We start from the raw sequence: 72,089 nt of genomic DNA on the forward strand, positions 1-72,089 counted from the left end.
GCCCTCACCGTGAGGAATCCCCTACCCAACACCCCCCGGCAGGGCATTCCCCAACCCCCTCCCTGCCCTCACCATGCGGAACCCCCTACCCAACATCCCCCGGCAGGGCATTCCCCAACCCCCTCACTGCCCTCACCGTGAGGAACCCCCTACCCAACACCCCCCGGCAGGGCATTCCCCAACCCCCTCACTGCCCTCACCGTGAGGAACCCCCTACCCAACATCCCCCAGCAGGGCATTCCCCAACCCCCTCCCTGCCCTCACCATGCGGAACCTCTTACACTGCTTCAAATGGAAGTTCCGTTCTTCTAATCTAAAGGGGGGGCCTCTGGTGCGTTGATCATTTTAATGGGAATAGAGAACCCCCCATCTAAAATAATGAAGTTGCAGATATTATCTGTGACAAATGACGACGTAATTTGAAGTTCTTTGTAACAAACTTCTCCCAATGGTTTGTGTTGCTGGAAAGGCTCCCGAGACTCTGTATTTGGTTAATTAATAAACAAACATCTTTTATGCTGAAGAACCTGTCTACTAAGTCTTGTTAAATAATAAGGTTCTTGTTAAGGGGACAAATAACAACTCACCCCCCCAGTCTGACTTCTTACTCACCTCATGATAAAAAGCAATTAAATTGGTCTGACATGACCTGTCCTTCATAAAGCCATGCTGATTACTGCTCATAATGCCATTCTCCACTACATAATTTTGAATGTGATCCCTTAACAAGCCTTCAAATAACTTGCCCACCACGGATGTCAGACTTACAGGCCTATAATTGCCAGGCTGAGATCTTACTCCCTGTATAAATATGGGAATGACATTTGCCTCCCCCCAATCCCTAGGTACCATACCTGATGAGAGCGAGTCTGAGAATATCAGAAACAAGGGCCACTGCAATTCTGCCCCTAGCTCTCTCAGTACCCGAGGGTGTATTCCATCTGGCCCAGGTGCCTTGTTTACATTTATCGTGTGTAACCCTTTAAGCACCATATCCTGTGCCAACCACTGTGTAGTTGGAGCTGAGGCAACAGTGCAGCTATTGGGTGGGACTTGGCCCTCTGGCTCCCCCTACTGGATACACAGAAGAAAAGAACTGGTTAAGCACATCTGCCTTTTCTGTATCCGCTGTAACCATATTGTTACTATAACTCAATATACTTAAAAAAACATTTTTAGGGTAATAAACAACATATAGCTGATTCCTATTGGCTAACGTGATAATCACAGCTTAAAGCTTCCAGAACATTTCAGTGCCTGTCAGAGCCAACATTACAGTTTCTTTGTAATCAGCTTTGAAGAAAGGACTGAAATGATTATCTGAAATGATTATCTGAAATGATTATCCCATTGGCCAATAAAGGGATCACTTTACACCAGGTTATGGTTCATATCAATAGTTGTACTCTATACCCCCCCTGATTGCTGATTTACACACTCGTTATAGTGATTATATTCACTGAACTCAACTCCCCCCGACGTGTAGTTATTAAAGGCTTTTCTCTTCTCCCCTATTAACCCCTTCACTTCTCAGTTGAGCCACATGGGGGGCCCTTAACCCTCCTACATTTACTTCTTAAGGGAACCAATTGGGAACAGTAATGATTTATTATGTAAGATTTGACTATATATATATATATATATATATTAATAATCACCCCTCTTACTAGGGTTACGGTTCTTTTGAGAAGCAGACAAATAACCCACACCAATAAGTGTATATTAAAATGAATATATTGAACAGCAAATCAATTGATTGTTACAATTAAAGGATCATTTAAAACAAAACAATTTATTTACATTATTTACAGTTACAGATTAATCACAAAGCCTACATCATTATAGCTACCGACAGACACAGAACATGGGGGCCTGGTTTCTTTTCTCTAACCAGCTGATCATGGCTCCCTCTGGTCTGTCTCACATCCTGCCCCGGTCACTTCTGATACAGTTCCCAGATGCTCCTCCCACATTGTTCCCCCAGGTGCTCCTCCCCTTGACTCCTGTCCAGTCCACATTTATACACCTTTTCAGCCACTGCCCCACATACCAACTGATCAGATGGGGTTGATAGGAGCCACATGTTGCCTTTGTTCAGTAACTAATGAGAAGGCTTCTAACATACAGTAATGAGTGTTTATGGCTCCTGTAGCAGCCGCATTGTCCCACCCCCATCCCCAGTGTAAGGTTCCTGACCACCGACCACCGAATGTAGTAATCCGTGGGAGCGTAATTACGGGAACAAGGATGAAACAACTCCAATGGAAGTTCAAACTTGTCCAGTTTATTCTTACGTGATCATAGCTTTTATACCTCTTGTGTAACAAAGAGATCATTATAAAAAGATGGAGTAGAACCTCTTTAGCTTCAAGGATGGCCTTCAAAAATGGCTAATACGGGACAGGAATTTTAAGGAGGATACAAGGAGTATAACATGCGTCAGTGCACAGATAAGATTAAGTTGTTTCTCAAGGCTTATATTCATAAGGTGCAAGCTGTGCCAGGGTACTATTTGGGAAAAACAACTATTATGGGATGTTCAAGCCTTGCTGGTTGCTATTACAAAATGGAGATACATCTCTAAAATGGAGTATGATATGCTAAGCATCAAAGTATCAAAGTATCAATATACATGTATATATGCATATATGAATATGAGAACATAGGATATTATATCAAACCTTACAATCCCTCCTTTTATCACAAAGTGATAACATATTGAAGATGAAATCTATGGAGGGAGAATTTTAGGTACCCTCCCTTTTATCACGAAGTGATAACACTTAAAGTTAATCATGATAACATGTGCAACACATGTGTATTAATGAAGGCACACACTGAATGATAATCAAACAAATGATAATAATAACGACAACTTCGATAATAGTCCTGACCCAATCGCTAATGTCTGGGAGCCAGCTAGTAAGCCAATCCCACCAGCCTTGATCCTTATGTTGAGTAATGTTGTCAACTAAACCCTGAAGTATGTCGAGCTGTTGGTTAATGGCATGTGTATGATCAGAGAGATTAAAACAGCATAGGCCTTCAAAGTATTCACAACCATGATTATGTTTGAATAGCAGATAATCGATTGCTGCACGATTTTGTAGTACAGCTTTTCCAACGTCTCCTATGTCAGTCAATAGATTTGCAATTGCAATGCTGGTAGTGTTAATGCTTTTAACTATGATGCAAGCAATTTTATTAATTTGTTTACCCTGATATACAGTCAATCCTGGTACTCCTACCAGTGAGAATCCTAGTGGTATTATTTCAGACTTAGACATTAAGTGTAAGTGTGACTCACAAACTTCAGGTAGGTGTTCATAATCTGTGCCTCTCTTAGGGCGCTGGGCCTGGGTGGTCTGTCCGGGGTGGGCTGTAGGAATGGCTAAACTAAGTCTAGTTAATACACAGGCTCCACCGGAAATGTTACCTGGAATGTAATTAAATGAATTGTTCCCACAAGAGAAGAACCAACCTCTGGGCATTGGCACATGCTTATCTAAACTAGGTGACACAATTGTATGATTATATGACATAGCTGTTGGTGCATAGAGAGAATAACTTACTACACACTGGGTGCGGGTCAGTACTCTTAGTCAAATGTGCCTGGATGCACGCGGGGATTTTACTAATATTACAAGTCATGTTATGTACAACAGCGAGTACAACAGCATTCTAGCCTCCAAAATTGACTTATTTGCACCCCATCAGCCTAAGCGCACTTGGGTGCAAAACCCACGCCCGTGGCTGAATGTGCAGACCAAATTCCTACGCTCCTGTGCGAGGCCTGCGGAACGTATGTGGGGAAATCCTGTACACAAGCAGACTTTATCCACTATAAATTCCTATTGGCTGCCTCAATTCTGCCCTGTTGAAGGCTAAACAGGAATACTATAACACCCTCATAAACCACAATAAATCCAACCCGCGACGCCTGTTTTCCGTATTTAATACCCTTCTGCGTCCCTCGCAGACTCAATCACCTGACTTTATGCACTCCCCCCAGGACTTTGCTGATTTCTTCCTGAACAAAGTGGAGTCCATCCGCAATCAGATTCCCCCCTCTACTAATACAGACCAGCTCCTCCTTCCTCAGCCCCCCTCAGCCCCACTCTGCTTGTCTTAACTCTTCTGGTCCCGTAACTGTCTCCGAAGTCTCCCGGCTTCTTTTGTCTGTTCCCCTCACCACTTGCTCTCTAGACCCCATGCCTTCCTCTCTGCTCAAACACTGCATTCCTGAACTTACTCCGGCTCTTACTCACATCTTTAACTCTTCTCTGTCTTCTGGAAGTTTCCCCTCTTCCTTCAAACAGGCCTGTGTCAAACCTATCCTAAAAAAGGCCACTCTGGACCCGTCCTGTCTCTCTAACTACCGTCCTGTCTCGCTCCTACCGCTTGCCTCCAAAATCTTAGAGCGCATTGTCTTCTCCCGTATCACTAACTTTCTCAACACCCATAATTTACTGGACCCGCTGCAATCTGGCTTTCGGCCTGCGCCCCCTACTGAGACAGCGTTGTGCAGAGTTACAAACGATCTTCAGGTGCCAAAGTCAGTGGTCACTATTCCGTACTAATCCTCCTAGATCTATCGGCTGCATTTGATACGGTTGACCACTCCCTCCTGATGCAAATTCTGCATTCGATTGGTCTCCGTAGTCAGGCTGCATCCTGGGTCTCTTCCTACCTCTCTAACCGGTCATTCACTGTCTCCTACGCTAACAACACCTCATCTCCAGTTCCTCTTAATGTGGGGGTACCCCAAGGCTCTGTACTTAATGTGGGGGTACCCCAAGGCTCTGTACTTGGGCCGTTGTTGTTCTCCCTTACACGCTGTCCTTGGGAGATCTTATCCGTTCATTTGGCTTTAAATCCCATCTGTATGCTGATGATACCCAAATTTATCTGTCGACCCCTTCATTAACAGCTGAAACTGAGACTCAAATCTCTAACTGCCTCCTGGCTATCTCTAACTGCCCCCTGGCTATCTCTAACTGCCTCCTGGCTATCTCTAACTGCCTACTGGCTATCTCTAACTGCCTCCTGGCTATCTCTAACTGCCTCCTGGCTATCTCTAACTGCCTACTGGCTATCTCTAACTGCCTCCTGGCTATCTCTAACTGGATGAACCAACGCCACCTCAAACTGAACCTAACAAAAACTGAACTAATGATCTTTCCGCCTAAGCCTGGTCCTACTCCCCCCTTTTCTATCTCTATTTATGGCACCCTCATCAACCCCGTCGATTCGGCGCGTTGTTTGGGGGGGATCTTTGACTCCAGTCTCTCATTTTCTAACCACATTAACTCCACTGTCAAAACCTGTCACTTTTTCTTACGCAATATTGCCAAAATCCGTCCCTTTCTCTCTACTGCAACAGCTAGGCTGCTCATGCCTGCTCTCATCCTATCCTGACTGGACTCCCATCTTTCCCCCCTACAGTCTATATTAAATACTGCAGCCAGAATTCTCCTCCTCTCATCCAGGAGAGTTCAGGCCCTTCCCCTGCTAAAGGCCTTATCATGGCTCCCTGTTAAACAAAGAATATCCTACAAACTCCTTCTCTTAACCTTCAAAGCCCTCCATTCCTCTGCTTCTCACTACATCTCTTCCCTTGGGTCTCCGTACGTTCCCGGCCAACTCCTTTGTTCCTCGCAGAGCAACCGTTTGGTTGCGCCCCCCACTACTACTGCTGTTTCCCACCTTAACCCTTTCTGCCCTGCTGCCCCTTACATTGGGAATGCCCTCCCTGATTTCCCCCGGAGAGAATCCTCCCTCAGTCTTTTTAAAAATAAACTAAAAGACTCCCTTTTGGAGCACTCGCCCAGCACCTGATCTGGGAACAGTGGGTGACAAGTATATTGTAATGATACCCACTGTGACCTACAGCACTTATATTTGCCTATTTGTATCTGTAAGTTACCCTCCCATATAGATTGTAAGCTCTACGGGGCAGGGACCTCCATCCTCTTGTGTCTTTGACTCTTAACTTATTGCAACTGTAACTGTATCTTGTATTTATTGTTGTACTTTGTAATTATCTTATTAACCCCCTGTTTGTATTAATGTATTCTACTGTACAGCACTGCGTACATAAGTAGAGCTTTATAAATAAAAATATACATACATACATACATACATGTTATAGCATATGTCACTTGCAGTTACATTGTAACTATGGAAGCAAAATTCTTTCGCATTTTGATCTGCAACATAAGCATATACAGGGACATGTGTTTCAGTGTCAGAATCTTGCACTTCAGAGTCATTATTTGTAGCATATAAAATGTCAGTAAGCACAATGGTGGGAGTAGCAACAGCTACAAAACAAGTCTCAATCAGTTCAGTTGCACTAGTGACATCCTTTAAACACATGTAACTAGTGTTAAGAACAACCCGTGCCATGTATTCCCACAAATTGTCAACATGTATGTCTAATGCTCTCTTATCTACTGTTATGTTCCTGTTGGGGCGGTCCGGAGACTGTCCACACAATCAAGGTAGCTCCTCAGGGTGATATGCACACATGGTGCTGAGGAAAATGATAAAGTAGACAAATCCTGCTAAAACAAGAATTTTGCTGAGGACAATGATGAGGTAGATTTTCAGACTCGACCGCTGTTTCCTGGGGTGAGGACTGGGTAGGGCCTCAAGGGGGGGTCGCTGTTGCCATCTGAGGGTGGTGTATCCTGTGGAGTAATCCTCACGGGGTGGGGGCCCTCTTTAGGCGCATTGCATGTATCCATTGGTTGCTGTCAGATGTCAGGACTGTGGTTCTGGTGATGTCTATCATGGTCGTGGGATCTCCATATGGGGTGGCTCCCCCTTTCTTTGGATGGAGTCTCCATACGAACACGATGTCTCCTGGTCAATATGGATGTGTAGGTTTCTGTGAAGGAATAAGAAAAGAGAGAGAAACATCACCGTATTGATCATTCAAAAATGTATCAAGTCAGTTCCCGTATCTGATCCAAATCGCCTGGTATAATAACCATGGGAGTCCTTGTCCACGGAGTGGGAAAAGACTTACCCATTAAAATTTTAAATGGATTTTTTTTTTGTGCTCCCATTTACCTACTGAACCTGTCTACTATGACAAGGGGGTATTGATACCCTCCAGTTTCAATGTTTCACTTGCTATGACTTTCCTGAACTACATAATGAACAGTGGTGCTGCATATTTCTGGAGACCTATAATCCCTCCTTTTAGAGACCATTGTCGTTGATGGTCAACATATTATCCTGCCAGTATATTATATCTGCAGGTGTGGCATATAATTGTAGCTCATATAAGAGCAAATCATGCAGCAGAGATGGCAGCACTCATACGGCAGTAATATCAGGTGGGGGCTTATCGGAAGGGGGGTCAGTAGGATGGACAGCCACTGGCGGTAGAGTGCCCACGGCACTTAACTACCACTAGGGTGTGTGGAAGCATAAGGGCTTGTAACAACTCTTCTATATAAATAGCATGCGCCATAGGCTTACCATCAGCACTTGTACAGTATAGAAAGTTGTAGGATAGAATAAGGTATTAGCAATAGAAGACTCAACAGCTACCGCGCAAGCTGCTAGCACCCACAGGTAGGCAGATATGCCTTGCACAGTGGATGGTAGAACCTTAAAGAAGTATGCTATGGGTCTTTAACTGTTTCCGTAAATCTGGGCTTAGACTGCAACCATGGTCTTACAATTTCCTGCAGTACAACACAAAGGCAGATTATAGTTAGGCAGACTGAGTATAGGTGCGGGTGCCAATACCCCCAGTAAAGCTTTAAATGCATTTGTGCCAGTTTCAGTCCATTGCAAATTGTCAGATTCAGAGTCTGTAAGTATGCTCCTTAAAATGCTTTCAAAATATGAACAGTCTGGAATCCATTGTCTGCAAAAACCAACCGTGCCCAAGAATGTGAGCAATTGTTCCTTAGTTTGTGGCTTTCTATGGCTGAGATTGCCTGGATTCTCTGTGGGTTTATTAGTCTCTGCCCCTGTGATAGCAAGAAACCCAAGTACTGTACAGATGGTTTGCAATACTGCACCTTTTTAATGATACCTTGTGCCCCTCCTCACATGGGTAATTCAGCAGTGAAATAGTGTCTCTTTCACAACTTTCTCGGTCTGCACTACACAACAATAAATCATCAACATATTGCAGGGGAGTTGACCCGACTGATATCCCCAGCCCTTTAGAGATTCGCGGAGTACATACCCATAAATCACACTGCTAGCGGCGTACTCATTGCTAATTGCGCAAAGGTGATTAACGCCGATCACACGTGAAGGCAAACAAGGGCCTTGTCTTCTCACTTACTGATATATATATGGTAGGCATTTAATAACGGCACTGTAGTATGTCGAGTCTGAAGGTATAGAGGTGAGTAAGGGGTTAATGTCTGTTACAGTGGGTGCCATCAGGTGTATGAGTTTATTGATGGCCCACAAATCTTGCATAAGATGGTAAGACCCATCCGGCTTTAACACCGGGTTGATGGAAGTATTGTATGGTGATATGATTGGCAGGATAACTCCCCTTTTAAATGCTCTTGTATAACAGGCTGTAAGCTCTCAATCTTCTCTTGATACCAGGGATACTGGTTTTAATAAACAGGTGTGTGGGTATTTAAGGATACTTCGTAGGGGGTACAAGACACACATCCTACATTGATTTTGGAAAATAACCCACATGGCAGGTTAATTTGATCTAATGGACAAATGTCTGGACACTACTGTAACTGTGCCATATGTTCTCTAACATTCCCTGAAACCTTCTTGTTTACAGGCTAAGGCAACTGCCAAAACTGTTTATCAGTCCATAATCTTTCCATTTCTACATGTATTGACTCTGACACATATGTCTAAGATAAATAAGGCATGAGGCTATGTATTAGAGGAGTTGTATCAGAACTGTGTAATACAGAAAAGGATAAGTTATCATTGCACGGATGCAAATGTTCCTTCCAGGGCTGGGGTCTTTTGTAGTGGGAGGTGTAGTTCCAAACAGATTCCTTTAGCATCACTTAGTCCTCGGGCTGCAGTTCCCTCAGTGAAGATGGGATCTGTTACAAAAGAGAACACCTGGCCATGCACTTTAGTTAGTTCATAAGTCAATTGAGATACAAAATTGGTTAAAGCATCAGAGTGTAATTGTAACTGTTGGGGAAAGTAACCCCTTAATCTGGGAGTCGACACAAACATAATTTTGAAGGAGACAGTTTACAGTCCCCCCTTGGTCTGTATCTAACACTGAACAGAGCTACAGGCAATCTGTCAGGTAATTGCATTTTTTGAGTGTTTCTTATTTTTATTTCTTTATATATATTTCTTCCCCTCTATGGCTGCCACCAGCTCACATGCTGGGATCCCTTCCTTCATATTATTATTGGTTTGATCCTTGGAACCCAGCACAGAGAGATATCGGTTTTGCTCATCTTGTTCACACTCTAGAAATAGCATCAGCCCAAATCTGTATTATACTTTTCCCTAGACTCTCTTGTCTCACAGGGAAATGGACATTAAGCCGGTAACACAGAATGTCCGGAACACTGGGCATTACACGTTTCCTACCCAGGTAAACTTCAGGATACCCCCCTTCCGTAATATTAGCTAGTCGCCACCCCCCTTCTGTGATACCAAATAGGAGTCCACATACACAATTATGACACAACATATCTTCCCCATGCACTGTACTAGGTTAACCCACCAACATTATGACATCCCACACACACAATCGCAATTCGCATGTGATTATCCCCACTCCAACATGTACACCTCTCAGCTGGAATGTAACTATTAACCCCTCTTATCCCTGTACATAAGAATCCTCCTGCTACTGACCCTCACGGGCACAACCTCAGACTGTTAACAGAGACCAGTTACAGGGAGACAAAAGGAAACATAGAAACAGACAAACTTAAATCAGGCAATAAATACCACGTGCAGGTTCAGTTAAGGGGCTGCAGGCAAGAGGAACCTTTGCTGGCTGCCAGGAAGCCACTGGGAATTACGGACTAATTCACAATAGGATATGGGGATGACATGGTAAAGAAACTAAAACCTAGGTTCTTATCGTGTCCTGGAGGGATCAGTCTCCGTCCCGTTCCGTGTCAACTGTCCGGAACCCTTATATTTGGCTTAAAGACAGACAAAACCTGCAGTCTCACATTGGGCTCAAATTGTTAAAGACATAATCAGTCCTCACAGTATTTATTCCTGTCCGAATTAGTTCAGCAAAGCGTGTGGGTGCGCACCGATAGAATCATACTGACACCAGGTTCAGTATTCCTTGCAAGTTTTATCACGAATGAGTAATGGTAATTTCTTAGCACTTTTATTTCCTTTATTTTCAATTCAGTATAATGAAAATTAATTGCAACAATTCCAAAAAAGTAAACAGGCTGTACTGGGATCAAGGTCCCTACAAAGCCTTATTAGCTCAGTCAGAGGTATTCCTTAATGTTGTAATAAATTTTAGACGACCGGTTTAAAATATAACATTTACTTCTAAACAAAATAACAAAGACACAACACAGACAAACAGTAATTCATCCAACAGTATCGCAACAAGAGACTCATACCTACCTAATGCTCCTCCTTTAGAGGCTTACCTTTGAGTTTACCAAAAACTCCTTATTACCTTTGGCTACTCCCCGCGATTAACTCTTAATGCCGTTAATTTCCAAAAATCAAAAATATAAGCACCCTTGGCAAAGCAAAGTTGTTAGGGCTGAACTGAGATCAAGGTCCCAACAATACCCACAACGACATGCGATCACTCTTAATGCCCTGCGTGTTTATGTGAACAAAATCCCTTAAGGAGGCTCCCAATGAAATACAAACAAACCAACTTGAGCGGCCAACTTCCTGCTCCTTCAGCAGGCTATAAATCAACCTCTATAAATCCTGCACTCTCACAGCGCAAACAAAAAACCTTGTGCTCTCACCAGCGCAATAAATCAATTTTGTAACATTTTGCTACAGCAACAAAATTAAATTAACCTTTGTGTGCAGACTCTGATGGGTTGCTGCCAAAACACGGACATGGTGGTGCCGCAGCCGGACAAAGTAAGACTCAAAATAGTTATACTCACCCGTTCAGCTGGTGACACCCCCACTCCTGGTACCATAAAACTGTAAGGTTCCTGACCACCGACTCTGAATGTAGTAATCCGTGGGAGCCCTCCTGCCGGGACAAAGGCGTAATTACGGGAACAAGGATGACACAACTCCAATGGAAGTTCAAACTTGTCCAGTTTATTCTTACGTGATCATAGTATTTATACCTCTTGTGTAACAAAGAGATCATTATAAAAAGATGGAGTAGAACCTCTTTAGCTTCAAGGATGGCCTTCAGAAATGGCTAATGTGGGACAGGAATTTTAAGGAGGATACAAGGAGTAGAAGAGGCGTTAGTGCACAGATAAGATTAAGTTGTTTCTCAAGGCTTATATTCATAAGGTGCAAGCTGTGCCAGGGTACTATTTGGGAAAAACAACTATTATGGGATGTTCAAGCCTTGCTGGTTGCTATTACAAAATGGAGATACATCTCTAAAATGGAGTATGATATGCTAAGTATCAAAGTATCAATATACATGTATATATGAGTATATGAATATGAGAATATAGGATATTATATCAAACCTTACACCCAGAAATACCCTTTGATATTGAGATTTGGCTTCGGGTGTGACTTGGACAACTGGTTAAACTATAAACAACTGGTTTATAGTGATCAGTACAACTCCCCCATACACTGTGTATAACACACAAATATGCATAGAGACACAAACACATATGTATATAACACAAATAATGGCACCCAAAATGAGCAATTTCTTACAAATATCAGTTTAAACGACACCCATTTCTGCTCTGTGTGTTTATCAGAAAACATAATGCCCCAATCTATGCCCTGAAGCGCTGCCCTTATGGGGGTAAAATTTGCCTTCCTAAAATTCAGTGTCTTTGTTGCCCCCGTGTAAATTTGTTTCCTGCACCAAACATCAAATGAAATAACATTATGGTCACTATTACCCAGGGGTTCAACCACTTGCACATTTGCTATACGTTCTGGGCCATTAGAGATCACTAGATCCAGTATAGCAAGGTTCCTGGTTGGCTCCTCAACAACCTGTACCATAAAATTTCCATGAATCAGTTGTGACATACTGACTGCCTGTACATGTAATTTTGGGGGAATTAGCAATGGTAGGCAGGCAGGCAGGCAGGGGATCTGGAGCATAGAGACAGGGACACCAAGTCTTCAGGCAAAACTCAGGTTTATTTAGGGCCAGTTCTTCCCAACATATAGTAACAGTCAGTTCATAAACAGTTCATGTTTATGATTTGTCCCTTCTTCAGGGCTCTCACCTTCCAGGGTAACTTCCATACTCTGGAACCTTTACAGGGTTTCACACCATCCTCAGTGACTTTCTCACATCCAGGGCCGGATTTCTCTTTTAGGTGCCCCGAGGCCACCCCGAGGCAGCCCCCCAGCCCCTCTGGGAGTTCCTCACACAGACAGGCAGCCCCCCCAACCCCTCTGGGAGTTCCTCACACAGACAGGCAGCCCCCCAGCCCCTCTGGGAGTTCCTCACACAGACAGGCAGCCCCCCCAGCCCCTCTGGGAGTTCCTCACACAGACAGGCAGCCCCCCAACCCCTCTGGGAGTTCCTCACACAGACAGGCAGCCCCCCAGCCCCTCTGGGAGTTCCTCACACAGACAGGCAGCCCCCCAGCCCCTCTGGGAGTTCCTCACACAGACAGGCAGCCCCCCAGCCCCTCTGGGAGTTCCTCACACAGACAGGCAGCCCCCCAGCCCCTCTGGGAGTTCCTCACACAGGCAGCCCCCCCCCAGCCCCTCTGGGAGTTCCTCACACAGACAGGCAGCCCCCCCAGCCCCTCTGGGAGTTCCTCACACAGACAGGCAGCCCCCCCAGCCCCTCTGGGAGTTCCTCACACAGACAGGCAGCCCCCCAGCCCCTCTGGGAGTTCCTCACACAGACAGGCAGCCCCCCAGCCCCTCTGGGAGTTCCTCACACAGACAGGCAGCCCCCCCAGCCCCTCTGGGAGTTCCTCACACAGACAGGCAGCCCCCCCAGCCCCTCTGGGAGTTCCTCACACAGACAGGCAGCCCCCCAGCCCCTCTGGGAGTTCCTCACACAGACAGGCAGCCCCCCCAGCCCCTCTGGGAGTTCCTCACACAGACAGGCAGCCCCCCAGCCCCTCTGGGAGTTCCTCACACAGACAGGCAGCCCCCCCCCAGCCCCTCTGGGAGTTCCTCACACAGACAGGCAGCCCCCCCAGCCCCTCTGGGAGTTCCTCACACAAACAGGCAGCCCCCCAGCCCCTCTGGGAGTTCCTCACACAGACAGGCAGCCCCCCCAGCCCCTCTGGGAGTTCCTCACACAGACAGGCAGCCCCCCCAGCCCCTCTGGGAGTTCCTCACACAGACAGGCAGCCCCCCCAGCCCCTCTGGGAGTTCCTCACACAGACAGGCAGCCCCCAGCCCCTCTGGGAGTTCCTCACACAGACAGGCAGCCCCCCAGCCCCTCTGGGAGTTCCTCACACAGACAGGCAGCCCCCCAGCCCCTCTGGGAGTTCCTCACACAGACAGGCAGCCCCCCAGCCCCTCTGGGAGTTCCTCACACAGGCAGCCCCCCCCCAGCCCCTCTGGGAGTTCCTCACACAGACAGGCAGCCCCCCCAGCCCCTCTGGGAGTTCCTCACACAGACAGGCAGCCCCCCAGCCCCTCTGGGAGTTCCTCACACAGACAGGCAGCCCCCCCAGCCCCTCTGGGAGTTCCTCACACAGACAGGCAGCCCCCCAGCCCCTCTGGGAGTTCCTCACACAGACAGGCAGCCCCCCCAGCCCCTCTGGGAGTTCCTCACACAGACAGGCAGCCCCCCCAGCCCCTCTGGGAGTTCCTCACACAGACAGGCAGCCCCCCCCAGCCCCTCTGGGAGTTCCTCACACAGACAGACAGCCCCCCAGCCCCTCTGGGAGTTCCTCACACAGACAGGCAGCCCCCCAGCCCCTCTGGGAGTTCCTCACACAGACAGGCAGCCCCCCAGCCCCTCTGGGAGTTCCTCACACAGACAGGCAGCCCCCCCGGCCCCTCTGGGAGTTCCTCACACAGACAGGCAGCCCCCCAGCCCCTCTGGGAGTTCCTCACACAGACAGCCCCCCCCCAGCCCCTCTGGGAGTTCCTCACACAGACAGGCAGCCCCCAGCCCCTCTGGGAATTCCTCACACAGACAGGCAGCCCCCCAGCCCCTCTGGGAGTTCCTCACACAGACAGGCAGCCCCCCCAGCCCCTCTGGGAGTTCCTCACACAGACAGACAGCCCCCCAGCCCCTCTGGGAGTTCCTCACACAGACAGCCCCCCCCCAGCCCCTCTGGGAGTTCCTCACACAGACAGGCAGCCCCCCCAGCCCCTCTGGGAGTTCCTCACACAGACAGGCAGCCCCCCCAGCCCCTCTGGGAGTTCCTCACACAGACAGGCAGCCCCCCAGCCCCTCTGGGAGTTCCTCACACAGACAGCCCCCCCCCAGCCCCTCTGGGAGTTCCTCACACAGACAGCCCCCCCCCAGCCCCTCTGGGAGTTCCTCACACAGACAGCCCCCCCCAGCCCCTCTGGGAGTTCCTCACACAGACAGGCAGCCCCCAGCCCCTCTGGGAATTCCTCACACAGACAGGCAGCCCCCCCAGCCCCTCTGGGAGTTCCTCACACAGACAGCCCCCCCCCAGCCCCTCTGGGAGTTCCTCACACAGACAGGCAGCCCCCCAGCCCCTCTGGGAGTTCCTCACACAGACAGGCAGCCCCCCCGGCCCCTCTGGGAGTTCCTCACACAGACAGACAGCCCCCCAGCCCCTCTGGGAGTTCCTCACACAGACAGGCAGCCCCCCCAGCCCCTCTGGGAGTTCCTCACACAGACAGGCAGCCCCCCAGCCCCTCTGGGAATTCCTCACACAGACAGGCAGCACCCCAGCCCCTCTGGGAGTTCCTCACACAGACAGACAGCCCCCCCAGCCCCTCTGGGAGTTCCTCACACAGACAGCCCCCCCCCCAGCCCCTCTGGGAGTTCCTCACACAGACAGGCAGCCCCCCCAGCCCCTCTGGGAGTTCCTCACACAGACAGGCAGCCCCCCCAGCCCCTCTGGGAGTTCCTCACACAGACAGGCAGCCCCCCAGCCCCTCTGGGAGTTCCTCACACAGACAGCCCCCCCCCAGCCCCTCTGGGAGTTCCTCACACAGACAGCCCCCCCCCAGCCCCTCTGGGAGTTCCTCACACAGACAGCCCCCCCCAGCCCCTCTGGGAGTTCCTCACACAGACAGGCAGCCCCCAGCCCCTCTGGGAATTCCTCACACAGACAGGCAGCCCCCCCAGCCCCTCTGGGAGTTCCTCACACAGACAGCCCCCCCCCAGCCCCTCTGGGAGTTCCTCACACAGACAGGCAGCCCCCCAGCCCCTCTGGGAGTTCCTCACACAGACAGGCAGCCCCCCCGGCCCCTCTGGGAGTTCCTCACACAGACAGACAGCCCCCCAGCCCCTCTGGGAGTTCCTCACACAGACAGGCAGCCCCCCCAGCCCCTCTGGGAGTTCCTCACACAGACAGGCAGCCCCCCCAGCCCCTCTGGGAATTCCTCACACAGACAGGCAGCCCCCCCAGCCCCTCTGGGAGTTCCTCACACAGACAGGCAGCCCCCAGCCCCTCTGGGAGTTCCTCACACAGACAGGCAGCCCCCCAGCCCCTCTGGGAGTTCCTCACACAGACAGGCAGCCCCCCCAGCCCCTCTGGGAGTTCCTCACACAGACAGGCAGCCCCCCAGCCCCCTTTTCTAAGGGATATCCTATAAATCCCCTCTTGGTGTAGTACTATTATGAATTTCAGTAACACACAGAGCTTGTAATAATGGATTGCTATCAGGATTAGAAAAATATAATAATGCATTGAAAACTGCTGCGGGACTTTGTGTTGTAGAAGCATATTCAATAGTTGAAATTTTGCGAGCCAAGTAAGATGTCTCCACTAAGGCATTGGGAAGTCTTATGTTGGGTGGTAATGTTTTATAGCAAATGTGTGACTTGGTGTGAAGTATGCAAGATAGTATTGTGACCAATCGTGACTGACTATGACATTTCTACAGCCATAGCACTAGCTGCTAAAGCTTTGAGACACGCCAGCATCCCCTGTACCGGAACAAGCATTACTTTGGAAAAATGGGCTACCGGACGCAAATTGCCTCCAGACTCCTGAGCACAGACTGCAGTCATGGTTTTACAGGTGTCCTTAACATACAAAAGAAAAGGTTTACAATAATTTGGCAGTCCTAAAGCAGGGGCTTGAACCAGAGATTTATTAAGCTGATAAAACACATTTTGCATAGCTGGTGACCATATAATTAACGCATATTGATCTTTCTTTGTGCACTGCCCAAGAATATTGTATTAGTATTCAACAAACTCAGCCCCCATCTGAGTTTTGTGTTTAGCAATTTTGTGACCTTCAAGTGCAAGGTGTTGTAAAAAACAAACCATGTGAGCAACATTAGCAACCTGATTAGGACTACACAACGGTAGGTCATTGCCGTACTGAAGCAGGACGGAACCATGGCTAGGAGTCCATGACTTCAAGGAGTATTGGAGCATCAGGGAATGGCCACTGATGAAATCCAATAACCTTAGGGATGATGGGTCTAGGTATATTAGGCCCCATCAAAAATAAAAGCCAATAGTAACTGTGTCTCATGGTCAACTGGGACCGAGGAAAAAACATTACTTTAAATCAAAACTGTGAATACAAACACATCACAGGGTATAGATGTAAGTAGAACTGTCACATCAGGAATAATGAACACAATAAGTGTAATTAAAGTGTTAATGGCCCTTAGGTCTTGGATTAAACAATATTCAGACCCTTTTTTTTTATTTTAGGCACTGGGTTGACTGGTGTGTTGTAAGGGGAGAACAATCAGGCGTGAAATGCCTTGCTGTAGGAAGGAGTTAACAAGGGGACAAATACCATTTACTGATAGGATACTGTTTGAGATAACAGGGTGAGAATGCGGGCGTATAGAAGCTTTGTATGGTTTACAGTCAACTAGTTACGTTTGAAATCTACCGACACTGAAATGGGAATTCCTATTAAAGGGAAGATAGTATTGGTTTTGGGAACAAAAATATTGATTGCAGTTTTGTGGCTTATTAACATAATAACCTCAATCTCTATTCCCCCTTTCCTCTATTGGAATGGGACATTGGGCTGTTACCAATAGGCATTGTCAGTGTCCCGTTTCTCTTTCTTTGTACTCTCAAACATGCTGCTTCTTTCTCTAACACTTTCTTATCTTTCTTATAAAAATAGCAGTGAGGCTAGGCCATTCAGAAATTAACTAAAACAAGTTTATAACTTTAATTGTGCCACATGTCCTCTAACATTCTCTGAAACCTTTTGTTTACAGGCTAAGGCAACTGCCATAGACTATCAGTCCATAATCTTTCCATTTCTACATGCATTGACCCTGACACATACATACAAGATAGATAAGGCAGGCACCAGGATTTTTCTAGGATCTGGAGCATTTATTAAAATGTTCCTAAAATCTGTAGGAGTTAGGGGTTTCATAATTAATTAATCTCCTGCAGTGAGAAAGGGCATAGCTTTGTTAGGCTGTGTATTAAAGGAGTTGTACTAGAACTACGTAACCCCATTTTTCTATCTAATTGCTATCTCTTGGGCTAGTAAGGTGTTTGTAAACACACAGAAAAGCTCTTTTAGGCAGAGCCCTCTTCACCTCTTGATGATTGCTTTATAAATAAATGTTAACAAGAATAATAATAATATAAAAGGATATAAGGATTATCATTGCACGGATGTAAGTGTTCCTTCCAGGGCTGGGGTCTTTTTGTAGTGGGAGGTGTAGTTCCAAACAGATTTCTTTAGCATCACTTAGTCCTCGGGCTGCAGTTCCCTCAGTGAAGATGGGATCTGTTACAAAAGAGAACACCTGGCCATGCACTTTAGTTAGTTCATAAGTTAATTGAGATACAAAATTAGTTAAAGCATCAGAGTGTAATTGTAACTGTTGGGGAAACAAACATTCAGCGCTGCAGAATATGTTGGCGCTTTATAAATAAATGTTAATAATAATAATAATAATAATAACACCTTAATCTGGGAACCGACCCAAACAAAATTTTAAAGAAAAACAGTTTACAATCCCCCCTTGGTCGGTATCTAACACTGAACAGAGGTACAGGCAATTAGTCAGGTAATTGCATCTCAGTTTTGCTCATTTTATTCACACTCTAACATCCCTTCTGTAATACCAAAGAAAAGTTCAAATACATAATTATGACACAACATAGCTTTCCCGCACACTGTACTAGGTTAACCCACCAAAGTTATGACACCCCACACACACAATCGCAGTGACTATCCCCTTACCAACATGTACACTTCTCAGCTGGAATGTAACCATTAACCCCTCTTATCCCTGCACATAAGAATCCTCCTGCTACTGAACTTCATAGACACAACCTTAGACTGTTAACAGAGACCAATTATAGGGAGGCAAAAGAAAACATAGAAACAGAATACATCAGGCAATATATACCATGTGCAGGTTCAGTTAAGGGGCTGCAGGCAAGAGGAACCTGTCTTTGCTGGCTGCCAGGAAGCCACTGGGGACTACGGACTAATTCACAATAGGATATGGGGATGACACGGCAAAGAAACTAAAACCTAGGTTCCTATCGTGTCCCGGAGGTGATCAGTCTCCGTCCCGTTTCGTGTCAACTGTCCGGAATTCTTATATTTGGCTTAAAGACAGACAAAACCTGCAGTCTCACATTGGGCTCAAATTGTTAAAGACATAATCAGTCCTCACGGTATTTATTCCTGTCCGAATTAGTTCAACAAAGCGTGTGGGTGCGCACCGATAGAATCATACTGACACCAGGTTCAGTATTCCTTGCAAGTTTATCACAAATGCGTAATGGTAATTTCTTAGCACTTTTATTTCCTTTGTTTTCAATTCAGTATAATGAAAATTAATTGCAACAATTCCAAAAAAACAAACAGGCTGTACTGGGATCAAGGTCCCTACAAAACCTTATTAGCTCATTCAGAGGTATTCCTTAATGTTGTAATAAATTTTAGATGACCGGTTTAAAAATATAACATTTACTTCTAAAGACAATAACAAAGACACAACACAGACAAACAGTAATTCATCAAACAGTATCGCAACAAGAGACTCATACCTACCTAATGCTCCTCCTTTAGAGGCTTACCTTTGAGTTTACCAAAAACTCCTTATTACCTTTGGCTACTCCCCGCGATTAACTCTTAGGGGCACATTTACTAACCCACGAACGGGCCGAATGCGTCCGATTGCGTTTTTTTCGTAATGATCAGTATTTTGCGATTTTTTCGGAAAATTGACACGACTTTTTCATTACCAATACGATTTTTGCAAAAAAACGCGAGTTTTTCGTAGCCATTCCGAAAGTTGGGATTTTTTCGTAGCGTTAAAAGTTGCGCAAAAAGTTGCGCTTTTTTCGTAGTGTTAAAACTTGCGCGAAACGTCGCGCCTTTTAAGTTTTAACGCTACGAAAAAAGCGCAACTTTTCGCGCAAGTTTTAACGCTACGAAAAAATCGCAACTTTCGGAATGGCTACGAAAAACTTGCGTTTTTTCGCGCAAATCATATTGGTAACGAAAAAGTCGCGATAATTTCCGAAAAGTCATAAAGGCGCCGAAAAAATCGCAAAAAAAAAGGAAAAAGTCGCAAAATGTTCGTTTTCAAATCGGATTTTTCCAATTCGGACTCGGATTCGACCCATAGTAAATGTGCCCCTTAATGTCGTTAGTTTCCAAAAATCAAAAATATAAACATGCTTGGCTAAGCAAAATCATCAGGGCTGAACTGAGATCAAGGTCCCAACAACTTGCGATCACTCTTAATACCAGGCATGCTTATATGAGCAGATACATAAAATACGGCCACAAATACATATAACAAAAACAAAACAACACAGAGATACACATGCAGAGACAAATCAGTCAGTAAATAATGTTTCCCACACACGTCCTGAGAATTCCTAATTCAATTCTCTTTTTATCTCTGTATCTCTGTATCTTGTATCTCTGTATCTCTGTATCTCTATTAGACTGCTAACTGAACCCTTTTTAGATTGGCTTGTAGAGAAGAGCCAGGGGTAAGACGAAAACTGTCAAATTTAGACATAAATTCTTACTTACCACTGGATTTTCCCCGTCGCCAATCCCACTTCCTGACAGCAGAACTGTAAGGGTTAAATCCTGTAATCTCTGTTCGTAACACCTGTAGCACGAACTGTTAGGGTTAAATCTCTGTAACTCTGTCTGTGCACCTGTAGCACTGTCCCTATAAGCAGTCACGGACCGGTCCGATTTTAATCTCTGTGTGAGGGCAAGATATCTGATATGTCTCTTCAGGCGAGCTGATCAGGGTACTTGTACAAACTATACAACCAGTATGTGTATTGCAAACAAGTACCACTTTATTTTGTTTTGATATTACTTTTATAGTAGATAGAAAAACACATCCCATTATGCTTACGTATCATGGGTGGGTACATTGCAATTATTAGTAGAAATACAGAAATTATTTAATTAGCTGCTGAAGCTTTATTATGATCTCTTAGCCTTGAACATTAGCTGAGATAATCAAGGCCGGAGCAACTTGGACAAAGACAAGATAGTGAGGATAATCATAACAACTGAAGTAATACTTTCTCAGACCTTTGTGATTTAAAACAAAATTTGTATAAATTCAGCATTAAGTAATTTAAACCCTATCGCGTCTTTTTTAACGCAAAAAAGAGTGCGATAAAATTTATCGCACTTTAGTGAATCAGGCCCCTTATGTGGATTCCGAGTGTCTGGTGAGTTCTGCTATCTGGCAAAGATTGCCCACGGTGGTTGTGCCCAGCTCCATACAGGCCCAGGGAAAGGGGTCTAAGGGGAAACTCAGCCATTATCACAGCAATTGGAGTCAGAATAACATCCCTTCCCTTGTGTCTCCGTACGTTCCTGGCCGACTCATCTGTTCCTCACTCCATCTCTTCCCTTGTGTCTCCGTACGTTCCTGGCCGACTCATCTGTTCCTCACTCCATCTCTTCCCTTGTGTCTCCGTACGTTCCTGGCCGACTCATCTGTTCCTCACTCCATCTCTTCCCTTGTGTCTCCGTACGTTCCTGGCCGACTCATCTGTTCCTCACTCCATCCCTTCCCTTGTGTCTCCGTACGTTCCTGGCCGACTCCTCTGCTCCTCACTCCATCCCTTCCCTTGTGTCTCCGTACGTTCCTGGCCGACTCCTTCATTCCTCACTACATCCCTTCCCTTGTGTCTCCGTACGTTCCTGGCCGACTCATCTGTTCCTCACTACATCTCTTCCCTTGTGTCTCCGTTCGTTCCTGGCCGACTCCTTCATTCCTCACTACATCTCTTCCCTTGTGTCTCCGTACGTTCCTGGCCGACTCCTTCATTCCTCACTACATCTCTTCCCTTGTGTCTCCGTACGTTCCTGGCCGACTCATCTGCTCCTCACTACATCTCTTCCCTTGTGTCTCTGTACGTTCCTGGCCGACTCCTTCGTTCCTCACTACATCTCTTCCCTTGTGTCTCCGTACGTTCCTGGCCGACTCCTCTGCTCCTCACTACATCCCTTCCCTCGTGTCTCCGTACGTTCCTGGCCGACTCCTCTGCTCCTCACTACATCCCTTCCCTTGTGTCTCCGTATGTTCCTGGCCGACTCCTCTGCTCCTCAGTACATCTCTTCCCTTGTGTCTCTGTACGTTCCTGGCCGACTCCTTCGTTCCTCACTACATCTCTTCCCTTGTGTCTCTGTACGTTCCTGGCCGACTCCTCTGCTCCTCACTACATCTCTTCCCTTGTGTCTCCGTACGTTCCTGGCCGACTCCTCTGCTCCTCACTCCATCCCTTCCCTTGTGTCTCTGTACGTTCCTGGCCGACTCCTCTGCTCCTCACTACATCTCTTCCCTTGTGTCTCCGTACGTTCCTGGCCGACTCCTTCGTTCCTCACTACATCTCTTCCCTTGTGTCTCCGTACGTTCCTGGCCGACTCCTTCGTTCCTCACTACATCTCTTCCCTTGTGTCTCGGAATGTTCTAGGCTGACTCCTCTGATCCTCACTACATCCCTTTCCTTGTGTCTCCGTATGTTCCTGGCCGACTCCTTCGTTCCTCACTATTTATTTGTATTTATTGTTGTACTTTGTATTTATCCATTATCTTTAACCCCCTGTCTGTATTAATGAATTCTACTGTACAGCGCTGCGTACATAAGTAGCGCTTTATTAATAAAGATATACATACATACATACATACTACATCCCTTCCCATGTGTCTCCGTACGTTCCTGGCCGACTCCTTCGTTCCTCAATACATCTCTTCCCTTGTGTCTCTGTACGTTCCTTGCCAACTCCTCTGCTCCTCACTACATCTCTTCCCTTGTGTCTCCGTATGTTCCTGGCCGACTCCTTCGTTCCTCACTACATCTCTTCCCTTGTGTCTCCGTTCGTTCCTGGCCGACTCCTTCGTTCCTCACTACATCCCTTCCCTTGTGTCTCCGTACGTTCCTGGCCGACTCCTCTGCTCCTCACTACATCCCTTCCCTTGTGTCTCCGAATGTTCCAGGCCGACTCCTGTGCTCCTCACTACATCTCTTCCCTTGTGTCTCCGAATGTTCCAGGCCGACTCCTCTCCTCCTCACTACATCTCTTCCCTTGTGTCTCCGAATGTTCGAGGCCGACTCCTCTGCTCCTCACTATATCCCTTCCCTTGTGTCTCCGTATGTTCCTGGCCGACTCCTTCGTTCCTCACTACATCTCTTCCCTTGTGTCTCTGTACATTCCTGGCCGACTCCTCTGCTCCTCACTATATCCCTTCCCTTGTGTCTCCGTATGTTCCTGGCCGACTCCTTCGTTCCTCATTACATCTCTTCCCTTGTGTCTCCGTACGTTCCTGGCCGACTTCCCTGCTCCTCACTACATCCCTTCCCTTGTGTCTCCGTACGTTCCTGGCCGACTTCCCTGCTCCTCACTACATCTCTTCCCTTGTGTCTCCATACGTTACTGGCCAACTACTCTGCTCCTCACTATATCTCTTCCCTTCTGTCTCCGTATGTTCCTGGCTGACTCCTCTGCTCCTCACTACATCTCTTGCCTTGTGTCTCCATACGTTCCTGGTCGACTCCTCAATCCATCCCTTCCCTTGTGTCTCCATACGTTCCTGGCTGACTCCTCTGCCCCTCACTACATCTCTTCCCTTGTGTCTCCGTACGTTCCTGGCCGACTCCTTCGTTCCTCATTACATCTCTTCCATTGTGTCTCTGTACGTTCCTGGCTGACTACTCTGCTCCTCACTACATCTCTTCCCTTGTGTCTCCGTAAGCTCCTAGCGGACTCCTCTGCTCCTCAGTCCATCCCTTACCTTGTGTCTCCGCACGTTCCTGGCCGACTCCTTTGTTCCTCACTACATCTCTTCCCTTGTGTCTTCGTATGTTCCTGGCCGACTCCTCTGCCCCTCACTACATCTCTTCCCTTTGTCTCAGTATGTTCGTGGCCGACTCCTTCGTTCCTCACTACATCTCTTCCCTTGTGTCTCCGTACGTTCCTGGCTGACTCCTCTGCTCCTCACTACATCTCTTCCCTTGTGTCTCCGTACGTTCCTAGCCGACTCCTTCGTTCCTCACTACATATCTTCCCTTGTGTCTCTGTATGTTCCTTGCCAACTCCTCTGCTCCTCACTACATCTCTTCCCTTGTGCCTCCGTACGTTCCTGGTTGACTCCTTCGTTCCTCACTACATCCCTTCCCTTGTGCCTCCGTACGTTCCTGGTTGACTCCTTCGTTCCTCACTCCATCCCTTCCCTTGTGTCTCCGTATGTTCCTGGCCGACTCCTCTGCTCCTCACTTCATCCCTTCCCTTGTGTCTCCGTACGTTCCTGGCCGACTCCTTCGTTCCTCACTACATCCCTTCCCTTGTGTCTCCGTACGTTCCTGGCCGACTCCTCTGCTCCTAACTTCATCTCTTCCCTTGTGTCTCCGTACGTTCCTGCCCGACTCCTCTGCTCCTCACTACATCCCTTCCCTTGAGTCTCTGTACGTTCCTGGCCGACTCCTCTGCTCCTCACTTAATTTCTTCCCTTGTGTCTCCATACGTTCCTGGCCGACTGCTCTGCTCCTCACTCCATCTCTTCCCTTGTGTCTCCGTATGTTCCTGGCCGACTCCTTCGTTCCTCACTCCATCTCTTCCCTTGTGTCTCCGAATGTTCCAGGCCGACTCCTCTGCTCCTCACTACATCTCTTCCCTTGTGTATCCGAATGTTCCAGGCCGACTCCTCTGCTCCTCACTACATCTCTTCCCTTGTGTCTCCGAATGTTCCAGGCCGACTCCTCTGCTCCTCACTACATCCCTTCCCTTGTGTCTCCGTATGTTCCTGGCCGACTCCTTCGTTCCTCACTACATCTCTTCCCTTGTGTCTCTGTACATTCCTGGCCGACTCCTCTGCTCCTCACTTCATCTCTTCCCTTGTGTCTCCGTACGTTCCTGGCCGACTCCTTAGTTCCTCACTACATCTCTTCCCTTGTGTCTCCATACGTTCCTGGGTGACTCCTTCCTTCCTCACTACATCTCTTCCCTAGTGTCTCCGTACGTTACTGGCTGACACCTCTTCTCCTCACTACATCTCTTCCCTTGTGTCTCCTTATGTTTCTGGCTGACTCCTTCGTTCCTCACTACATCTCTTCCCTTGTGTCTCCGTACATTCCTGGCCAACTACTCTGCTCCTCACTACATCTCTTCCCTTGTGTCTCCGTATGTTCCTGGCTGACTCCTCTGCTCCTCACTACATCTCTTGCCTTGTGTCTCCATACGTTCCTGGTCGACTCCTCAGTCCATCCCTTCCCTTGTGTCTCCATACATTCCTGGCTGACTCCTCTGCCCCTCACTACATCTCTTCCCTTGTGTCTCCGTACGTTCCTGCCCGACTCCTTCGTTCCTCATTACATCTCTTCCATTGTGTCTCTGTACGTTTCTGGCTGACTACTCTGCTCCTCACTACATCTCTTCCCTTGTGTCTCCATACGCTCCTAGCTGACTCCTCTGCTCCTCAGTCCATCCCTTACCTTGTGTCTCCAAACGTTCCCGGCCGACTCCTTTGTTCCTCACTACATCTCTTCCCTTGTGTCTCCATACGCTCCTAGCTGACTCCTCTGCTCCTCAGTCCATCCCTTACCTTGTGTCTCCAAACGTTCCCGGCCGACTCCTTTGTTCCTCACTACATCTCTTCCCTTGTGTCTCCATACGCTCCTAGCTGACTCCTCTGCTCCTCAGTCCATCCCTTACCTTGTGTCTCCAAACGTTCCCGGCCGACTCCTTCGTTCCTCACTACATCTCTTCCCTTGTGTCTCCATACGCTCCTAGCGGACTCCTCTGCTCCTCAGTCCATCCCTTACCTTGTGTCTCCAAACGTTCCCGGCCGACTCCTTTGTTCCTCACTACATCTCTTCCCTTGTGTCTCCGTACGTTCCTGGCCCTCTCCTCTGCTCCTCACTACATCTCTTCCCTTGTGTCTCCGTACATTCCTGGCCGACTCCTCTGCCCCTCACTACATCTCTTCCCTTTGTCTCAGTATGTTCGTGGCCGAATCCTTCGTTCCTCACTTCATCTCTTCCCTTGTGTCTCCGTACGTTCCTAGCCGACTCCTTCGTTCCTCACTACATATCTTCCTTTGTGTCTCCATACGTTCCTTGCCAACTCCTCTGCTCCTCACTACATCTCTTCCCTTGGGTCTCCGTACGTTCCTGGTTGACTCCTTCGTTCCTCACTACATCCCTTCCCTTCTGTCTCCGTACGTTCCTGGCCGACTCCTCTGCTCCTCACTTCATCCCTTCCCTTGTGTCCCCGTACGTTCCTGGCTGACTCCTTCGTTCCTCACTTCATCCCTTCCCTTGTGTCTCCGTATGTTCCTGGCCGACTCCTCTGCTCCTCACTACATCTCTTCCCTTGTGACTCCGCACGTTTCTGGCCGACTCCTCACTACATCCCTTCCCTTGTGTCTCCGTACGTTCCTGCCCGACTCCTCTGCTCCTCACTACATCTCTTCCCTTGTGTCTCCGTACGTTCCTGGCCGACTCCTCTGCTCCTCACTACATCTCTTCCCTTGTGTCTCCGTATGTTTCTGGCCGACTCCTTCGTTCCTCACTACATCCCTTTCCTTCTGTCTCCGTACATTCCTGCCCGACTCCTCTGCTCCTCACTACATCATTTCCCTTGTGTCTCCGTACGTTCCTGGCTGACTCCTCTGCTCCTCACTACATCCCTTTCCTTGTGTCTTCGTATGTTTCTGGCCGACTCCTTCGTTCCTCACTACATCCCTTCCCTTGTGTCTCTGTAAGTTCCCGGCTGATTTCTTTCATTCCTCACTACATCCCTTCCCTTGTGTCTCCGTACGTTCCTGGCCGACCCCTTCGTTCCTCACTACATCCCTTCCCTTGTGTCTCCGTACGTTCCTGGCCGACTCCTCTGCCCCTCACTCCGTCCCTTCCCTTGTGTCTCCGTACGTTCCTGGCCGACTCCTCTGCCCCTCACTACATCCCTTCCCTTGTGTCTCCGTACGTTCCTGGCCGACTCCTCTGCTCCTCACTCCATCCCTTCCCTTGTGTCTCCGTACGTTCCTGGTCGACTCCTCTGCTCCTCACTCCATCCCTTCCCTTGTGTCTCCGTACGTTCCTGGCCGACTCCTCTGATCCTCACTCCATCCCTTCCCTTGTGTCTCCGTACGTTCCTGGCCGACTCCTCTGCTCCTCACTCCATCCCTTCCCTTGTGTCTCCGTACGTTCCTGGCCGACTCCTCTGCCCCTCACTACATCCCTTCCCTTGTGTCTCCGTACGTTCCTGGCCGACTCCTCTGCTCCTCACTCCATCCCTTCCCTTGTGTCTCCGTACGTTCCTGGCCGACTCCTTCGTTCCTCTGCTCCTCACTACATCCCTTCCCTTGTGTCTCCGTACGTTCCCGGCCGACTCCTCTGCTCCTCACTACATCTCTTCCCTTGTGTCTCCGTACGTTCCTGGCCGACTCCTTCGTTCCTCTGCTCCTCACTACATCCCTTCCCTTGTGTCTCCGTACGTTCCCGGCCGACTCCTCTGCTCCTCACTACATCCCTTCCCTTGTGTCTCCGTACGTTCCTGGCCGACTCCTCTGCCCCTCACTACATCTCTTCCCTTGTGTCTCCGTACATTCCTGGCCAACTCCTTCCTTCCTCACTACGGGCCTGATTCACTAAAGTGCGAAAAAACGCGCGCTATTTTAAAAAATCTTACCGCCTCGTAATTTTTGCGAATTTTCGCACGATTCACTATAAGCATACTCGTGCCATTTTCCGCGCGATACGGCGTGCGATATTTTATTCGCCATAAATAACGTGTCCGCTAAATAACACGCGCGCTGCTATTTGCACGTGCGCTACTTCTCGCATGCGGTACGTAGCGGCCGCGTGCCAATTATCGCACACCCACAGCGATATGGTACGCATGCACGCTAATTGCCGCACATCCACAGTGGTAACTGACGCAAGCGCGCTAATTTGCGCGCGCGACTTGACGCACGCCACAGCATAAAACTGGCGCCATTTTGCACATTTGCCCTGGGAGAGCACAGAAGTGCTAGAGATTTTTTGGTGAGAGAGTGGTTTGTTAAAAAAACAGTTACAGTGGAGGAAATAATTATTTGACCCCTCACTGATTTTGTAAGTTTGTCCAATGACAAAGAAATGAAAAGTCTCAGAACAGTATCATTTCAATGGTAGGTTTAACAGTGGCAGATAGCACATCAAAAGGAAAATGGAAAAAATAACTTGAAATAAAAGATAGCAACTGATTTGCATTTCATTGAGGGAAATAAGTTTTTGAACCCTCTAACAAAAAAAGACTTAATACTTAGTGGAAAAACCCTTGTTTGCAAGCACAGAGGCCAAACGTTTCTTGTAATTGATGAGCAAGTTTGCGCCCATTTTAGGAGGAATGTTGGTCCCACTCCTCTTTGCAGATCATCTCTAAATCCCTAAGGTTTCTGTCTCTGTGCAACTCTGAGCTTGAGCTCCCTCCATAGGTTTTCTATTGGATTAAGGTCCGGAGACTGACTAGGCCACTCCATGACCTTAATGTGCTTCTTCTTGAGCCACTCCTTTGTTGCCTTTGCTGTATGTTTTGGGTCATTGTCGTGCTGGAACACCCATCCACGACCCATTTTCAGTTTCCTGGCAGAGGGAAGGAGGTTGTCGTTCAGGATTTCACGATACATGGCTCCGTCCATTTTCCCGTTAATGCGAATAAGTTGTCCTGTGCCCTTAGCAGAAAAACACCCCCAAAGCAAAATGTTTCCACCCCCATGCTTGACGGTGGGGACGGTGTTTTGGGGGTCATAGGCAGCATTTTTCTTCCTCCAAACACAGCGAGTTGAGTTAATGCCAAAGAGCTCTATTTTGGTCTCATCAGACCACAGCACCTTCTCCCAGTCACTCACAGAATCATTCAGGTGTTCATTGGCAAACTTCAGGCCTGCACATGTGCCTTCTTGAGCAGGGGGACCTTGCGAGCCCTGCAGGATTTTAATCCATTGCGGTGTAATGTGTTTCCAATGGTTTTCTTGGTGACTGTGGTCCCTGCTAATTTGAGGTCAGTAACTAACTCCTCCCGTGTAGTTCTAGGATGCTTTTTCACCTTTCTCAGAATCATTGACACCCCACGAGGTGAGATCTTGCGTGGAGCCCCAGAGCGAGGTCGATTGATGGTCATTTTGTGCTCCTTCCATTTTCCAACAATCGCACCAACAGTTGTCACCTTCTCTCCCAGCTTCTTGCTAATGGTTTTGTAGCCCATTCCAGCCTTGTGCAGATCTACAATTTTGTCTCTGACATCCTTGGGCAGCTCTTTGGTCTTTCCCATGTTGGAGAGTTTGGAGTCTGCTTGATTGATGGATTCTGGGGACAGGTGCCTTTTATACAGGTGACTAGTTAAGACAGGTGCCTTAATGAGGTTGACTAATTGAGTAGAAGTGTCTAACCACTCTGTGGGAGCCAGAACTCTTAATGGTTGGTAGGGGTTCAAAAACTTATTTCTCTCAATGAAATGCAAATCAGTTGCTATCTTTTATTTAAAGTTATTTTTTCCATTTTCCTTTTGATGTGCTATCTGCCACATTGAAATGATACTGTTCTGAGACTTTTCATTTCTTTGTCATTGGGCAAACTTACAAAATCAGTGAGGGGTCAAATAATTATTTCCTCCACTGTATGTCAAGCAGAAAGGTTGCCAAGAGGAGGGAGCACCTTCAAAGACCTGCACAGCCAGCCAGCTCTGCCACTGACACAGAAGAGGTGCCCCTTTATCAAGGCAGCCCTGATTTTTCTGAGGGTACAGAGTACCAGCCCCAGGAGGCCAGTGAAGAGAGCGAGGAGCTTCCCCCCACCTCATCATCTGGGAAGAGGAAGAAACAGCAGGAGGGTAGGCTTCACCAGCTGAAGTTTTCACAATTTAAAAACGAGGCACTTGTGGAGGGACTGGTGCCTGTGTACCATCGCGTTCTTGGCAAATATGCCACTAAAACGCCCACAGCAAGAAAAAGCCAAGCATGGAAGGGCATTGCGGAGCGTGTTAACAATGTGGGCGTATGTCTCCACAATGTCCATCAATGTAAGAAGCGGTATCAGGACATAAAGAGGGGCCTGAAAAAAAAGCTGGCAGAGGAGTCCAGATACAGGTAAATATCTTACATTCATCTTTCTATTGAAACACTCGCTCATCTGCTTTTCTACTCAACTGGCTTTTCCTTTTGGCTTACTGTCTTTCCTTCCTTTTTGCCTTCTTTCCTACTTACTTTACTTGTATGTATGGCACGCCTATTATTATGTGTGTAACTTATGTCCTCAAAGCTGTGTAGTACAACATGAAATTAGGCCAGTAATAGGGGGGGCATTTAAGAATATTTAGCCAAATACTTAGGGGTCCGTTTGCTAAAGTGGCTTAAATTAAGTGGGAGATTTTACACACAGAATAAATGGCAAATATGTTATGGGCACTTTATTAAATTGCAATTATTCTGGCAACAAAACATTGGATTGGCAGTTATCCCACTCGCCAGAAAATACGCTACGTACTAATTAGCGCAAGTTTTACTATTCAGCAAAATGGGCTAAAGGCAAAATTGTTGGCAGAATATTTGCAAACATGTAACCCATATAGCATATTGATGTGTTACTGATAAATGTAAGAGTGTAGGGGAAACTACATGAAAGTATAGAATACCATATCAAGGGAGGAGAAATAATTAGACATTATAACCAGTTCAAAAGTAGAAAAATAAAAACTTTAATTACAAGAATAAACTTTCTTTAAAAAAAAAAAAAACTTAGGGCTTGCTGCCCTTGAGTTCCCTCATGTCCTGCTGCAGCTGGGCCACCTGGGCCTTCAGAGTTTCCAGGTCCTCCTGCATCGACCGAAGTGTGGGGTTAGTCCTCCCAGGTGTTGTTTGGGTCCCCACATCTTCGGTCTGGCGTGATGGACCCTCGTCGGCAGGAGGACCTGGTGCCCAGCGCTTGGCCTGGGGAGAGCATTTAGGATAAAAGGTCCTATACCTGTGTATATATATATATATAGGCTCGAATGACGGCACACACAGGATTTGCAAGAAGAGATCACTGGATCAAACAAAAAGTATTTGCATCAGAGGTTTATTGATTCCAACGTTTATTGATTCCAACGTGATCTCTTCTTGCAAATCCTGTGTGTGCCGTCATTCGAGCCTATATATTGTTTTTCCGCACAGGCACCCAGGTATCAACTTTTTTCTTATGGTGTGCAGCTTACTAGCAATTTTTATATATATATATATGTGTGTATATGTTTATTTTTAAAAAAAATTCCACAAAACATATTTAAAATTCCCTCTTTATTGTGAACTTTAGTGTGTATTTTTTTTAAAACATGCATATATACACACACACATATATATATATATAGAGAGAGAGAGAGAGACAGAGAGAATATACATTTCTTACATTTGTACTTTGCTAAATCTTTTTTAAAAAGTTATGTGTAAAACCAGATTAAAGTACAATGTTTACCTTCCTCAATTTCTGCAATCTCCTCAAAGTTCCTGCGCTTCAGGTCAGACCAAATGCGCTGGAGCGTGCGGAGGTCCATGTCCAGATTAAAGTCCCTGCGCAACCTGGCTATCAGGTCATGCAGGATCGCCCTCTTCCTTTCATGGACCCCTAAGGGCCCCAGCGGCAGGCTGTCATACCCTGAACGCAGGAACCACTCAATAATAAAGCGCCTCTCCTCTGCTAGCAGTTCTGACACCCCAGGCATGATGCTCTCAGCAGGCTTAATGACACAAAATGGCCGCAAGTCGCACATGTCACCTGATGAAAAAATCGGTACAAAATGGCCGCGTGACGCGAGATTACAAAGTTGCGACAAGTCGCAAAAATATACTGGGTATTGTATTTGTGCGTTTTGTCGTGACTTTGTAATAGTCACCGCTATAGTGGCGACTTAATATTTGCAACTATAGCGGTGACTATTACAAAGTTGCGACTAACAAATAATCAACTTTAACGTTAGCCACTGTTCATAGGGAGAGCCCTGGCAGCAACTTGAAGCATTTTTGTATGGTTTTGGTGTCAGAGCCAAAGGGGCACATTTACTAATCCAGGAATCCAAATCCGAATGGGAAAAGTTCTGATTGAAAACGAACATTTTGCTTCTTTTTTGGCGCTTTCGTATTGTTTCCAATTTTATTTTCGCCGGCGGCCAAAAATTACCAAAACTTATGATAACGTTAAGAATGCGCCAAAAAGTTTCCAAAAATATACCATAATGTTGCAAAGGCACCGAAAAAGGCACCAAAATACGATAAAGTTGCAACGGCAACTAAAAAATCGTAAAAGAATACAAAAACCACCAAAAAATTGTACAATTAACAATCATTACGAAAAATACGCATTTGGACGCATTCGGCCCGTTTGTGGATTACTGAATGTGCCCCTTAGTATTGTTACACTTGAAAGTAAATGGAATTGATTTAGGTAACAATGAGTAACAAAAAGTGACTGCGTTGTTATGGGCTTGCTTATTGGAGACAACACAATAAAACCATTTGTCTATTTTCCTTAGATCAGGAACTGGAGGAGGGCCTTCTAGAAGGGTGCATTTCACCCCGTATGAACAACTGCTGATGCCGTATATACACCGGGAGAGTGTGAGCGGTGTCTCCGGCACCTTTGATACAGACCGGAATGTTGGCCAAGGTAGGTGTAATGACCGTAATCCAAGTGTATTTACTGTTGCAGAGAAGCTTAAGATTAAAGTGATACTGACACAAAAAAAACAACTATTTAAAAAATCAATCTGCATAAAAAGTTACCTATAGGTCGTGTTGCTCACTTTTGCCTGATAGGTTTGTTTTTGGAAGTAATTGTTACTTGAAAGCCCAAAACCTGACTGTTTTGCCAACCTGACTGTCCCTTCTCAGCCTGTCAGTTATAGCTTCTAATGCTAACGGCCTCCTGCTGGGCAAATATGGCCGCCCCCTCATAGAGGAACATGGGGGATCAGATAGGGAATGTAAAAGCTTGGCCAAATCCTTTTATGGGCAAATTAGAAATAGCATGCAAACACAATGTTATGACAGATGTAACAATGGTTTCATTTCTGGTGTCAGTATCTCTTTAAGGTTAAACAATCTTTTTCTCCCACAGATTCATCTCCACCTGGGCCGAGCAGGCGCAGACCAACGGCATCTGCTCCCGTTCCAGGTATTATTCTTAACAAATTTCTTTTGATGTGTGTTTTGTGTTAGGCTTGTGCAGTGGCATAATAATTAATTGTGTCTGTGTATATTGCAACTGTTTCAATTCCAGGAGTGCAGTGTATTGCTAATAAGATAGGGGGTGTTATTTGCCAAGTGTGCCTTGCTAGCTTAGGTGCAGTCAGTTCATCTTGTACTTTTGGACAGTCAGTCTTTTCAAATTGATTTTACCTTTTTGCCTTATTTGGAATGAATCAATGTCCACAAATATTTTGGCTCAAATTAACTTGTTTATGTTTTCACAAAACTCATTTTGTCCATGAACATAATCCAAAATGAAAGATTTTTTATTTATTCTTTCTTTTCAAAGGTCGTTGCTCCTTGTCAGTGCTGGCCTCCCCACGCAGAGATCCTGAAATAGAAGGAGAAGTATTTAGTGGGGAGGCAAGTGAGTGAGGGTCCAACGTCGGTGGCAGCGACGTGGCCTTCTCCTCAGATGAGGAGCCGGCTAACATTCCAGAGCAACAACAGCAGCAGATCCCAACCCAGGCTCCAACCCAGCACCAGAAAAATGCCTTCCATGAAGCTCTTAATAGGCATCACAAGGCACATATGCACAAACTACATGTACAACATATCGACTCGTGTGTGGCAACTAATGCCTACAATGCAGGTCAGGCAAGGCAAGCCACACACGAGTCGGCTATGCTTGCTCTACACCAGGAGATGTTGGCAATACATCGGGCCAGACATGAAGCCCAAACCCAGCATGAGGCTAGAATGGAGAGCCTTATGCAGGCCAGACATGAAGCCCAAACCCAGCATGAGGTTAGAATGGAGAGCCTTATGCAGGCCAGACATGAAGCCCAAACCCAGCATGAGGTTAGAATGGAGAGCCTTATGCAGGCCAGACATGAAGCCCAAACCCAACATGAGGCTGCCATGTTGAGCCTGCAGGAGGAGGTGGTAGACCTGAAAAAAAAAAACTGGCTCTGTTGGCTAAAGAAAAACAACAAATTGCTGCACCAAAGCCAACAGAGCCCACAAGCTCTACCAGCGCAGCTCCCCCTCCTGCAGGTTCAACAAGGCAGCTTCGCAAGCGAAAATAAATTTACACACACACTTGTGGAATGTAGCTTTTATTTGGCCTTTTTTTTATTGGTTTTGTTTGTTGTGTTTTTTTTTTTTTCTTACTTTCTTACTTTTATTAAAGCTGCTTCAAAAAAATATATTTGGGAAGCATTCCCAAAAAATAAATATATTTATTTTGGGACAACTTGTTTGGTATGTGTTGTGTGCGGGATTAAAGATTTTAGGTACTTACAGGCAAAGTAATTAGTAACAATTTGTCCCCGGACTTGACTCCCTCGGGCATCCGCACGTTGGACAGGATCCGGTGGATGGACGGGGTCCTCAAGGTCATCGGCCACCTCAGCTGTAAAGTTGTGAGGAACATGGGTCAAAAACAAATCATTACAGTAATGATGCTTCATCAGGGCCGCTGCTGGCCAAATGGGTGCCCTAAGCTGAAATTAACTTTTGTGCCCCCTCCCACAAATATTACGGAAGTAAAATATTAAAAAAAACAACTACTATAGAGGCCACACACACAGTGCCCCCAATTGCCTCCATAGACAATGCCCCCATAGTAAGTGGCCACAGTAACCCCCATAGATTGATTTAACTATCCAGGAAATTGGGATGCGCTCTAAAAACCAGTGTTGGGGGGTATGTTATAATATATACAATTATTTATTTTTGGGAGCTGGGATGGTGTCCCCCTAGTAGTTTGTGGCATATGCAGTACTCTGCTTATAGGGAGCAGCGGCCCTGTGCTTCATTGTTATTTGGATATGACAACTAAACTTGTAAAATTGCAAACCTGGTAGGCCGTGCCGGTTCGCCAAATTGTGCAGTACAGCACACGCACCGATTATATTTGCCACTTTGGTGGGGCTGTACAGCAGGCTGCCTCCTGATCTATCAAGGCAGCGGAACCGGCTCTTGAGGACACCAAACGTCCGCTCTATCACAGACCACGTTCTGACATGTGCTTGATTGAAGTCACACTCCGCCTGTGAGCGCGGCCTGTGAACTGGTGTTATTAGCCACCGACCGCACGGGTAGCCAGCATCTCCTGAAAGAAATTAAGATGGAATAAGATGGTGCAAGCAAATAAGCTGTTTCCAGTCTCCCTGTGTCAAAACAGGGCCCTTTTGCAACAGATGTGACAGTGTGAGACTGATAGGTGACACTACAAGCAGCTGCTTTGACTCTCCCAGTGGCAAAAAAGGGCACTTTACACATTGCATTCCAAGCTTATGGCAGGCAGGGACTGGTTTTACAGTAGGACACACAAAGCAAATGTTGACAAGTTGTGCAAGTGACACAAATACTTACCTAACAGCCACCCGTGAGGCATTTGTCCTGTCTCAAATGCTTGGTAAAGCCTGGACTGTCTAAGTATGTAGGCATCGTGCGAGGAGCCGGGGAATCCAGACACGATGCTCAAGATGTTCATTTTTCCATCACAGACCACTTGGACATTTAGCGAGTGGTATTCCTTGCGGTTCCTAAATACATGCTCCATGTCTTGGGGGGGGGTTTAGCGCAACATGGGTGCAATCTATTGCACCCAAAACATTGGGGATGCCACCTACCCGATAGAAATCCCTCTTCACGGTGCCCCACTCGTTCCGATTTTGGGGGAACGAGATAAAAGTCCTGGACACCGAGCGGATGGCGTCCAGGACCTGGCCAAGGCACCGTGAAAAGGTGGGCTGTGACACCCCCCCATAAACCCCCCCCACCCTCTGAAAACTGCCAGAGGCAAAAAAGTGCAGGGAGCAAAGCAGTTTTACAATCCCTGGGACAGCCCTGCTTCGGCGAGTCCGTGGTTCAAGGACAGGCTCAAGCAGCTCATATAAGGTATAAATTGCTGCCTTATTGAGCCTGTACCTCCTCACCACTTCATCCTCGCCCAAGCCTTCCAAGGTGGCCCTGTGTCTAAAGCGGCGTGGCCGCATAATACGTGGCTGGGGTTGGGGTTGTTCTTGTGGCACCACCACCGCTGCCTCCTCCTCCTCCTCCAAATCCCACAAAAACCCACCAACATATGCCCCTTCATAGTCCATTTTTGCAAATTGAAAATGTGCTCTGACAAACACCTCCCCCAATCAGGTGCTTAAATAGGTACATTTTGGGGTGCTAATTAGCGCAATAACACTTTAGGTACTTTTTTTAAATCATTATTTGGAAAGCATTTAAAAATCGCGGACAAAAAATCGCCAAAATATACATAGTAATGTATTTTACGCGACTAAATATTCACCGCTATAGTACTGTATATTATCCGACTAAATATTCACCGCTATAGTACTGTATATTATCCGACTAAATATTCACCGCTATAGTACTGTATATTATCCGACTAAATACTCACCGCTATAGTACTGTATATTATCCGACTAAATACTCACCGCTATAGTACTGTATATTATCCGACTAAATACTCACCGCTATAGTACTGTATATTATCCGACTAAATATTCACCGCTATAGTACTGTATATTATCCGACTAAATACTCACCGCTATAGTACTGTATATTATGGCGACTAAATATTCACCGCTATAGTACTGTATATTATCCAACTAAATATTCACTGCTATAGTACTGTATATTATCCGACTAAATACTCACCGCTATAGTACTGTATATTATCCGACTAAATACTCACCGCTATAGTACTGTATATTATCCGACTAAATACTCACCGCTATAGTACTGTATATTATCCGACTAAATACTCACCGCTATAGTACTGTATATTATCCGACTAAATACTCACCGCTATAGTACTGTATATTATCCGACTAAATACTCACCGCTATAGTACTGTATATTATCCGACTAAATATTCACCGCTATAGTACTGTATATTATCCGACTAAATACTCACCGCTATAGTACTGTATATTATCCGACTAAATACTCACCGCTATAGTACTGTATATTATCCGACTAAATATTCACCGCTATAGTACTGTATATTATCCGACTAAATACTCACCGCTATAGTACTGTATATTATCCGACTAAATACTCACCGCTATAGTACTGTATATTATCCGACTAAATACTCACCGCTATAGTACTGTATATTATCCGACTAAATATTCACCGCTATAGTACTGTATATTATCCGACTAAATATTCACCGCTATAGTACTGTATATTATGGCGACTAAATATTCACCGCTATAGTACTGTATATTATCCAACTAAATACTCACCGCTATAGTACTGTATATTATCCGACTAAATATTCACCGCTATAGTACTGTATATTATCCGACTAAATACTCACCGCTATAGTACTGTATATTATCCGACTAAATACTCACCGCTATAGTACTGTATATTATCCGACTAAATATTCACCGCTATAGTACTGTATATTATCCAACTAAATACTCACCGCTATAGTACTGTATATTATGGCGACTAAATATTCACCGCTATAGTACTGTATATTATCCAACTAAATACTCACCGCTATAGTACTGTATATTATCCGACTAAATACTCACCGCTATAGTACTGTATATTATCCGACTAAATATTCACCGCTATAGTACTGTATATTATCCGACTAAATACTCACCGCTATAGTACTGTATATTATCCGACTAAATACTCACCGCTATAGTACTGTATATTATCCGACTAAATATTCACCGCTATAGTACTGTATATTATGGCGACTAAATATTCACCGCTATAGTACTGTATATTATCCAACTAAATACTCACCGCTATAGTACTGTATATTATGGCGACTAAATACTCACCGCTATAGTACTGTATATTATCCGACTAAATATTCACCGCTATAGTACTGTATATTATGGCGACTAAATATTCACCGCTATAGTACTGTATATTATCCGACTAAATACTCACCGCTATAGTACTGTATATTATCCAACTAAATACTCACCGCTATAGTACTGTATATTATCCAACTAAATACTCACCGCTATAGTACTGTATATTATCCGACTAAATATTCACCGCTATAGTACTGTATATTATCCGACTAAATATTCACCGCTATAGTACTGTATATTATGGCGACTAAATATTCACCGCTATAGTACTGTATATTATCCGACTAAATACTCACTGCTATAGTACTGTATATTATCCAACTAAATACTCACCGCTATAGTACTGTATATTATCCAACTAAATACTCACCGCTATAGTACTGTATATTATCCGACTAAATATTCACCGCTATAGTACTGTATATTATCCAACTAAATACTCACCGCTATAGTACTGTATATTATCCAACTAAATATTCACCGCTATAGTACTGTATATTATGGCGACTAAATATTCACCGCTATAGTACTGTATATTATCCGACTAAATATTCACCGCTATAGTACTGTATATTATCCGACTAAATATTCACCGCTATAGTACTGTATATTATCCGACTAAATACTCACCGCTATAGTACTGTATATTATCTGACTAAATACTCACCGCTATAGTACTGTATATTATCCGACTAAATACTCACCGCTATAGTACTGTATATTATCCGACTAAATACTCACCGCTATAGTACTGTATATTATCCGACTAAATATTCACCGCTATAGTACTGTATATTATCCAACTAAATACTCACCGCTATAGTACTGTATATTATCCGACTAAATACTCACCGCTATAGTACTGTATATTATCCGACTAAATACTCACCGCTATAGTACTGTATATTATCCGACTAAATATTCACCGCTATAGTACTGTATATTATCCGACTAAATACTCACCGCTATAGTACTGTATATTATCCGACTAAATACTCACCGCTATAGTACTGTATATTATGGCGACTAAATATTCACCGCTATAGTACTGTATATTATCCGACTAAATATTCACCGCTATAGTACTGTATATTATCCGACTAAATATTCACCGCTATAGTACTGTATATTATCCGACTAAATACTCACCGCTATAGTACTGTATATTATCCGACTAAATACTCACCGCTATAGTACTGTATATTATCCGACTAAATACTCACCGCTATAGTACTGTATATTATCCGACTAAATACTCACCGCTATAGTACTGTATATTATCCGACTAAATATTCACCGCTATAGTACTGTATATTATCCGACTAAATACTCACCGCTATAGTACTGTATATTATCCGACTAAATACTCACCGCTATAGTACTGTATATTATCCGACTAAATACTCACCGCTATAGTACTGTATATTATCCGACTAAATACTCACCGCTATAGTACTGTATATTATCCGACTAAATACTCACCGCTATAGTACTGTATATTATGGCGACTAAATACTCACCGCTATAGTACTGTATATTATCCGACTAAATATTCACCGCTATAGTACTGTATATTATCCGACTAAATACTCACCGCTATAGTACTGTATATTATGGCGACTAAATACTCACCGCTATAGTACTGTATATTATCCGACTAAATACTCACCGCTATAGTACTGTATATTATCTGACTAAATATTCACCGCTATAGTACTGTATATTATCCGACTAAATACTCACCGCTATAGTACTGTATATTATCCGACTAAATACTCACCGCTATAGTACTGTATATTATCCGACTAAATACTCACCGCTATAGTACTGTATATTATCCGACTAAATACTCACCGCTATAGTACTGTATATTAGTAGGGAAATTCCATACATGCCAAGACTTTAGTGAAATTGAGTAAAAAGACACAGACTGAATAAATAACACTGTAAGTCCATATTTTATTGTCAAAAACTCATTTACTGTACTTTTCTATAATTTTTCGCCTGCCTGTAGTAGGAGTTAATTTTCGCATAGCCGAATGTGATATTTAGCGCGCAAAAGTTATAGTGAATCATGCGATCGTATTCTTTTCAGCGCGAGAAATACCGCATGCGAAAATGGCGACTTATCGCATGCGGTAAGTCTGTAGTGAATCGCGCGCTAATTGTCGCGTCTTTTTTACCGCAAAAAAACGTGCGATAATTTTTATCGCCCTTTAGTGAATCAGGCCCTACATCTCTTCCCTTGTGTCTCCGTACGTTCCTGGCCGACTCCTCTGCTCCTCACTACATCTCTTCCCTTGTGTCTCCGTACGTTCCTGGCCAACTCCTCTGCTCCTCACTACATCCCTTCCCTTGTGTCTCCGTACGTTCCTGGCCGACTCCTCTGCTCCTCACTCCATCCCTTCCCTTGTGTCTCCGTACGTTCCTGGCCGACTCCTCTGCTCCTCACTACATCCCTTCCCTTGTGTCTCCGTACGTTCCTGGCCGACTCCTTCCTTCCTCACTACATCTCCTCCCTTGTGTCTCCGTACGTTCCTGGCCGACTCCTCTGCTCCTTACTACATCTCTTCCCTTGTGTCTCCGTACGTTCCTGGCCGAGTCCTTTGCCCCTCACAACATCTCTTCCCTTGTGTCTCTGTACGTTCCTGCCCGACTCCTCTGCTCCTCACTTCATCCCTTCCATTGTGTCTCCGTACGTTCCTGGCCGACGCCTTCGTTCCTCACTACATCCCTTCCCTTGTGTCTCCGTACGTTCCTGGCCGACTCCTCTGCTCCTCACTCCATCCCTTCCCTTGTGTCTCCGTATGTTCCTGGTCAACTTCTCTGCTCCTCACTACATCCCTTCCCTTGTGTCTCCGTACGTTCCTGGTCGACTCCTCTGCTCCTCACTACATCCCTTCCCTTGTGTCTCCGTACGTTCCTGGCCGACTCCTCTGCTCCTCACTCCATCTCTTCCCTTGTGTCTCCGTACGTTCCTGGCCGACTTCTCTGCTCCTCACTACATCCCTTCCTTTGTGTCTCCGTACGTTCCTGGCCGACTCCTCTGCTCCTCACTTAATTTCTTCCCTTGTGTCTCCGTACGTTCCTGGCCGACTGCTCTGCTCCTCACTTCATCTCTTCCCTTGTGTCTCCGAATGTTCCTGGCCGACTCCTCTGCTCCTCACTACATCTCTTCCCTTGTGTCTCCGTACGTTCCTGGCCGACTCCTTCGTTCCTCACTACATCTCTTCCCTTGTGTCTCCGAATGTTCCAGGCCGACTCCTTCCTTCCTCACTACATCTCTTCCCTTGTGTCTCCGTATGTTCCCGGCCGACTCCTTTGCCCCTCACAACATCTCTTCCCTTGTGTCTCTGTACGTTCCCGGCCGACTCCTTTGCCCCTCACAACATCTCTTCCCTTGTGTCTCTGTACGTTCCCGGCCGACTCCTCTGCTCCTCACTACATCTCTTCCCTTGTGTCTCCGTACGTTCCCGGCCGACTCCTTTGCCCCTCACAACATCTCTTCCCTTGTGTCTCTGTACGTTCCTGCCCGACTCCTCTGCTCCTCACTTCATCCCTTCCATTGTGTCTCCGTACGTTCCTGGCCGACGCCTTCGTTCCTCACTACATCCCTTCCCTTGTGTCTCCGTACGTTCCTGGCCGACTCCTCTGCTCCTCACTCTATCCCTTCCCTTGTGTCTCCGTACGTTCCTGGTCGACTCCTCTGCTCCTCACTACATCCCTTCCCTTGTGTCTCCGTACGTTCCTGGCCGACTCCTCTGCTCCTCACTCCATCTCTTCCCTTGTGTCTCCGTATGTTCCTGGCCGACTCCTCTGCTCCTCACTCCATCTCTTCCCTTGTGTCTCCGTACGTTCCTGGCCGACTCCTCTGCTCCTCACTACATCCCTTCCCTTGTGTCTCCATACATTCCTGGTCGACTCCTCTGCTCCTCACTTCATCCCTTCCCTTGTGTCTCCGTACGTTGTTGGCCGATTCCTTCGTTCCTCACTACATCTCTTCCCTTGTGTCTCCGTACATTCCTGTCCGACTCCTCTGCTCCTCACTTAATTTCTTCCCTTGTGTCTCCATACGTTCCTGGCCGACTGCTCTGCTCCTCACTTCATCTCTTCCCTTGTGTCTCCGAATGTTCCAGGCCGACTCCTCTGCTCCTCACTACATCTCTTCCCTTGTGTCTCCGTACGTTCCTGGCCGACTCCTTCGTTCCTCACTACATCTCTTCCCTTGTGTCTCCGAATGTTCCAGGCCAACTCCTCTGCTCCTCACTACATCTCTTCCCTTGTATCTCCGAATTTTCCAGGCCGACTCCTCTGCTCCTCACTACATCCCTTCCCTTGTGTCTCCATATGTTCCTGGCCGACTCCTTCGTTCCTCACTACATTTCTTCCCTTGTGTCTCTGTACATTCCTGGCTGACTCCTCTGCTCCTCACTTCATCTCTTCCCTTGTGTCTCCGTACGTTCCTGGCCGACTTCCCTGCTCCTCACTACATCTCTTCCCTTGTGTCTCCATATGTTCCTGGGTGACTCCTTCCTTCCTCACTACATCTCTTCCCTAGTGTCTCCGTACGTTCCTGGCTGACTTCCCTGCTCCTCACTACATCTCTTCCCTTGTGTCTCCTTATGTTTCTGGCTGACTCCTTCGTTCCTCACTACATCTCTTCTCTTGTGTCTCCGTACATTCCTGGAAACTACTCTGCTCCTCACTATATCTCTTCCCTTGTGTCTCTGTATGTTCCTGGCTGACTCCTCTTCTCCTCACTACATCTCTTGCCTTGTGTCTCCATACGTTCCTGGTAGACTCCTCAGTCCATCCCTTCCCTTGTGTCTCCATACGTTCCTGGCTGACTCCTCTGCCCCTCACTACATCTCTTCCCTTGTGTCTCCGTACGTTCCTGGCCGACTCCTTCGTTCCTCATTACATCTCTTCCATTGTGTCTCTGTACGTTCCTGGCTGACTACTCTGCTCCTCACTACATCTCTTCCCTTGTGTCTCCGTACGCTCCTAGCTGACTCCTCTGCTCCTCAGTCCATCCCTTACCTTGTGTCTCCGCACGTTCCTGGCCGACTCCTTTGTTCCTCACTACATCTCTTCCCTTGTGTCTTCGTATGTTCCTGGCCCTCTCCTCTACTCCTCACTACATCACTACATCTCTTCCCTTGTGTCTCCGTACGTTCCTGGCCGACTCCTCTGCCCCTCACTCCATCTCTTCCCTTTGTCTCAGTATGTTCGTGGCCGACTCCTCTGTTCCTCACTACATCTCTTCCCTTGTGTCTCCGTACGTTCCTGGCTGACTCCTATGCTCCTCACTACATCTCTTCCCTTGTGTCTCCTTACGTTCCTAGCCGACTCCTTCGTTCCTCAATACATATCTTCCCTTGTGTCTCCGTACGTTCCTTGCCAACTCCTCTGCTCCTCACTACATCTCTTCCCTTGTGCCTCCGTACGTTCCTGGTTGACTCCTTCGTTCCTCACTACATCCCTTCCCTTGTGTCTCCGTACGTTCCTGGCTGACTCCTCTGCTCCTCACTTCATCCCTTCCCTTGTGTCTCCGTACGTTCCTGGCCGACTCCTCTGCTCCTCACTTCATCTCTTCCCTTGTGTCTCCGTACGTTCCTGCCCGACTCCTCTGCTCATCACTACATCTCTTCCCTTGGGTCTCTGTACGTTCCTGGCCGACTCCTCTGCTCCTCACTTAATTTCTTCCCTTGTGTCTCCATACGTTCCTGGCCGACTGCTCTGCTCCTCACTTCACTCCTTCGTTCCTCACTACATCTCTTCCCTTGTGTCTCTGAATGTTCCAGGCCAACTCCTCTGCTCCTCACTACATCCCTTCCCTTGTGTCTCCGAATGTTCCAGACCGACTCCTCTGCTCCTCACTACGTCTGTGACGTCCCTGAGCACGGGACCAGACTATGGGCACATAAGCAGCACAGGGGCAGGTAACGGTACAACACAGCTTTAATAACAAGCAATCCCTTAGGCACAAACAAGGTGTAACTGCCCAACAGGGGCACAACTGTAGGGGGTATTTGTGGCCCAGTCCCTTATATTAGTCACTTGCAGCTCCCAGGCAGCCCAGTAACAGCTCCCCTCACAGTGAGGCTCCCAGTTGCACTTCTGTAGGTGGGGGGTATAACTGGCAGATTAACTTAACTGCTGGAGTGTAACTCAGGTGCTGGAGTGTGACTCAGGGGTCAGTGCTGGGGAAATCCAATCCAAAATGAGGGGACGCCGCAGCTTATCCCACTCTGCTTTGCAGTCACCAGTTCCCACTGCAGCCTTTCCAGCAGCTTCTTTCTCAACAGCCACTTCCTCTTCCCCCTGACCTCTCTGAGCCAACTGCTTCCTGTCCCTGGGACCTCCCGGCCCCTCCCTCCTGAGCCAGCAGCTTCCTGTCCCTGGGACCTCCCGGCCCCTCCCTCCTGAGCCAGCAGCTTCCACAGCTATTAGGAGTCTTTTCACATCTCTCCCCCCCCAGAGGGCGGCCGTCCGGTCTCCCCCCAGACGGGGGGAAGACCGTAGCATGCCCTTGTCCTGTACAGTCTTCACCGTCCCTTCTTGAGAGTCCATCCGCATTCCCATGGTGGCTCCCCTTGCGGTGCTGTATAGTAATGTTGAACTGCTGCAAAGCTAAGCTCCACCTCAGCAATTTCCCATTGTCTCCAGAAACGCGTTGCAACCAGCTCAGAGGGTTATGGTCAGTTACCACAGTGAATGCACTTCCAAACAGATAGGGCTGCAGTTTCTTTAAGGCCCACACAAGGGCCAGACACTCTTTTTCAATTGTAGCATATGCAACTTCCCGGGGAAGCAGCTTCCGGCTCAGGTATATAATGGGGTGCTCACCTCCCTTCTCATCCACTTGGGACAACACAGCACCAATCCCATAGGTGGAGGCGTCAGTGTGGACAATGAATCCCCGGCTAAAGTCAGGTGCAGACAGAACAGGGGCATTCACTAAGGCAGATTTGAGTGCAGACATGGCGGTAGCACACTCGGGTGTCCAGGTTACCACTCGTGGGCGTCTTTTACTCGTCAGATCTGTCAGGGGTTTAGCAATAGCACTGTAGTTAGGGATAAAGCGTCGGTAATACCCTGCTGTCCCCAAAAAGGCTAACACCTGTTTTTGTGTTGTGGGAGTAGGCCAGTTTACTATGACTTCAACCTTGGCCGGTTCTGGCATCACTCGCCCGCTTCCCACCCGGTGACCCAAATATTGGACCTCAGCCATCCCAAAGTGGCATTTCCCTGGTTTAAGGGTAAGCCCAGCCTGCCTAATCCTTTCCAGCACCCTCTGCAGGTGCTGCACATGTTCCTCCCAGGTGTTGCTAAATATGGCTATATCATCCAGATATGCCTGAGCAAACTCTTGGCACCCCTCCAACAGCTGATTTACTACCCTCTGGAATGTCGCTGGTGCGTTTTTCATTCCAAATGGCATGACTGTAATTTGAAACAAGCCATAGGGAGTGATAAAAGCCGACTTCTCTTGGTCCCCTGGTGCCAAGGGAATCTGCCAGTATCCTCGGCTTAGGTCTAGGGGGGTGAGGTATTTGGCATTCCCCAGGTGGTCAAGGAGTTCATCCACCCGGGGCATTGGGTAGGCGTCTGTAACTGTCACTTGGTTCAGTTTCCTATAGTCTACACAAAACCTAGTGCTGCCATCCTTCTTGGGAACTAATACTACTGGTGATGCCCAAGGGCTCTGAGAGGGAACAATCACCCCTAATGCCAACATTTCCTCTACTTCCTTTTTCATGGCAGCCCGTACGGATTCTGCTATCCTGTATGCTGGGGTGCGAACCAGGGCATGTCCCTCTGTATTTACTTGATGGACAACCCAATTGGTGCAGCCTGGCCGCTCAGAAAACTGATACTGAAACCTTTGGAGCAGCTGAAACAACTGCTTACTTTGCTCATTGGTTAGCTGCTCACTAATAGCAACATCCTCCAAAGTCTGAACCCCCAGTGCCTCTTGTAAGAGGTCAGGGAGAGCCTCCTCATGGCGCCCCTCTTCCAGCAGACTACAAATGGCAGCCATGGTGCCTTCTCTTTCTACATACGGTTTCATCATATTTACATGGACCGTCTTATACTGGTCCTGGTTATCAAGAGGGGAGACCACGTAAGTAGTATCATGAATGGATTGTACCACCACATAGGGCCCTTCCCAGGCTGCTTGCAACTTGTCTGACCTCATTGGTGTTAGCAGTAACACCTTGTCCCCCGGACCGAATCGCCGGTCCCTGGCATTCCTATCATACCAAACTTTTTGTTTGGTTTGAGCAGCTGTCAGATGTTCCTTCACCAGAGCGGTCATTTTCTCTAGACGTTTACGAAATTGTAGAACATAAGGAACTACAGGAAACTCAGGGAATTGGGCTCCCCCCTCCCAGTACTCCCTTAGCAAGTCTAGGGGGCCTCGAACCCGCCTCCCATACAACAACTCAAAAGGAGAGAACCCAGTAGACTCTTGGGGAACTTCTCTATATGCAAACAAAAGACAGGGCAGAAACTTCTCCCAGTCACCTTCTCCAGCCTCCACAAAAGTTCGTAACATATTTTTAAGAGTCCCATTGAAACGCTCACACAAGCCATTAGTTTGAGGGTGGTACGGGCTTGAGCGAAGAGAGGTGACCCCACAGCGCTGCCATAGACACTGAAGTAATTGGGACATAAACTGTGGCCCTTGATCGGATAGGATCTCACTAGGAAACCCTACTCGTGAAAAAATCTGAATCAGTGCATCTGCAACAGCTGGAGCATCAATTTTCCATAAAGCCACCGCCTCTGGGTACCGGGTGGCATAGTCTACCATTGTAAGTATATATTGCTTGCCTGTCCTGCTGGGTCGGCTAAGGGGTCCTATCAAATCAACAGCAACTCTCTGAAATGGCTCCCCTATCACTGGTAGGGGTCGCAATGTATGCTTGTTCCGCTCCCCACTTTTCCCAACCCTCTGACAGCTGTCACATGATCGGCAGAACTGTGCCACTTGTCGTGACAACCCTGGGCAATAGAAATTTTGTAGCAGGCGATAGCGCGTGCGAGAAATCCCTTGGTGCCCTGCGAGGGGTACCTCATGTGCAAGGTGCAGCAACTGGGTCCTAAATTTGGCAGGCACCAACAACTGACGGCATGCTTCCCTTTGTTTTCCTCTAGGGCTTTTGAGGACCCTATAGTACAACCCGTCCTCCTGCACTATTTGTTCCCCTGCTTCGGTACCTACCACCCCTTGCCCAGCTCTGTCTCTTAATGGCTGAAGACTAGGGTCTGCTGCTTGTTCAGCCCTAAAATCCTGCCAATTACCTATGTCAAATGAGTCATCAGTCACATCTGTCTGCCCACTTACCTCCTGGACAACTGCCGGTGGCTCGCCTGACTCTGCCTGCCGCCTCGTGATGCTGCAGCAAATGTCTCCCACATCATTTCCAAGCAGGACATCAGCAGGAAGTTGATCCATGACCCCCACTTCATGCAGCACAGGCCCTTCTCCCCAGTCCAAAGTCACTTGTGCAATTGGCACCTCTCTGCGCTGTCCTCCAGCCAGAATCACTCGGGCCATTTTCCCCGGAACGATGCGATTTAACGTCACCACACTAGGTTCCGCCAGAGTTATAAAGTGTATTGTGTAGGGAGCAGCTTAGCTGGAACACTGCCCCCTAGTGTGTGTGGGGCTCATTGTGGGGGTCTCTGTGCTCTGGGGACTTTCCCTGGAAGGGTTGAGACAGTAATTATTGCTCAATGGGTAAATGGCAGACCCACCCCTACTTATCTGCTCTCACTTACTGATAACACTGACTATAAGGAAGAAATATTATTCACATTAGATGCTGCATTCGGTGGACTTTAATGCCATAACAGAGATAAGAACATATATAAATTACCCCTGGGGGTGAGCAATGAGAATCATAGCAGAAACCATGGACTTTAATGCTGTAACAGAGATAAGAACATATATATAAATTACCCCTGGGGGTGAGCAATGAGAATCATAGCAGAAACCATGGACTTTAATGCCATAACAGAGATAAGAACATATATAAATTACCCCTGGGGATGAGCAATGAGAATCATAGCAGAAACCATGGACCTTCACAGAGGAACTGTAAGGAGGAACCTTCCCATTGTTCTGCTGCTGCTCGGGCTCCTGGGGGCCAGTAAGTACCCTGATACATCACATACTGAGTGTCCGGCATTGTAGCCTCAGGTATAACAAGAATTCAGAAAAAACCTTATTATTCCCCAAAATGTAATGTCAAAGGTTATTGAAATTGCCCTTTTGCTCCTTGGTTAGTAACTGAGCCAAAGGCCCTTCTGGATCTAGAGAAGTCTGTGACCCCCATGTGCTGACCTTTAGGGGGAGGGGGAGTCCATCTCAGGAGCATTTCATTGATTCAGAGCTGTGGGGGTGTATGGTACTGGGGCAATAGGGGCACAATGAATTGCGTCACAAGTGCAAATATCCAGTTGGTATCACTGCCCCCCTATTCAGTCTGATGGTTCTGCCCAATAACAGCCTCTATTGCTGCAGTGAAATGACAATAATATATATTTCTCTAGATTGTGGGACAGGCCTGACTGTACATCTGTACATTCTGTCGGAATTAAGTGTTTATCTCTCCTTTTCTGGTTCCTCAGGCCAAGCACAGAGACATTTCATCACAGCCTTCATGGAAGGTATAAATAATCCAACCCTCCAGCTGTATCTGGTCACTTATGGAGAAGCCGCCACGGTCAATGTCACTGTATCAGCCCCAAGTTTCCACCAATCCGTGTCAGTTGGGAGAAACAGCACAGCCCTAGTGAGCCTGGACTCACAGTACATGATTAATGACACTGAGATCTCTTCCAAGGTTGTGTCAGTAACATCTGATGCCGATATATCTCTAATCGCTTTCCACACAGCCGATTATAGTGCAGATGCAATGGCCGTTCTTCCAGTAGAAGACCTAAACACTGAGTATTTTATTTTTACCTCAAGTTTAGGGGAAGCAAATCAGTTCGCAGTGGCCAATGGTATATACCCCACTGTTCTAGTGACTGTCACAGTCTCAGGATCCATCACATACAATGGGGTACAGTATGGGAACGGCTCGGCTTTCTCATTCAGCCTTGGGTACCAGCAGGTCATTCAGCTACAAAGTCCCACTGACATAACAGGCACGAGAGTGGTGGCCACGGCCCCAGTGGCAGTGTTCAGTGGTAACAAGTGTTTTACTGGTATTAACACTGCCTGTGATGTCCTGCTTGAGCAGATGCACCCTGTAAGGAATTGGGGGACATTCTTTCCTGTGTTCCCATTGGCCACTCATACCAACGATATCATTGATGTGATGGCAGCAAATCCAGATACAATAGTCATTGTTGTAACTTCCCAACAAAGCACCCAGTACCACCTACAGCCGGGATCCCACGAGCGACTTACCTTAGACAGAGCAGCTCTGGTGCAGTCCTCAGAACCTGTCATGATCTCATACCTCTTCCAATATCAGAAAAATGGCCAATACGACCCTTTTGTCACTTCTGTTCCACCAGTTCCAAATACAAGGAAATATTACAAATTTGTTACACAGTCTTTCTATGATAACGTCCTATTGGTTGTATCCCAGGCAGCTTCTCCCTCTGAGTTCTACTTGGACCATCAGCCACTTAGTAGCTTTCCCTTAAACCATATGGAGATAAATGGATTCAGAGCCTGGGAAGCCTCTCTGGGGAAAATCGATGGACAACATGAAATATATCACAGTTCTTCTCCATTCACTATCTATGTTTATGGGCTAGGGACATATATTTCATATGGATATTCAATGGGCCAAGAAACAACATATCCAGGTAATTACATTCATTTCCTCATTACAATGACAGTTGGACACTGTATATAAACCAGGAGATGCTTTGGAACAAGTGGCAGTTTTGTGCCATCACTGGGCTTTTAGTTACAGTTCCCTCCCACAAATAGGGGGGAATTTACAAAAGTGGAGAGAGCCCTTTTTTGAAGTAAAAGTGGTGGAAAAACTGGTGGAAAACACTTTCTCCAGATTCACAAACAGAAATTCCGCCTAAATTCCGACTCAACCGCCACTTTTCCATTTTTGGTGAAAGAAAGACAGTTTACAGACACTTTTGTGAAGTTGCCGTTTAAACGACATTTATACGACGTTTTAACGACATTATTCCCCGACATTTTTAAAATGGAGTTAAGCTCAGTGTAACTGTCAGATCAATTGTAAGCTCTTCTGTTTTGTTTGGTTTCACCCAGTCTCCATTTCCCACCTCTGGTGGGGGCCCCATTGGGGGGTCAGTAACATATTAATGGGGATTAGCAGCCTCATTGTTAGGGGACAAGTTTCTGTCCAACCCTAGAACAATAGGGGCAAAAAGCCTCATTAACATTTTATAAACAAGTAAAACACTGATTAAAAAAAGTTCAATTTATATCTTATATATAAAAAGTTTTTACCTGACATTTGCATGATTATGCTAGATTTAGCTTAATCAATGAGGCAATAATAACATTTTGAGTGAATATATTGTAAACATTTTTATTAAAAGGAAAAGTAAAGCCTCCCAGGCAAATTTTTAGTTTTAGCACCAGTGCCCCCTCTTTAATCACTTCACTGACATTTGCCCCAACTTATCTGCCCCCCATAGCATACCCAGAACTACAGAGCTGCCTGACAGCATTGCCCCCACCTGTTCCCAGCAGCCATCTTGGTGATCAGCAAGCAGCACATACACACTGGCACCCAAACTGGGATATTGGGGTACAGGGTTGGACTGACCCAACAGGGTGCTGGATAAAAACCCAGTGGGCCCTAGTCCTGTTGGACCTCTTTTTACTGGGCATGTTGGTGTGGGGGCCGGATTGCTGCTGCCCAGTAATGAGTAAATATAGAAAACATTAGAAAGCCCAGCTTGTCCTGAAAAAAATGATGTATAGTTTCCCTGGGCAAACTAAAATTACCCCTCAGGAAATGTCCCCAAAGTGAAATGACAAATGGAATATGAAATGCAAAATCCTGCGGGTAAAATCCTTACCCCAAGGCTCCTGTCGCTGTGGGACTGGGTTTGATGGTACCGACAGATTTACTAACAGCTAAAGGCAAATTCATAAAAAAATTTCGGGAAAATGACAAAATCTGAAAACTGTCTGTTTAAAAGACAAATTCACAAAAGTGGAGATAGATGTTTGTGAATTAGTGGAAACCCCGACAAATCTATCTCCACTTTTATTTTGTCGGAATTTCTCCACTTTTGTGAATTCCCCCCATAGAGTTATAGCCACATTAGGGGCCACATTTGTTGTGTCCTGGTGGGGTGTAGATTGGGTCGGCACTTAGCTGAGCAGTTGTTAATTATAAGGTGTTCTGGGCAGGGACCTCATCTCAACTGTGTATAGAAACACCTAGCGTATATGTATTTATTTCCCCAGTCTAAATTATAATAACTGTACCCCTGATTGTGCCTTGTGTGCTTCTGTGGGGCTCTATAAATACATTCATTTGCTAAACTGTTACACAGAACTCCATGAACTAAGGGCCACACAGTCAGTTCTGGAAGCAATGGACTAGGGGCCACACAGTCAGTTCTGGAAGCAATGGACTAGGGGCTACACGGTCAGTTCTGGAAGCAATGGACTAGGGGCCACACAGTCAGTTCTGGGAGCAATGGACTAAGGGCCACACAGTCAGTTCTGGAAGCAATAGACTAGGGGCCACACAGTCAGTTCTGGAAGCAATGGACTTGGGGCCACACAGTCAGTTCTGGAAGCAATGGACTAGGGGCCACACAGTCAGTTCTGGGAGCAATGGACTTGGGGCCACACAGTCAGTTCTGGAAGCAATGGACTAGGGGCCACACAGTTCTGGAAGCAATGGGCTAGGGGCCACACAGTCAGTTCTGGAAGCAATGGACTAGGGGCCACACAGTCAGTTCTGGAAGCAATGGACTAGGGGCCACACAGTCAGTTCTGGAAGCAATGGACTAGGGGCCACACAGTCAGTTCTGGAAGCAATGGACTAGGGGCTACACGGTCAGGGCTGGTAAGGGTAACCAGTGGTTATACAGTCTTAGAAGATAAGGGTCCAACACAATTAGCACTGGAAGGCATGGGCCATTGGGTACAGATTTAGTGTTGGAAGAGAAATGCCAGAGGCTACACAGTCACTAATGGAAGAGATGGGTCAATACATAGTCTTTAAAAGCTCCTTTCTCCCCAGGGGCCTTTAAGATCCCTTAGATATATATATTTGTAGTAAACTGATGTATAATTTTGTGCCCTAAATGTTTATTAGGTCCATCTATAACAGGTCCTACAGAAGAGCCGGAGAGATTAACAAGTCCTACAGAAGAGCCGGAGAGATTAACAAATCCTACAGAAGAGCCAGAGACATTAACAAATCCTACAGAAGAGCCGGAGAGATCAACAAGTCCTACAGAAGAGCCGGAGAGATCAACAAGTCCTACAGAAGAGCCGGAGAGATTAACAAGTCCTACAGAAGAGCCGGAGAGATTAACAAGTCCTACAGAAGAGCCGGAGAGATCAACAAGTCCTACAGAAGAGCCGGAGAGATCAACAAGTCCTACAGAAGAGCCGGAGAGATTAACAAGTCCTACAGAAGAGCCGGAGAGATCAACAAGTCCTACAGAAGAGCCGGAGAGTCCCCAAGAGTTGCACTGTTTCTCTGATGGAGCCGAGTTCCACCTTCCTCTCAGATTAGTGGCTGAAGCCAAATTAAATGTGTCGGACGTCCATCTCCAAGACCCCCAGTGCCTGGGGCTGCAAGAGGGGAACACAATCATCATTAACATCCCATTCAACAGATGTGGGTCCAACGTTCATGTGAGTTTATTGGGAGTAATTGTACTTGTGTTGATATATTTGTCTATACCAGTTGGCGGTTGTGTCAGTGGCACTGAGAGTTGGTGATTTTGCACTGAACACGGCCTGGGTGTTGGCTCCTTTGGCTTATTAGGGTAAGTCAATGATGATGGGGCAGCTGCTTTGGGGGAAAAGATGGCTAGCGGGTTGGAGGAGATTTTAAACTAGGAGTGGGGGGGGAGGGTGCAGCGGGAAATTCTGTGGTAGACAGGATAGATGAGGTAGTGGGCATAGTAAGGGAAATTGGGGGAGGAGACTTGCTTCGGGATACTGATAATGGCAGGGAGGCCCATAAGTTGTTTACACGTCATTCTCACGCCGGAACCAGTATTAAATGTATGTTTACCAATGCAAGGAGTCTGACTGGTAAAATGGGAGAGCTGGAGGTTCTGGCGTTGGAGCGGAAATATGATGTGATTGGTGTTGCTGAAACTTGGTTGAATGAGTCTCATGACTGGGCAGTTAATATTGGGGGGTATACATTGTTTCGGAGGGACAGGGGCAATAGAAAAGGAGGAGGAGTGTGTATGTTCATTAAGCACGACTTAAAAGCAAATATTAAGGAGGAAGTTATGGGGGGAACAGAGGGAGCTGAATCCTTATGGGTTGAGCTTCTCACAGATAGTAAAGAATCTACCAAACTAATTGTAGGGGTATGCTATAGCCCCCCTAATGTAAGCGAAGAGGAGGAGGCCCAGCTCCTGTTGCAAATAGAAAAGGCTGCTAGTTTGGGGCAAGTGATAATAATGGGGGATTTTAATTACCCTGATATTGACTGGGGCAATAGTACTGCCAGGACAGTAAATGGGAACAAGTTTATAAACTTGCTGCATGACAACTTTATGTCACAGGTTGTTGAGGAGCCAACCAGGAACAATGCTATACTAGATCTAGTGATCTCTAATGACCCAGAACGTATAGCAAATGTGCAAGTGGTTGAACCCCTGGGTAATAGTGACCATAATGTTATTTCATTTGATGTTTGGTGCAGGAAACAAATTTACACGGGGGCAACAAAGACAATGAATTTTAGGAAGGCAAATTTTAGCTCCTTAAGGGCAGTGCTTCAGGGCATAGATTGGGGCATTATGTTTTCTGATAAAAATACAGAGCAGAAATGGTTGTCATTTAAAATGATATTAAATCGTTACTGTTCTCAATTCATTCCATTAATAAGAAAAAGTAGAAGTGTTAAGAATCCCCCTATGTGGCTTAACTCTGAGGTAAAGAAGTTAATAGGGAAAAAAAGGAAAGCTTTTAAGAAATATAAGTCAGAGGGGACAGTAGATGCGTTTAATGATTATAAACACTATAACAAGTGTTGTAAAACAGCAATCCGGAAGGCAAAGATAGAAAATGAGGAGCGCATCGCGGCCGAGGCCAAGACTAACCCCAAAAAGTTTTTTAAGTATATTAATAGTAAAAAGATGCAGGTTGAGGGTGTGGCCCCATTGAGTTATAATAACAATATGGTTACAGCGGATACAGAAAAGGCAGATGTGCTTAACCAGTTCTTTTCTTCTGTGTATACAGTAGAGGAGCCAGTGGGCCAAGTCCCACCCAATAGCTTCACTGTTGCCTCAGCTCCAACTACACAGTGGTTGGCACAGGATATGGTGCTTAAAGGGTTACACACGATAAATGTAAACAAGGCACCGGGGCCAGATGGAATACCCCCTCGGGTACTGAGAGAGCTAGGGGCAGAATTGCAGTGGCCCTTGTTTCTGATATTCTCAGACTCTCTTTCATCAGGTATGGTACCTAGGGATTGGAAGAAGGCGAATGTCACTCCCATATTTAAAAAGGGAGTAAGATCTCAGCCTGGCAATTATAGGCCTGTAAGTTTGACATCCGTGGTGGGCAAGTTATTTGAAGGCTTGTTAAGGGATCACATTCAAAATTATGTAGTGGAGAATGGCATTATGAGCAGTAATCAGCATGGCTTTATGAAGGACAGGTCATGTCAGACCAATTTATTGCTTTTTATGATGAGGTAAGTAAGAAGCTGGACAGTGGGGATGCAGTAGATATAATCTATTTGGATTTTGCCAAAGCATTTGATACCGTTCCCCACAAACGACTGCTTTCTAAGCTAAGGTCTATTGGTCTTAGTGAAGTCGTTTGCACATGGATAGAAAACTGGCTACAGAATCGGGTACAGAGGGGGGTTGTTAATGGTACATTCTCTACTTGGAGTAAGGTTCTCAGTGGGGTCCCTCAGGGTTCTGTACTGGGTCCACTTTTGTTTAATTTGTTCATAAATGACTTAGGGGAGGGTATTATGAGTAATGTATCAGTGTTTGCAGATGACACAAAACTCTGCAGACCAGTCAATTCTATCCAGGATGTGACATCCCTGCAGCAGGATCTTGGCCAACTGGCAATCTGGGCAGCTAAGTGGCAGATGAGATTTAATGTGGATAAATGTAAGGTCATGCACCTGGGATGTAAAAATATGCAAGCCCCGTATACCCTTAATGGGACTGCACTAGGCAAATCCATAATGGAGAAGGACCTTGGAGTCCTTGTAGATAATAAACTTGGCTGTAGCAAGCAATGCCAGGCAGCAGCTGCAAGGGCAAACAGGGTTTTGAGCTGTATTAAAAGGGGTATAGATTCACGGGAGGAGGGGGTTATTCTTCCCCTTTACAGAGCACTGGTAAGGCCCCATCTAGAATATGCTGTTCAGTTTTGGTCTCCAGTGCTCAAACGGGACATTATTGAGTTAGAGAGGGTCCAGAGAAGGGCAACTAAGCTGGTAAAGGGTATGGGAAAGTCTCAGTTATGAAGAAAGACTGGCCAAGTTGGGTCTGTTTACACTGGAGAAGAGGCGCTTAAGAGGTGACATGATAACTATGTATAAATATATAAGGGGATCATATAATAACCTCTCTAATGTTTTATTTACCAGTAGGTCCTTCCAACGGACACGAGGGCACCCACTCCGTTTAGAAGAAGGGAGGTTCCATTTAAATATTCGGAAAGGATTTTTTACAGTGAGAGCTGTGAAGTTGTGGAATTCCCTCCCCGAATCAGTCGTACTGGCTGATACATTATATAGCTTTAAGAAGGGGCTGGATGGATTCTTAGCAAGTGAGGGAATACAGGGTTATGGGAGATAGCTCTTAGTACAAGTTGATCCAGGGACTGGTCCGATTGCCATCTTGGAGTCAGGAAGGAATTTTTTCCCCTCTGAGGCAAATTAGAGAGGTTTCAGATGGGGTTTTTTGCCTTCCTCTGGATCAACTTGTAGTTAGGCAGGTTAGGTATAGGCATTATGGTTGAACTTGATGGACGTATGTCTTTTTTCAACCCAACTTACTATGTTACTATGTTACTATGTTACTAAGTAACCAATGTATTAGTGCCGCACATACATGTGAGTTGCTGATCAAAAGAAACATTCATGGGATTATGTCACAAGCCCCATTGGCATTTGGGATGGGGTTTCTGCCATGAAAACCATTTGTTGGCTTCTATACATTGTACCCTAATAAATTAGAATCCAAGTGAATCAGCCCCCCAGTCACAAGTCTGTGCTATAACTGAGTTACACACGTTACTGACTAGATAGTCACGGGGCCATTGATTCCCAGCACCACCCTTTGTTTCCATGTTTATTGGCCCAAAATGCTAATAATATTTATCTGGACAGATTAAGGATGGAAAGACAGTCTATACAAACACCATCTATGGAACAGTCCCAGGGACCAGTATCCACCGCATTGAAGTCCCAGTGAAGTGTGAAATGGACATGAACGAGACCCTGGGTTTGAGCTTTCACCCCAAAGTTACTGATGTGGTTTCCCAAAGTCACTATAATGTGTCAATGAGATTCTACCAGACTGACGAGTTCACCGACCTGATTACAACGTTCCCCCATGAGGTTGATCTCCATGGCAGTCTCCATTTGCAGCTGAAAGTAGAGTCCGATGATACCAACCTACAGATACTGGTGGAACAGTGTAAGGCTTCCCCTTCATTAGAGGAGAGAGAGAAGGGTTACAGCATCATCCAGCATGGGTAATTCCCTCTTTCTCTCTTTATGGTACTTTCTGGCCATAGGCTCAGTAGGGGCTGATGTTTAGCATGGCATCGCAATACTACATTAAGGTGTTGGGACCCTACTGAGCTGTTACTGGGAAATATGAGATGGGGGGGCAATTCTAATTGACAAGGTAACTTGCTGGCACATATAAATATGATGATGATGATGATGATGATGATGTACGACATGGGAACACTAAGCTGAAGCCCCAGTAGCAGAGGCGCCACCTGACGTTCTGCTCATTGGGACTTTCAGCCAATCTCTCCAGTTGCCAAAAGCAAATATTCCCTTGTTCCTTTCCCAGGTGCCCCCTGGACTCAACCCTACAGAACCACCCGGTGCCGGATCAGAGGATGAAACAATACAGTTTCCATGTATTTAAATTCAATCCATTCCAGGAGGTCTATCTGTTCTGCAACGTTATCATCTGCCACAATCAGACTGCCCCAAACCGCTGCACCCAAGGCTGTATCACCCGCAGATACCGACGCGATGTCTCCAATGCAAAGCTGGGCTCTGCCCAATTATCCCAGGGGCCCATTGTGCTTAAATCTGGTGAGATCTTTATTTCATATCCATATTTCTTTCATCAGTTTCCCCCAATCAGGAGCAAGGATTTATCCCCCATAATCCCAAGGGCATGTAGCAGTGCAAGGAGCCATATCATCCTGTCTCTGAACTAAAATAGGGGCCTTTATACTGATCCCTTGTATTGCTCCAGCCGGGGAGTCTAGGAATGATGCCCCCTGCTGGCAGAAGGAGTCAGAAAAGTAAAGTAAAAAAGAACAATAATAGTGATTAATGTTACAGTGGGTTTATGAAGTAACATGGAGTTGCCACACCAGGAATGCCATAGTAACCAGTCCCATGTTATTATTTAGGGGCACTTATTCAGTTACCTGTAACTAGTTACTATGAGACATGGGAGCAGGACACCCTGGGGCTAATATTACTATATGAGACCAAAGGAATAGGACTGTGGGGGCAGGTTATACAATCGATACCTGAATAAGGGTTAGGAATCCTGGGCCCTTTATGCTGAGCCATTGCTAATGGGGGGCCATAACTACAGAACCATCACAAAGGCAAAGTTTGCCCATTTTGCCCCACTCTGGTGCAGAACTGAAGCCTGAATCTTCTTTCCTCCCTCCCTTAGGGGCCCAACTCCCTAACAGCCAGGCTGGGGGCTCAGTCCCTTCAATGGTGTTGGTGGCCGTGATCATGGCTATGGCCTTCCTCTCAGTGATGGGGCTGATGATTCAGAGGCGTTACTACAGGAGGCCAGGAGACTCCCAGCCACTAATAAGCAGCTACTGAGTCACATGGACAAGATATCGGCCAATGAAAGACTCTGAGTCTGGAAAACTGATTTATATTGCGCTGCATTTATTCCTGTTTTGTACAATAAATGTTTGTTATATATCATATATTATTAGTGGGTTCCATTCATTCCAATGTATAAACACTAAGAGACACACATGTGACACGTAACCATAGAAATACTTATGTTTGGCTGTAATTAATGAACTAATACACTGGCTGCAATGAATGACTTACCCATAGTAATGCTAGAAGGGCTGGGACAAAAGGTAGGGGAGCCCAAGGCAAACCCTTGCCCCCAATGGCCCCCAATAACTGACACCCCCACTCCTCACTGGCTAGTGCAACAACTCCTATGTATAAAGGCACAATCAGAATAATTTGAGAGCACAGACACTCAGAAGCCCAATCAGTGCCAGAGGCTGCGCATGAGCAAATCCCAATATTAAGGGAAAATGAGACTTTCACTTACCACCGTACCGTAAATTCTGCCCATCTGTAACGACATGGAAGGGACGCAGAAGGAAAAAGTGATTGTACTGCCATAATAACCATTCTGGAAGAATCCAATAATTGATGAATGTATTGCCACCTAGTGGCCACTTTTATAAAAGCAGTTATATATTAAGTATGCCAGCAGGAAGTGACCTCACAGGAAGTGTCAGTGTTTCAGCCTCATTTGGATGGTATCTCCTTGTGTGGTGTTTCTTCCTCAGTCCTGGGACATCAATTGTCTGTGTTATTGCACCAAGACACCTATATACCCATGTAGAAGTGTTCTCTATATATACAGCATATTGATTTGTTGTTGTCTGTGTAAGCTTATAGTAAATCAGCCCTTCTATTACCACAAACCACACCGTATGTTACCCAGGATGAGACTGTACCCCTCAGGGGGAGCCCTTGCTTTGTATGGAGGCCGGGTAGATATGTGTTGTTTCTCTCAATAAATGGGCGCCAGTGGTTCTTAACATTGAAACAATGAACTGTTTATTTACACAGCCACTTAGGGGTAATTACAGCACAGAGTAGGTAGGTAGTAGCATCTCACTGAATAGGCAGTACTTACAATGAATGGTCACAGTAACGCTTTAGCTGCAGGGCACAATGGGTTAACTCCCAGCTTTCAAGTTATGGCTCCCAGTGGAACCTGGGGGGTCACTATCTAACCCTAGGTCTGTACACTGTTACCCCTACTCTGGGCAGTATTATACCCGAGATAATAATCCCTCTGCAAATCCCTGTCAGAGTCAAAATGCGGCTCACTAAATAGCCCTGCCTGTTTATCACACCTAGGGCTGATTTACTAATCCACGAATTCGAATCCGAAAAATTCGGATTGGAAACGAACATTTTGCGACTTTTTCGTATTTTTTGCGCTCGTAAACAGCAGGCAAAACTTTCAGACTTAGCATGATTTTGGAAGCCTCCCATAGGACTCAATGGCACTCTGCAGCTCCAACCCGTCCCAAGGAAAGTCACGATACTGAAGCTTGAATGAATCCGAAACTTTCGTACTCGGCGCGAAGGCTACGAAAAAGTTGTGACATTTTGCGAAACAGTCATAACGGCTATGAAAAAGTTGCGTCGATTTACGAAAAAATCGCGAAATACCGATCATTACGAAAAAAACGCATTCGAACGCCTTCAGACCGTTCGTGGATTAGTAAATCAGCCCCCTAGTGTGACCTATAACAGGTGCTGACTATTCTGTCTGGACCTACCTATTTCCCATATTCCACTGTATCTCTCTGCCTGCAATTTACCAGTTCCCTACATTTGTATTGCATTTCAGTTTCACAATAAGAAAATAACAAGCCAATAATATAAACATTAGAATCCACCAATAAATATTACAAGAAAGGGACTTCTTCTGTTTATTGAAGATTCTGGCTATAGCCGACTGTCTAGCTGCACACACACACACATACACACACACACACACACACACACAGTACAGTGCTACGAGGGCAGTACAGTGAAAAGACAACGACGCAACAGGCTTGAATACAAGAAGTCACCACACAGCAGACATGAGTCTGAGATCAGGAAAGAAGTACAGACATGAGAAAACCCCTAGTGTACATCAAGATGATGCACGGTCTGCAAATCATCAAGATCCAGTAAGCTCAGCAAGTTCCCTAGCAGCCCAAGCGCGCGCCGGAGCCGAAGCAGCCCGAGTACAGCTAACATTTGCTGAGAAAGAGGCCGCTATGATACAACAAAAAGCAGGACTAGAAGCAAAAATGCACATCTTGCAGCGACAGAGTGTAGCAGAGGCTGCGGCAGCAACAGACCAGTTGGGAAGTGAAGAAGCTTATGAAGGTCCAGAAGTTCCAGAGAAACCTCTTACCCCTGCAGAACACACCAGTACGTACATCCAGAAACTTACTGACACACACGTAAGAGAACAGTCTCCTGGGAAATGGTTAAATCAGGGTTCCCCAAGTTTGATGATCACCCTGAAAATGACTGGGCATGGAAGTCTTCCTTCCTGAGCACCCCCAGAGATCTGGATTTACCAGCAGCTGAGACACTAGACTTAAGGATAAAATGGCTTGGTGCTGAGTCAGCAGAGCATGCAAAAAGGATGCACAGAATACACATATTCAGCCCTGCTACGGGGCTCACTCTGACAGGGCAAAGACTAGAAGAAAAGTATGGATCCCCAGAAGCAATTGAAGGTGCTCTGTTAAAAAGGCTTGAAGTTTTCCCCAAGTTGCGCAACAGAGGCAATATACGGCTCCAAGAACTGGGCAACATTCTTCTAGAAATAGAGTGTGCCAGAGAGGAAGGCTATTTGCCAGGACTTGCTTATTTAGATACAACCAGCGGCACTAACCCTATAGTAGAGAAACTACCCCACACCCTACAAGATAAGTGGGTGCATGTTGGAGCTAAACACAATGAGTTGCCTTCCCTCTTTCTCTGTGTTTTCAAAGTTTGGCCATCAACAAACAAAGATCGGGTGTGATCCCAACTTTTCCTTTGTTACCAGCAGCCAGTCATCACGACTAGAAAGGCCTTCTAGACCATACAGTAAGACCCCTGTGTCTACACACAAAACAACTGTGCCTTCAGAAATCACAGACTGTCAAAATAGCCACAAGGTAAGTGCTATGGAAAGCCCTGACAGACAGTGCCCAATTCATCCAAAGCCCCATCCTCTGAAGTGCAAAGGGTTTAGGAGTAAACCTATTGAGGAACGAATATCCTTTCTAACAAAATGGCATCTGTTTCAAGTGCTGCGAATCCACTAAACATATAGCCAAAGACTGTAAGACAGCAGTTGAATGCTCAGAATGTGACAGTTAGGGACACAGCACTACACCCTGATTCGCCTCCTCCACCACCAGAGACTGCACAACCTGGGAAAGATCAGGGCAGGGAGCGGAAAGAGAACTCACCTTCCTCAGTAATGTCTAAGTGCACAGAAGTCTGCGGCCCCGGCAAGAGCCTACAGTCTAATAACTATGTACCCTACGGGCACGAGGGAGAGAGCAGTGGAAATGTATGTGGTCCTCAATGAGCAGAGTAACAGCTCACTTGCCAGGTCAGACTTTTTTGATATCTTTGACATTTAAACAAATCCGACTCCATACACCCTAAAGACATGTGCAGGGATAATGGGAACTGCAGGAAGATGAGCTACAGGTTTCACTGTTTAACTCTAATAGAGCGTGACATGATACCCAATGATAAAGCAGAGATTCCTTCCCCAGAGGTCGCTCATCCCCATCCTCACCTTCATTCAATTGCTCACCTCATCCCAGTTGCTAAGTCGGAAGCTACTATCCTTTTACTTCTTGAAATGAGAGGTTTACAGTTCAGTTTCAGAGAGGAGGGAACAATTAACCAACTAGAAACTTTAATGAGCGAATCAAAAACAATAACCACAGGTATCACTGAAGCCGACCGGGTCAGAATAAAAGAGAAACCGGATTTCTACCCAGATCACTTAGGAGGGAGCGCAGTAGAAACCTTTCAGGAGCTGATAGAATTAGAACTTAGGAAATTAGCACAAAAAGTGAATAAACATAAAAACAAACTTTCACTTAATTTAACTCAGGGAGAAGAACAAGCTTTATGTACTTTAAAAAAAAGATAAAAATATCACTATCAAATGAGCCGATAAAGGCGGTCTGATAATGATATTAAATACAGAAGATTACGTTAAAGAAGTGGAACGGCGGTTGAAAGATCCCCTAACCTACGATACATTAAATAGAAATCCAACAGAGTCTTTTAAAAACCGACTCACACAACTAGTGCAGAAGGGCTTTCAGTATATAATGAATCAAACCAGCACTTGTACCAGAATATCCCGGAATGCCAGTATTCTATCCCCTACCTAAAGGGCACGAAGGGTTAATCCCACCTAAAGGACGACCAATCGTCTCTGGTATAAATTCACTGAATGAGAAACTGAATCAGAACTAATTGATATGTATTTACAACCTTTCGTATTAAGCCCTACATCATATTTAAGAGATACAAAACATGTGATACAGATATGTGAGGATAGGCAACAGCCGACGTAACCAGTCCCTACCCCTGTATCCCCCATAGCAAGGGTTGGCGTGCTGTAGCACATCATCTAGACCAGGGGTTTTTATTCAGCCAAAACTTGCCCCCAAGTCAGGAATTTAAAAATAACTCCCTGGTTTGGGGGCACTGAGAGCAACATCCAAGGGGTTGGGGAGCAACATGTTGCCCCAGAGCCACTGGTTGGGGGTCACTGATCTAGACTAATATAGCGATTACCAAATTGTCACAAAATAATTTATTTTGGAAGCAATTGAATATTTATTGCATCACAATTTCTCAATTTGACGGCATCTACTACCTTCAGAGGTGTGGGACCTCAATGGGTGTGAAATTGGCACCCACATACCCCAACCTCTACCTGGGTTGGTGGGAGGAGAACCCCATCTATGAGGGTAGTGATGCCCACACTGAATCTATTATTGTCTATAAACGTTATATAGATGGTCTCATATTTGTGTAGAAAAGTGGGGGATTTACTTTTCACTGCTTTTAGAAAGCCTTAATCACAACGATTGAAATCTTAATTTCACGGGTCACTCTAATGAGACATTTCTTTTTCAGATTTAACACTGTCACATGTAGAATCAGAAGTGGTCACTACTATCTGGAACGCACAGGTAACTCGCCGTTACACGCAGCCTCTTGCCACCCAAAGCGCATGTAAAGGCATTCCCACAGGGCAACTTTGTAGACTAAAACGCAATTGTAGCTCAGAGTCTGATTTTATAGACAAAGCAAATAAGTCAAAAAGGGATTCTGGGAACAAATTCCTTTAGGCTCTTAGAAAAGTCCCATTTACATGGGTTTATCCTATAGATGAATGCTCCCCCACTGGGTTTAAAGCAGAAGCCGGGATAATAGCTGATCAGATTCCCAACTACAGACCGGTTTTGCCCTTCTTGGGGCTCATCAGTGTAGTGCAGGGTTTTCTGATCAGCTTAGGGAGAGCCAGGAGTCGGGATTCACGGACACGCTAAAAGGGTTGAGGAGACCGCCTCATATGTATGCAAATAAGTCAAAAGGGATTCTGGGAACAAATTCCTTTAGGCTCTTCGTGAATCCCCACTCCTGGCTCTCCCTAAGCTGATCAGAATACACTGCACTACACTGATGAGCCCCAAGAAGGCCAAAACCGGTCTGTAGTTGGGAATCTGATCAGTTATTATCCTGGGTTTTGCATTGAAAACCCAGTGGGGGGGCATTAGTCTACAGCAGTGGTCCCCAACCAGTGGCTCGTGAGTAACATGTTGCTCCCCAACCCTTTGGATGTTGCTCCCAGTGGCCTCAAAGAAAGTGCTTATTTTTGAATTCTTGGCTTGCGGGCAAGTTTTGGAGGCATCAAAACCAGGTGTACTGCCAAACAGAGCCTCCTATAGGCTGGCAGTCCACATAGGGGCTGCCAAATAGCCAATAACAGTCCTTATTTGGCACCCCCAGGTACATGTTCCATGCTTGTGTTGCTCCCCAAGTCTTTTTACACTTAAATGTGGCTCACGGGTAAAAAAAGGTTGGGGATCCCTGGTCTATAGGATGAACCCATGTAAATGGGACTTTTCTAAGAGCCTAAAGGAATTTGTTCCCAGAATCCCTTTTTGACTTATTTGCATACGTAGGAGGCGGTCTCCTCAACCCTTTTAGCTTGTAGAAAAAGCACATGGATTAAGAAAAGAATTTTTGGCGAGAGGTTACTCTAAAAACGATTTAAATAGCGCCTTTAATAAAGCACTGGATGGGAATAGAGAGGATTTACTCAACAACAAAATAATAAGAAAGGACAAAAATAAAAATACAGTTTTATTACTCCATACAGTGGTCAATTTAATTCGATAAAACATATTAGGGCAATTCTCTACAGTATTACCGCAAGTCGCGTATCGCATGTGTTAATTAGTGCGCAGAAATAACACTAGCGCATGATTCACAAACACATAAGAAGCGTAAGACGCGCTAAATATCGCATTAGTCTGTGCAAAAATTAACCCCTACTTGGGGCAGGTGGTAATTATAGAAAAGTACAGTTACTGAGCTTTTGGCAACACAATATGGACTTAGCAGTGGGATTTATTCTGTGTCGGCCCCAGAGTGACGCAGCCGCCAGTTTGCAGGGAAATGGGCATTTGCAGAACAGTAGCTTTATGAAAGTAATGGCGTGTATGGCTAACATGGTGCGCTTTTTTTCGCTATTACAGCTATTTATACGCGGCGACTATTTGTACGCGGCGACTATTTATATGCGGCGACTATTTGTATGCGGCGACTATTTATATGCGGCGACTATTTGTATGCGGGAATTGACTAGCGCACTGGTACTTACTAACTTGTATGCGCTGTAACAGCCAATACGTGGGGAGCACAGCTCGACCTTTATAAAATCGTATACGAGAGCATATAAATCAGGCTAATTCCCGAGGTGAGGCGGCAACACGACACAAGCTGTAACGGGGGAAATGTATCGGCGCTATGGGTTCAGGGCATCGATACGGTGACGATACAGAATAGAGGAGGTGACAAACTAAAAACACTTTTATTCCACTCCCACAGCCCACAAACACCGCTGCCGATAAGATTGTTTCATTCTTACCGTGACCTTCCTTTCCTACACCAACTCCATGCCAGTACTTACCGGGATAGCCCCTCCCTCCAGCTCCCATCAGAAGCACCTCCCCAAATCTTTAACCAACCACAGCCACTTACCGGCGTCTTTGTAACAAGCTTCTAATTACTGGAAAACGAGGGGGGGCGCACTGACATGGAGTTTCTCTAGGAAAGGGAGATCACGGTAAGTATGAAACAATCTTCCCTCGACTCACTCCATGCCAGTACTTACCGGGACGCAGCAGCTACTCTCTCCCAATGGGAGGGCAATGGGCTCTATCAGAAACCTGTAATAAGGAATGTCTGACATTGGGAGCCCAACCCTACAGTACAGACCCTGTACCCCAGAATAGGAGGTGCTGGAAACCCCCAGAATGAGGAAAACATAGGGAACATATCGGCAAAGGCGACACCCTGGGAAGAGAGTCCATTAAACATAACAGCGTGACACTTCCAGATGTGAGAGACATCAAGGCACCTCTGTATATAGTGACATCAATTGGAGTGTGAAATACCCCCCTACTCAGCCGGAGGCAAACCCCACATTTTTACGTTTAGTTTCAGCGCAGATCCCAAGGCCCCTGTAAGAAACACTAAGGGGCACATTTACTAATCCACGAATCCGAAAAGGGAAAAATTCAGATTGGAAACGAAAATGTCGCAGTCTTTTCGTCTCCGACGCGTTTTTTTTGTAAACAGCGGAAAAACCAATACAATTTTTTCATGACGGCGACGGAAAAGTCGCGGAAAATATATGGAAAAGTTGCAACGGCAACCAAAAAGTTGCGGAAAATACGATAAAGTCACGAGGGTGGCGAAAAAGTCGCGCAAAATACGAAAAAGTCACGACGCCGACGGAAAAGTCGCAAAAATACCGATCATTATGAAAAAAAGCATTCGGACATTCGTGGATTAGTAAATGTGCCCCTTAGTAGAAGGGAGAGCCCAAACACAGGCTCAGAATAGGTATTGCCCTATAAACATTATACCCAGGCATACAGGGCACTATGGAATACACATGGGGTATGTACAATACTGACTAAAGGCACATATATGCTATGAAGCCTTAATGCGTTTCATACCATTCTGGGTATTAATCATAGGCCTATGATAAAGTACCCAGAATGGTACAAAACGCGTAAGGCTTCATAGCATACGTGTATATGTGTATTATTTAATAAAGTACCTTTGATCTTACTTTAAATTTGAGCCTTATTCTACTTACATGGACTTCCGGAGTGCCTGCCTTTCTCACTAACCTGCTTCCTATATGGCTCCCCTATGCGGAGGGACTGGGGCAATCCTGTAGTACGGGTAAGCTTTGTTTCTACTTTTACTGCTTAGATTAATACCCTTTATCTGTATTTACCTATACAATGACATTCCCAATGTCTCATACTCTGCTGGTTGATGGACTCTTTTAACCTAGAACTGCAGCTTAAGAAATACTGATACACCAACAACCCTACCGTACTAGCACAATACTGGGCCTTGTAACCTCCAGTGACCCGAAGTCTGTATGGAGAATCTCTATAATGCCCCAAACCATACAACTGTACTCAGTATGGCAAAACAGATCTACATGACACGTGCCTATTGGTAATAATATGGCTCTATGGGACTCTGCCCTCTCCAGCAAGAACTCCAGCCTCAACCTAAACAGGGGAACTCTTGTAACTCTTCCACTCATCCAATCACAGTGGCACTGTGTAGCTCTTCCACTCATCCAATCACAGTGGCACTCTGTAACTCTTCCACTCATCCAATCCCAATGGCACTGTGTAACTCTTCCACTAATCCAATCACAATGGCACTGTGTAACTCTTCCACTCATCCAATCACAGTGGCACTGTGTAACTCTTCCACTCATCCAATCACAGTGGCACTGTGTAACTCTTCCACTCATCCAATCCCAATGGCACTGTGTAACTCTTCCACTAATCCAATCACAATGGCACTATGTAACTCTTAGAGAGGTGACACCTGAAACTCACAGAGGGGTGAATGCTGGGGGGTTACTGTGAGAGGATTACCCAAGTATCATGCAACTCATCCAAACAGGGGTTACTTGTTAGAGTTGCATGAATCGATGTGGGAAGAGTTCGGAGACTGCCGGGGTACAGCTGGTAGAACAGCAGTGTATGTAGCAGACAGATGGTGTCGAAGGCCACTGCCTCTGTTTAGGAATGGTTTCTCCACTTTAACATGAATGGCCTCGTTTACACCAGCGGTCTTCTTTGTCCAAAATTTGAACGTTGCTATTTTCAAAGGAGCGTCCCTTGTCTTTTAGGTGCAGAAATACAGCAGAGTCCCGGCCTGTAGAGTCCCCCCCCTTTGTTGGGCCATTCGCTTGGAGAGCAGTTGCTTTGTCTCCCCAATGTAAAGGCCTGCGCTCCCCTCCCTACACTGGGCTGTATATACAGCATTGCTCTGTCTCCCCAATGTAAAGGCCTGCGCTCCCCTCCCTACACTGGGCTGTATATACAGCATTGCTCTGTCTCCCCAATGTAAAGGCCTGCGCTCCCCTCCCTACACTGGGCTGTATATACAGCATTGCTCTGTCTCCCCAATGTAAAGGCCTGGGCTCCCCTCCCTACACTGGGCTGTATATACAGCATTGCTCTGTCTCCCCAATGTAAAGGCCTGGGCTCCCCTCCCTACACTGGGCTGTATATACAGCATTGCTCTGTCTCCCCAATATAAAGGTCTGCGCTCCCCTCCCTACACTGGGCTGTATATACAGCATTGCTCTGTCTCCCCAATGTAAAGGTCTGCGCTCCCCTCCCTACACTGGGCTGTATATACAGCATTGCTCTGTCTCCCCAATGTAAAGGGCTCCCCTCCCTACACTGGGCTGTATATACAGCATTGCTCTGTCTCCCCAATGTAAAGGGCTCCCCTCCCTACACTGGGCTGTATATACAGCATTGCTCTGTCTCCCCAATGTAAAGGCCTGCGCTCCCCTCCCTACACTGGGCTGTATATACAGCATTGCTCTGTCTCCCCAATGTAAAGGCCTGCGCTCCCCTCCCTACACTGGGCTGTATATACAGCATTGCTCTGTCTCCCCAATGTAAAGGGCTCCCCTCCCTACACTGGGCTGTATATACAGCATTGCTCTGTCTCCCCAATGTAAAGGGCTCCCCTCCCTACACTGGGCTGTATATACAGCATTGCTCTGTCTCCCCAATGTAAAGGGCTCCCCTCCCTACACTGGGCTGTATATACAGCATTGCTCCGTCTCCCCAATGTAAAGGTCTGCGCTCCCCTCCCTACACTGGGCTGTATATACAGCATTGCTCCGTCTCCCCAATGTAAAGGTCTGCGCTCCCCTCCCTACACTGGGCTGTATATACAGCATTGCTCTGTCTCCCCAATGTAAAGGTCTGCGCTCCCCTCCCTACACTGGGCTGTATATACAGCATTGCTCTGTCTCCCCAATGTAAAGGTCTGCGCTCCCCTCCCTACACTGGGCTGCGTATACAGCATTGCTCTGTCTCCCCAATGTAAAGGCCTGCGCTCCCCTCGCTACACTGGGCTGTATATACAGCATTGCTCTGTCTCCCCAATGTAAAGGGCTCCCCTCCCTACACTGGGCTGTATATACAGCATTGCTCTGTCTCCCCAATGTAAAGGGCTCCCCTCCCTACACTGGGCTGTATATACAGCATTGCTCTGTCTCCCCAATGTAAAGGCCTGCGCTCCCCTCCCTACACTGGGCTGTATATACAGCATTGCTCTGTCTCCCCAATGTAAAGGCCTGCGCTCCCCTCCCTACACTGGGCTGTATATACAGCATTGCTCTGTCTCCCCAATGTAAAGGCCTGCGCTCCCCTCCCTACACTGGGCTGTATATACAGCATTGCTCTGTCTCCCCAATGTAAAGGCCTGCGCTCCCTCGCTACACTGGGCTGTATATACAGCATTGCTCTGTCTCCCCAATATAAAGGCCTGCGCTCCCCTCGTTACACTGGGCTGTATATACAGCATTGCTCTGTCTCCCCAATGTAAAGGCCTGCGCTCCCCTCGCTACACTGGGCTGTATATACAGCATTGCTCTGTCTCCCCAATGTAAAGGCCTGCGCTCCCCTCCCTACACTGGGCTGTATATACAGCATTGCTCTGTCTCCCCAATGTAAAGGCCTGCGCTCCCCTCCCTACACTGGGCTGTATATACAGCATTGCTCTGTCTCCCCAATGTAAAGGCCTGCGCTCCCCTCCCTACACTGGGCTGTATATACAGCATTGCTCTGTCTCCCCAATGTAAAGGGCTCCCCTCCCTACACTGGGCTGTATATACAGCATTGCTCTGTCTCCCCAATGTAAAGGCCTGCGCCCCCCTCCCTACACTGGGCTGTATATACAGAATTGCTCTGTCTCCCCAATGTAAAGGCCTGCGCTCCCCTCCCTACACTGGGCTGTATATACAGCATTGCTCTGTCTCCCCAATGTAAAGGCCTGCGCCCCCCCTCCCTACACTGGGCTGTATATACAGAATTGCTCTGTCTCCCCAATGTAAAGGCCTGCGCCCCCCTCCCTACACTGGGCTGTATATACAGAATTGCTCTGTCTCCCCAATGTAAAAGGCCTGCGCTCCCCTCCCTACACTGGGCTGCGTATACAGCATTGCTCTGTCTCCCCAATGTAAAGGGCTCCCCTCCCTACACTGGGCTGTATATACAGCATTGCTCTGTCTCCCCAATGTAAAGGGCTCCCCTCCCTACACTGGGCTGTATATACAGCATTGCTCTGTCTCCCCAATGTAAAGGGCTCCCCTCCCTACACTGGGCTGTATATACAGCATTGCTCTGTCTCCCCAATGTAAAGGTCTGCGCTCCCCTCCCTACACTGGGCTGTATATACAGCATTGCTCTGTCTCCCCAATGTAAAGGCTGCGCTCCCCTCCCTACACTGGGCTGTATATACAGCATGCTCTGTCTCCCAATGTAAAGGCCTGCGCTCCCCTCCCTACACTGGGCTGTATATACAGCATTGCTCTGTCTCCCCAATGTAAGGTCTGCGCTCCCTCCCTACACTGGGCTGTATATACAGCATTGCTCTGTCTCCCCAATGTAAAGGCCTGCGCTCCCCTCCCTACACTGGGCTGTATATACAGCAATTGCTCTGTCTCCCCAATGTAAAGGCCTGCGCTCCCCTCCCTACACTGGGCTGTATATACAGCATTGCTCTGTCTCCCCAATGTAAGGGCTCCCCTCCCTACACTGGGCTGTATATACAGAATTGCTCTGTCTCCCCAATGTAAAGGTCTGCGCTCCCCTCCCTACACTGGGCTGTATATACAGCATTGCTCTGTCTCCCCAATGTAAAGGCCTGCGCTCCCCTCCCTACACTGGGCTGTATATACAGCATTGCTCTGTCTCCCCAATGTAAAGGCCTGGGCTCCCCTCCCTACACTGGGCTGTATATACAGCATTGCTCTGTCTCCCCAATGTAAAGGTCTGCGCTCCCCTCCCTACACTGGGCTGTATATACAGCATTGCTCTGTCTCCCCAATGTAAAGGCTGCGCTCCCCTCGCTACACTGGGCTGTATATACAGCATTGCTCTGTCTCCCCAATGTAAAGGTCTGCGCTCCCCTCCCTACACTGGGCTGTATATACAGCATTGCTCTGTCTCCCCAATGTAAAGGCCTGCGCTCCCCTCCCTACACTGGGCTGTATATACAGCATTGCTCTGTCTCCCCAATGTAAAGGCCTGCGCCCCCCTCCCTACACTGGGCTGTATATACAGCATTGCTCTGTCTCCCCAATGTAAAGGGCTCCCCTCCCTACACTGGGCTGTATATACAGCATTGCTCTGTCTCCCCAATGTAAAGGGCTCCCCTCCCTACACTGGGCTGTATATACAGCATTGCTCTGTCTCCCCAATGTAAAAGGCCTGCCTCCCCTCCCTACACTGGGCTGTATATACAGCATTGCTCTGTCTCCCCAATGTAAAGGCCTGCGCTCCCCTCCCTACACTGGGCTGTATATACAGCATTGCTCTGTCTCCCCAATGTAAAGGTCTGCGCTCCCCTCCCTACACTGGGCTGTATATACAGCATTGCTCTGTCTCCCCAATGTAAAGGCCTGGCTCCCCTCCCTACACTGGGCTGTATATACAGCATTGCTCTGTCTCCCCAATGTAAAGGCCGGGCTCCCCTCCCTACACTGGGCTGTATATACAGCATTGCTCTGTCTCCCCAATGTAAAGGTCTGCGCTCCCCTCCCTACACTGGGCTGTATATACAGCATTGCTCTGTCTCCCCAATGTAAAGGCCTGCGCTCCCCTCCCTACACTGGGCTGTATATACAGCATTGCTCTGTCTCCCCAATGTAAAGGCCTGCGCTCCCCTCCCTACACTGGGCTGTATATACAGCATTGCTCTGTCTCCCCAATGTAAAGGGCTGCGGAAGCAAAGCTTCATTAGGATTTACATTTGTCCTTTATTGAAATGCAATCATAAAAAAAAATTGGCCAGTACAAACAGATGGTTGGCCAGGGAGGATGGCACTGAGTTGCTGGCAGAGCGGATTGGTCAGTGTGTACCCCTAAGAACACAGTGTCTGGGCAACTGGTCCCTCTTGCTTCCCTGAGACCAGAACTCTAGAGGCAGCGGCTGGACTGGCCATAATAACCAAATGAAATCTGCCCCGATATGGCACATTGCATCTCTATTGTTAGGGTATTCGAGGGGCCGGTACTTCAGGGCTGCATAGTGAGGGGTGAGTGCTTATTTGTGCCCTGGGTACCCCTGGAACTATAGCGGGGTGACTGTTAGCCCATAACAAGGTTACAGATATATAGAAACATTGGGGTAACAGTCACCCCGCTATAGTTCCAGGGGTACCCAGGGCACAAATAAGCACTCACCCCAAATCCCCCCCTAACTGGCCTTCAGGCTGGGCCCCCTT

At 46.6% G+C, this 72,089-nt stretch overlaps 1 protein-coding gene and 1 long non-coding RNA gene across 2 annotated transcripts; one reads left to right on the top strand and one right to left on the bottom strand.

Annotated features, from left to right (window-relative positions):
* Positions 1-33,259: 33,259 nt before the first annotated feature.
* On the bottom strand, positions 33,260-35,133 carry LOC105945933. The gene is made up of 3 exons (XR_004220896.1): positions 34,769-35,133; positions 34,211-34,321; positions 33,260-33,298 (listed from the first exon to the last, which is right to left on the bottom strand). It is a non-coding gene; the product is annotated as an uncharacterized LOC105945933 (long non-coding RNA).
* Positions 35,134-48,658: 13,525 nt separating this feature from the next.
* Positions 48,659-58,140, top strand: LOC116408256. Its single transcript, XM_031895057.1, has 5 exons — positions 48,659-49,616; positions 52,079-52,626; positions 56,321-56,688; positions 57,018-57,268; positions 57,870-58,140. Exons 1-5 carry the CDS (start codon positions 48,710-48,712, stop codon positions 58,028-58,030), a joined length of 2,235 nt encoding a protein of 744 aa, XP_031750917.1. The 5' UTR covers positions 48,659-48,709; the 3' UTR covers positions 58,031-58,140.
* Positions 58,141-72,089: the final 13,949 nt, after the last annotated feature.

This window comes from Xenopus tropicalis, chromosome 1 (assembly GCF_000004195.4).
Source record: "Xenopus tropicalis strain Nigerian chromosome 1, UCB_Xtro_10.0, whole genome shotgun sequence".
Taxonomy (NCBI): Eukaryota; Metazoa; Chordata; class Amphibia; order Anura; family Pipidae; genus Xenopus; species Xenopus tropicalis.

Excerpts from the sequence above, each read along its gene's own strand:
- LOC116408256 (XM_031895057.1), top strand. The coding sequence starts at position 48,710 with ATGGCCGTTCTTCCAGTAGAAGACCTAAACACTGAGTATTTTATTTTT. Across the intron at positions 52,627-56,320 it reads GATGTGGGTCCAACGTTCAT|ATTAAGGATGGAAAGACAGT; the intron begins GTGAGTTTATTG and ends TTATCTGGACAG. Across the intron at positions 56,689-57,017 it reads TACAGCATCATCCAGCATGG|GTGCCCCCTGGACTCAACCC; the intron begins GTAATTCCCTCT and ends TTCCTTTCCCAG.